Raw genomic sequence first — 72,089 nt, 5'->3', positions numbered from 1 at the left:
TACGGCTGTCGATCATTTCCAAGATTTGAAATGTAACTTTTGATGAATTTAAAGGCCTTCAACCGTGTTTCGTTTGTTTTGAGGAATGCATGTGGTAACTGTTTATAAATTCCGCTTGAGAGAGGGTCAAGAATGTCGTCATACCGTTGTTCCGATGGCATAGTTTCAATATCTACTATATTTAATCAATAGTGTATTATTTTTTTTTGGCTTAACCGTGGTATAAGAATGATTTATTCCATTTCTCTCTTTCCCGCGTATGGGTATTCTAATGTGAAGGATATAGGAACTAGATTTATTAAACTGTGATAGCTTTATAAAGAAAGGCTCTTATAGCATTATCTCTGGTTTTGATACAACATTTTATTCATTACGCCGACTCTTGATGCTACCATACCACGATAACTGTTTACTACTCTTTTCGATTATGATAGGTTATATGCTCAAGAATGCGTTCTAGAGTTTATGTCGGTATTCTGACATTTGCACTACTCTAGACTTTATTTTCTTTTCTTTCATGCTATAATTTATATAGTTCGACTATTGGTGTATTCGTCTTTTATTGAGTATTGAGTAACTCCCTGGCTATTAATTCAATAGTTAGCCTCCTACCTTATTTATATACCTGTAATTCAAATATTAACAGCTACAGTTCAGTATTCTGTTAATCTGTACTATAGATATTAATAGCTACTGTATATGATCATATTTACAGTTCAGCAATAAATCTTAAAAAAAAGGCTTTCTACCTTAGTTATCTTTTAACCTATACAATAAACGTTAATAACTATTGTACATAATCATATTTACAGTTCAGCGATAAATATTTAAAAATCTTGCTACCTCAATTACCTGTTAACCTATAAAGTAAATATATTCAAAAGGTCTCTCCTCCCAACCACGAGTCTGGCAATCATGTCTAAACTCTCCCCCGAGCACCTTCTATCTTTTATGTTGGATCTAGTCCAATTACAGTCAGTACTATGGGCCTCAGGACTCCAGTCCAACCTTAATCTCTGTACTCTCTTATCGACTGTGTTGAGCAAGTTTTTCCCACTGATTTATTCCACCGAGCTCTAGGAGACTTTTTCTACTCTTGTCCCCTCTATATTACCCTTCTTAGGCAGAGGGTAAAATAAAATTGTTATAGCCTTTCGGTTTTGAATCCCTCTTGTTTGTGTGTGTGTTGCCTATTAAATGAACAAAACAATTTTATTTTTGTTAAAGTATTACTATTTATAATTTATGTAATTACTATATATATGTTTCTTGGCCTTTCAACGTATATCAGTTAATATTTCTCATCAAAATATAATAACATTTTAAATATCCTCTAGTAAAAAAATTCACTTAATGATCTCAGTAATCTTTATGCAGCTTGGAGTGTTACAACAATGCCTCGGATTAGAAAATAATTTAAAAAAAAAATTCATCATAATTATCATCTTATATTCCAATATTTAAATATCCGTTCAAATAGTACAATGCCTCAAATTAGAAAATGGCTTCAGAAAAACGATTGCGCTCAATTTTCATATGTCATCAAATCTAATTATTTGTTCCCCGCCAAAATCAACATTGCATTAACAATGACATTAAAACACCGCTTATCTCTGCGTCCCAGTGGGAATCATTAGTGGATATATTCATATAGACAGCATCAGCCTCTTTTATATCGTGTGAATCTGCTGATCGGTTGGGCTTTTCTGTACAAATTGATAATTTTAAAACTGCTTTAGTTGGGATACTTCAGTAATTTTAAAATTGTTGAAAATATTAGTGTTTTTTGATAATTAAACTGAATGGCTTATTTTATAGTTCAGTGTAAGGAGGTGTGCACGTTATATTTATATAGATAGTATTAGCTTCTTTTATATATTGTGAACCATTTGATAGATTTGGCTTTTTTACAAATTGATAATTTTAAAATTGCTTTAATTTGTTAGATATTTAAGTAATTTTAAAATTGTTGAGAATTTCAGTGTTTTTTCATGTAGTTGAAGGTTCATTTTATAGCTTAATATGAAGAGATGTGTTTTTAGAGTTGACATATGCCTCTTTAAAATAAAAATAAAAATAAATAAATTATGTTTTAAATAGAAAAATAATGTCAATTATAATAAACAAAAATGAATATGCTCTAAAGTAATTAGAAGTAAAAAAAGAATTGTGAGTAAGATGTTTAAACTTTATACTTTTAAAAAATTCAAAATATTTCAACTAGAAATTTAATAAACTATTTGAAGATTTATATTAACTAATTTATGTCAATATTAATAATAAAAAAACCAATTTTAATGTCAATTATGTATATATTATACATCATTTAAAAAAACTATATATATATATATATATATATATATATATATATATATATATATATATATATAATCATCAAAATAAAAATAAAATTATGGTTAAAATGTTTATTTGATTTATATATTCTTTATATTTTACACTCTAAATAAATTTTATTTTATGTTTTTAGACTCATACTAAATCCGTACTTGATATCAGTCTATAATTATAAAAAATAATATATAATATTAAAATACAAAAGTACTCCATCTCAATCTGTAGAATAGTAAATTTTCTGTCATAAAAGATATATTTGCTCATTAATATAATGCCTTGTCTAGGTTAGAAAGTCACTTTATGGAGCTGGTTCAGATTTAGAACTCATTTTATATTTGTCTAGCATGATTTTTGAGAAAATTGCATTAAGTTCATGAGTATAATGGTATTTATCTTAATCTATTTAAGGAATAGGTATTTGATTAATAATCATAATAATAATAATAATAATAATAATAATAAGTTGAAAAATCATGTTAAGTTTGGATTGATTAATAATAATAGTAATAAAAGATTGTGTTAGGTTTTGATTGAACTAGGGGAAAAGGGCATCATACCAGCGGCTGCCAAGGCTCTAGCAAACTCTAAAATATTTTCAACATGTCTATCCTTCTCCACTCTTGTTAACAGGCGATCAGGAGATTGGATCTGCTTCTTACCGTGATCTGTATAATTTGAATTTTCCCTAAGATTTATGCTAGAAGCCTCGTAGAATTGAAATTGAGGTAAAACATTGTCTTCACTACACGTGCCTTGTGCCACCCTCGGAGCAGTTGGGTTGGTAGTCCTGCTATGAGGCCGTGCCCATTTGAATTGCATGTAACGATACTTCCTCCATGGCGAAAGGCACATTCCTCTCTCCGCCAGGGACCTCCTCGCTAGGTCACACATGATGTTGATGATCTAAAATAAATTATCTTCCTCCTTGACAAACAAAGTGGGGAACTTCTGCAGCAGGGCATTGTACTCAGTCGTCGGTCGTGCAATCTCGAATTGTGCTCTGAAATCCATGTCCACAAAGAAACACTCGCTTTTTAGTTTCGATCACTCGATAATCACATCGATGATGTCATATATCCACTTATTTTTTTTTTATTTTTTTTACTTTAACTATATTATCCTATAGTAAATTCTATGATCATTTGGAATCAAATAATTTCTTACATTCCTTGCACTTTTTGTATATGTATAAAACCATGGCATTCATTCTAAACATTGAATAAATATCAAATGCACTTTTCTTTAAAAAGGCTACAAATGATTACCAATATCATAACCTTACGAATGATTAACAATATCATAACCTTAATACTAATGGTTGAGTTCCAAGACTGTCACAATATTCGATATTGGATTAACCTTGTACTATATATATTAATACTATAGATCTGATAGATCTTTACATTTATTCTAACTTAATGCTTGGTACTCCCGAGCCTTGGCGGGAGCAGCTCCCGGCATGTCTGTCATCCACCTTCCAGATGGTCGTTCCTCCTCGGAATATTCACTACATCAAGGGTTTTGCTATCTCGATCACATTCGGTGGTGGAAACTTTTCCTGGCAGCTTGGGTTATCCACGGTGTGAGTTGCGATTTCACTTATTGAGTTTTTGGTGCTCAAATGTCTGGTGCTGGCCTTAGGTGGTCAGGCTTAATCTAAGAATCCTTACAGGCTTCCCGTTTGATTCCTTTGCAGTTGTGGAGCGTCATTCCTGGTTTGATTTCAGCGGGGAACATAGTTCATCGCGCATCTCTGACAGGTAACCAAACCCTACTGTCTCGTAAGATTTTTTTTCTATGGAAGAATGCATCTTTTCTTACAGTTTCTAATGTCTGCGTTGATATGGGTTTGGTTGCAGGAGACTTCGAAGGTTCACTGGTGCTTCGGGCTATGAAGCAAGGCACAGCCTCCATTGCTCTGTCACAGTGCTATGACATATTCTGTGCAGGGGTTCCGCGTATGTGTTTGCCCCTTTTCGATTCTAAGGGTTCAGAAGAGGTCGAGCTCCTCTGGGCACTGATAACCAGAGAGGGTTATGCTTGTTTTGTTTTAAGTTAAGATAGACCTTTTGAGCGTATTTCGCTGCTAAGTTTCAGATGTAATTTGTGAAGTCAAGCTCTGATGGCAATTTTCCTTTGATGTAGGTTATTACTGTAACTTTTGATTAAAGAGGGTTTTCCTCTGTTTTACAGATACACGAATGTATTTAACTTTGAACACTTTACACAATTAATCTTGCTCTGCATCTCTGTTCTCTAAATTTGCTATGGTCTGGATGCTTAGGGTTCATTTCTCAAGTTGATATTAATCTCTATTTCATACTTTTGCTATTTTCCTTTATGAATACTCTGTTTATAAATTTCTGGATAAGGGTTTTATCCCGGAGGGTTTCATTCTTCTGGGTTCGATTTATAGCTATTTACCCTTTAGCTAGCTAGGTGGATGCTCTTGGATTTCTTTTCTATCTGCACTAGACTTGTTTATAATGTTTATTTCAGAGCATTAATGCTTATCGGGGTCTTGACCCATGAAGAGAGGGATTTTGCTATAATTGAACGGAGCTACTATTGTTTTGCATATCGGTCGGGCTTAGAATGAAAATCCCATTGGGAAAATATTGTCCAACTACTTCCTCTAGTTGATATTTTATAGGAATCTCTAGCCTTGTAACCACTCTACCAAAAAGGGTTATATATATATATATATATATATATCAGATATGAAATTTCGGCTATAAATTTGCTTGTACTTGGAAAGTTTGTTTCAACTCTCGGCCCAGCCAAGAGGTTTTCTATAACAGTTAGTCACTTTAATTTTAATGAGCATATATGTCTGTATACATGTACGTATTAGCATCAAGGCTATTTGATTTCTAGATTTGTTCTGATATTCCGACTGTAAATGTATCAGTTATCTAACGAAATCTTTTAAATATCCTTAACACGGTATGTTGTTTCATTTATAAAATTTTTTCTTTCACTGACTAGGTATTTAGTAGTGATTGTATCGTATTTTTTATTCATAGTCACAGATCTCGTTATTTACTTGTTACCGTAGCAGGTCTCTCTCTACTGTAAGAGTACATAACAGTGTATTTCTCTGTTTTAGTTCATAATTTCCATAATACTGTTGCATTCTAATTAAACATCTTTATATTCTTTCTTCTGTAAACAACATGAATTCATCTAGTTCTCTTTTACTGTTGCCTTTCTTTATTTACTACAGTTCCATCCTTATACTACTTACTCTAATGCAAGAGTTACTATTTACATAGTTTAATGCTTAAGAAACAAAGGACTCAGTACTTACCTGTAAACAGACTTAAATCAATCAACTATGAAAGTCTATTTGTACTTCACATATTTATCCTCCCAACCATGAGACTTGCTTTCAGGCCAAGTCTCCCCCCGAGCTTTTTCTCACAAGACTGATGTCTCTTGCAAGACTTAACAGTCACAGAATCCAAGCTATCTGGTCATCACCAGACTTAGCTCTCATTTCTATTTGTCCCTCCAGCATGGCAGAATTTCCTTTTTCTTCCTCTCCAAGTTCTTCTCTCAGGTACTTGCTCATTACCCTCTTGATTTCTTTCTTGGAGAATTCATAATCAGGAAAAGTAGTTAGGGCTAGGTAACTACCTATTCCCCAATTTCTTGATATGAAAGAGAGTTACAAGATTTGTTAACACTCTCAATAAATTTTCATTCTTAATTAACAAAATTTAATAAATAGTTCAAATGTTATAAAATAATAAAAATCCAGTCTTTTGTTTTTACTGCAGTAAATAAAATAATTACAGTTTTTCCTAGGGACATCACATCTCCCCCTCCTGAAATCAAACATCATCCCGATGTTGTCCTACTGCAAACAAACTAGGAAAATATTCCTTCATGATCTGCTCATCCTCCTAGGTAGCCTCTTTCAGCCCAAAGTGTTGCCATTGCACTTTAACCTAGGTGATAACTCGTTTCTGCAACGTTACTTCTCTCTGATCGAGTATAACCAGAGGTTCGACCAAGAACTCGCCTTCCAGTTTGACCTACAAAAGAAATACTTTAGTCAGTTCCTTGAGCTATTAATATTTTATTTTTGGCAGATTGTAAAATCATTTACCTATATGTCTTGCCAATTAATTATATGTTTAGGATCATAAACATATCTTTTCAACACCGAAACATGAAAGACGTTGTGCACACGAATATGGCTGGGTAAGGTGAGTTGGTAGGCCACTGGTCCGACTCGGGCCAAGACCTAAAAAGGGCCACAAAATCAAGGTGCCAATTTGGCACACCCACCCCATTGTAATGTACTTTTCTTTGGCCGTACCCTCACATAAACATGGTCTCCAATTTGGAATTCCCTGAAGCTCCTCTTTCAATCAACAAAGTTCTTTTGTCGATCTTGAGCGGCTTTTAAATTGGAGCGAACCTTCTTGACCATTTCCTCCATTTCTTTTAGCATCTTGGGTCCCAGCATCAATTTATCTTCCGGTCCTCCCCAACTAGAAGGGGTTTGACACTTGCATCCATACAGAACTTCAAACGGGCTCATTTGCAAGGATGTGTGATAGCCATTGTTGTAGGCAAATTCTACTAAGTGCAGGTAATCTTCCCATTTGGAAGGTTGTTGCATAACATAAGTTCGCAGCATGTCCTCTAACACCTGATTTACCCGTTCAGTTTTCCCATCTGTTTGAGGGTGGTATGCAGTGCTAAAATTTAGTTGTGTGCCCAATCCTTCAAATAAGGCTTTCCAGAATGCTGATGTAAATTTTACATCACGATCAGAGATTATAGATTTTGGCAGTCCATGTAACCGGAAAATGTTTTGCATGAATATATTGGCGATCTACACAACCTTGTAGGTTGATTGCATGGGTATGAAATGAGCAGACTTGCTCAGCTTATCCACTACCACCATGATCGAGTCGTTTTGCTTTTTGGACCTGGGTAATCCTATGATGAAATCAATGGAAATGGTCTCCCACTTCCATTCTGGAATTGGTAGTGGATGCAATAATCCGGCTGGATGTTGATGTTCTGTTTTCACTTGCTGACATTCCAGGCAGCGTGTTAGATACTCCGCTACATCCTTCTTCATGCCAGGCCAGAAGTATTCCTTCCTAAGTGTTGTAATCAACTTTTGGTATCTAGGGTGGCCTGCATAGGGCTTTTATGATATTCATCTAATATTAAGTCTTTAATATTCTTTTGGTTAGGCACACACAATCTTCCTTTGTAAATTAGCAAGCCTTCATGGTTTATCTTGTATCCCATCTGTTGTTTATGGTTGTTCAAGGTTTTTGCTTGCTGCCATAAGGACTGATATTCTGGATCCTGTCTAGCTGCTTCCTTGATTAATTCTTGGAAGGTGGTCCATATCTCACTATAAGAGATTTCATAAATGCAATGTACCTTTCGACTCAAAGCATCTGCGACCCAATTCTCCTTACCCTTCAAGTGTTTGATCTCAAAATCAAAACCGCTTAAGAAGTCGATCCATCTAGCTTGTCTGGCATTCAAAGTGGGTTGTTTAAAGTAGTTGGTTAAGCTATGATGATCAGTCATTAGGAGGAATTTATTTCCCATCAAATAATGCCGCCACATTTTTAGCGCATGAATGACAACTGTTAGCTCTAAATCATAGGCGAAATACTTTTGTTCGTACTCCTTGAGTTTCCTAGACTCATAGGAAATCACTTTGCCTTCTTGCATTAAGACACCACCCACTCCTTCCTTGCTAGCATCAGTGCAGACTACATAATCCTTATTTGGATCTGCAATGCTCAGAATAGGCGCAGTGGTTAGTAAATGCTTAAGCTGGTCAAAGCTTCTCTAGCATTCTGCTGTCCACTTGAAGGCTTTTCCCTTCTTCTGTAGGGAGGTAATGGGGTATGCTACTCTAGAAAAACCTTCAACAAATCTCCTATAATACCCAGCTAGACCCATAAATGATCTTATATCTACTACATCCTTTCGTACAGACCACTCCATTATGGTCTTTATCTTTTCTGGGTCCACAACAATTCCATCCTTGGTAATGATGTGGCCTAGATATTGAATTTGTTCCTTAAAGAAATCACACTTGCTGTATTTAGCGTATAACTGGTGTTCTCTAAGAGTTTGCAGTACTATTCTAAGATGCTCTTTATGTTCTTCTATACTGCGGGAATAAATCAGTATATCATCAATAAAAATTAACACAAATTTGTCCAAATATTGATGAAATATATTGTTCATAAGACACATAAAGGTTGCGGGAGCATTGGTCAGCCCGAAGGGTAAGACCACGAACTCGTAATGCCCATAACGAGTTCTGAATGTTGTTTTTGCTATATCTTCTTCCTTTATTCTGATCTGATGGTACCCTGAATGTAGATCAATCTTTGAGAACATTGTCGCTCCCTTCACTTGGTCGAACAGTTCATTAATGCGGGGTAAGGGGTATTTATTTTTAATAATCAGCTTGTTTAGCTGGCGATAATCCATACACATGCACAGAGTTCCATATTTCTTTTTAACGAACAGCACTGGGGCTCCCCATGGTGACACACTGAGATGAATGTAATTCTTTTCCAATAATTCTTGTAGTTGCATTTTTAATTCTGTCAACTCTGGGATACTCATACGGTACGGAGCTCGGGATACCAAAGTTGCTCCTGGTACCAATTCAATAGTGAAATCTATATCTCTTTTTGGAGGGAGTCCTGGAATTTCCTCAGGAAATACATCTGAAAATTTTTATATTACAGGTATATTTTCTAAAGAATTTTGTTTTTCCTTCGAGTTGGAAAATCCTACCTGAATTGCATAAATTTGACATCCTTTTCTGATACATTTTGCCAACTGTGAAGCGGTTATCGGTCTTAGTTTTAGTGGCCTTAAAATACCTTGCATTTCCTGCCTTTCTCCTTCCTCATCTATATAGGAGATGGTTTTAGTTTTACAGTTTATAAGGGAACAATGTTTTTCCAGCCAGTCCATGCCTAATAAGACATCATAGGATCCTAGGGGCAACACGTTCAGATCTGCCTTTAGGGATTGATCTGCTATTTTCAGCATGCAATTGCTGACTTTAGCCAATACTCGTCTTTTTGCCCCTATGGCTAACTATACTAACCCAAGATTCTTGAATTTGACAGCTTGCAAACAACATTGATCAACTATCTTAGGGCTAACATAACTTAGAGTAGCTCCTGGGTCAATTAAAATAGAAATAGTTTGGTCAAAAATTTTACCTTCGAATTCCACCATGGTGGGTTGGTACTCTGCCTGGTGGTCTTCAAGGGCAGCATTAATTTTAGGAATGCTCCGAGCTACTTCTCCTACAGTGGATGCCTCCTGAATTTGCGAGATCTGATCTGTTCCTTTGCGATTGGGACAGTTTTTAATGTAGTGTGGTCCTCCACATCCCCAGCATTGTACTGGGGGTCTTGCTGCGAGTTCAACTTCTGTTCGGCCCAACTGTTCATTGGTCTTGGATTCATTAGGAACTCTAAATCTGGTCTGATTTCTATTAACATTTCTATTAATCTGTCCCTTGTGAGGTCCTTTATTAAGTACAAATTTGGTTCCCTTGCTGCCAACAGGGAATTTAATCCCCTTTTTATCAGTCCACTTTCTTCCTATATCTCCCTTCTATCGGTTTTGCTGATAACATATTCGAGCTTTCCTTATAACCTCATCCATGGTTTTTGGGTTGTCAAATTCAAGGTGCTCCTTCATAAACAAAGGCAGACTACTAACAAATCATTGCACCTTTGCCTTCTCCTCTCGTATGTAAGGTACATACCGAAGTAAGGATGTAAATTTAGTGATGAACTCATCCATGGTCAGTTGTCCCAATCTTAAGTCATGAAACTCCTTTGCTTTTTCATCATAGAATCGTTCGGTTAAATATCTTTCCTTAAAGTACCTCTGGAATTTTTCCCATGTAATGCTTTGTTCATTTACTCCACACACAGTCTTTACCTCCTCCCACCACAGGGTGGCTTTCCCTTGCAGCTGAAAAATGGCCAGGCGAGCTTTTAAGTTATGGTCGTATTCATACAGCTGGAAGTACTTATTCATATTGATAAGCCAGGCTTCCGCTGCCTCCTCTTGCTCACCATCAAAGAGGGGTGGTTTTATTTTCTAGAATTCTCCTTGCAGTTCTATCCGTTATCTTTTTTGTGTCTTGTGTTTTGATGCACTATCATATTTTTCTTCCTAATTTTCTTCGCCCCCCTTCTGTCTCTTGCTACTTTGTTTGGTATTCCTATTCCCCAAACATTTGTTCATATTCCGGGCTGGGAATTGGCTGACACTGGTTCTGTCTATCCGAAAGGATTTTCATAATCTTCTCTTATTCCTGCATCAGCCTTGCATTATCTGCTCTCAATTGAGCCATTTCACTTTTCAGCTCTTGTACTGTTTCCAGAATGGCAGTATTGGTGTTGCGTGGTTCCTCCCCCAATTGCACCCATACTTCAGGGTTAGTTTCTAGAATTGTTGTAGGTCCTAGACCTGGCATGGCTCCGTGTGGTGTGTTGCCTGTTCTCTTCATGCTAGTTGTTTGGACTTGTTTTACTGTAAACAACAAAATTCATCACTCAACTATTTAAACATTAGTTCCCAGAGGCCTCAGTTTTTTAACCTGAGCGCTCTGATACCACTTGTCATATATCCACTTATTTTTTTTACTTTAACTATATTATCCTATAGTAAATTCTATGATCATTTGGAATCCAATAATTTCTTACATTCCTTGCACTTTTTGTATATGTATAAAAGCATGGCATTCATTCTAAACATTGAATAAATATCAAATGCACTTTTTTTTTAAAAGGCTACAAATGATTACCAATATCATAACCTTAGGAATGATTAACAATACCATAACCTTAATACTAATGATTGAGTTCCAAGACTGTCACAATATTCAATATTGGATTAACCTTGTACTATATATATTAATACTATAGATTTGATAGATCTTTACATTTATTTTAACTTAATGGTTGGTAATCCTGAGCCTTGGTGGGAGCAGCTCCCGTCATATCTGTCGTCCACTTTCCAGATGGTCGTTCCTCCTCGGCATATTTGTTGCATAAAAGGATTTTGTTGTCTCGATCCCATCCTGTTAGAAAATTATATATTACAGAGCAATGGAACACATAAATATTGCAGAAATATAAACACAGAAAATGCATAAAACAAGAGAGACATAGATATACGTGGTTCACCCAGTTTAGGCTACGTCCATGGAGAAATAGGTAGTCCTTCTTTTATTATATTATCCAGCAAACTGAAGAGATACAACCTACAATAGATCCACTATAACACCCTCTTCGCTCTCAATCTCCTCTCTCTTCCTCACTCAGAATACAGATCTACATAGATGCAATACAATTCCCTCATATATAGTGAGGGGTTGCCTTCTAGGGCAAAAAACCCTAAATTAAACATGACTTCTACCGTTAGATGATTCGCCTAATGAACGGTCCAGATTGACTAGAAATTACTACACTTTTACAAGGCAATTTTACATCTATTTTTTTTTAGCTTCGCGGACATTGCCCCCGAACCCCCGCCAGGGGACTACTAGTCCCCGGACCCCCCAGCCGGGGGTGATTAGCCCCCCCGCACCCCCCCATGTGGAGGAGTGTACAGTCTTCCTAGGGTATACATCCAGCTGAAACCTTTGAATACAGAATATAATCAGGCTCCACACCCAACAATCTCCCACTTGGAGACTGATTATAGCAACTCCACCGCTGCTTCATTTGCTAGACAATGACTCGACTTTCGACCTGGTTGTTTCTCATCTTCTTCATAATACTTGAAGACCAATTGAGACTGAGCAGATTGTCAGTTTCTCCCTAGTTACAACTTTTGTTAACATATCTGCAGGATTCTAGCTAGTGTGTATTTTTTCCAGCTTCAACTGTCCATCTTCCAATGTTGACCATATGAAATGGTACTTGAGCTATATATGCTTAGTCATGGAATGAAATGCAAAGTTCTTTGCAAGATGTATGGCACTCTGGTTGTCACTGTATAACCTGCGCAACTCCTGCTTCTTACCCAATTCATCCAGAAACCTTTGTAACCAAATCATTTCTTTACTAGCCTCTGTAGCAGCAACATACTCTGCTTCTATTGTTGAGAGTGCAACAACACTTTGTAGTTTTGAGACCCAACTGACAGCTATTCCACCTACAGTAAACACATATCCTTTAGTGCTCCTCCTGTTATCCCTGTCACCTTCCATATCTGCATCAACATATCCCTGTAGAGAAATGTTTGAACCACCAAAGCATAATGCTTGATTTGTGGTACCTCTCAAATACACGAGAACCCACTTCACCGCCATCCAATGTTCTTTTCCTAGATTGTTCATGTACCTGCTTACAACTCCCACTGCATGTGCAATATCAGGCCTTGTGCAGACCATTGCATACATTAAGCTTCCAACTGCTAATGCATATGGAACTTTAAACATATGAGCCATTTCTTCCTAAGTCTTGGGACACACCTCCTTACTTAATTTGAAATGGCTGGCCAAAGGTATACTAACTGGTTTTGCATTCTGCATATTAAACCTTTTCAACACCTTTTCTATGTACTCACTTTGGGACAATGTTAATTTGCGATTCTTCTTGTCTCTAGTTATTCTCATACTAAGGATTTGTTTTGCAGCACCCAAATCCTTCATTGCAAATGAGTTTGCCAATTTCCTTTTGAGCACATTTATTTCCTTCATGTTAGAACCTGCAACAAGCATGTCATCTACATACAATAACAATATAATATAGCTGCCATCATTTTGCCTTTTGAGATAAACACAATGGTTAGAGTGACATCTAGTATAACCTTGTTTAGACATAAACCTGTCAAATTTTAGATACCATTGCCTTGGAGCCTGTTTTAAGCCATACAAGTTCTTCTTCAACCTGCACACTATTTTCTCCTTCCCTTTTACCTCATATCCTTGTGGCTACTTCATATATATCTCTTCCTCCAGATCCCCATGGAGAAAAGTTGTCTTTACATCTAACTACTCAAGATGTAAATCTTCAGCAGCTACTAGACTTAGAATAGTTCTGATTGAAGTCATATTCACAACAGGAGAAAATATCTCATCAAAGTCTATACCCTTTTTTTGTGCAAGCCCTTTCACCACAAGTCTAGCTTTATACATTTTTCTACCTCCATCTTCTTCCTTCAACTTGTAAACCCATTTATTCTACAATGTTGTTTTACCTGCAGGCAACCTGACTAAATCCCAAGTCTGGTTATGTGCTAAGGAGTCCATCTCTTCTTTCATGGCTTTCTCCCACTTCTTCATAGTTTCTACTTGCACTGCTTCTTCATAACATTCTGGTTCACCAGAATCAGTCAACAATACATAATATAATGAAGGAGAGTATCGTTCAGGGGGTCTACTTATCCTGGTAGATCTTCTAACACCACTTTCAGGTGTTTGAGGTGCTTGTTGCTGTTGTGGTTGTTGTTCTGGCTGTTGATCACTATGATTTTCAGGCACCATCACTTTTCCTGTGATATCGTCAAGCATTGTGTATTCTCTGTTTTCTTTTTCTTGTTTTTTTTCCTGCAACTGATTTTTATACAAGACCTTTTCATTGAATATTACATCTCTGCTCCTAATGATTTTGTGATTTTCATAATCATATAAGAAATAACCAAAATCATTAATACCATATCCAATAAAGGTACATTTCTTTGATTTTGCCTCAAGCTTTGTTCTATTTTCTTTGTTAATGTGGACAAAGGCTTCACAACCAAAAGTCTTTAAAAAAGAGTAGTTTACCTTTTTACCTGTCCATGCCTCCTCTGGAATACCACCATCCAAGGAACTTAAAAGCCCTCTATTTATTAGATAAACAACATTATCTACAACATCTGCCCAAAATTGTAAAGGAAATCTTGCATGCAATCTCATGCACCTTGCACGCTCTATAATTGTCCTGTTCATCCTTTCTGGCACACCATTTTCTTGTGGTGTTCCTGGAACTATCTTCTCTCTATGAATTCCATTCTCTAAACAGTACCTATCAAACTCTTTGCTGCAATATTCACCTCCATTATCTAATCTGAGACACTTCAACCTTTTCCTCGTCTCATTTTCAACCAAAGCTTTCCATTTCTTGAAAGTATCAAATACATCAGATTTATTTCGAATATAATAAATCTAGGTTTTTCTAGTTCCATCATCAATAAAAGTAACATAATAATGAGAGCCACGAAGAGATGATACCTGAGCAGGTCCCCATACATCTGTATGCACAAAACACCTATTTTATTAAATTTGGAATTAAATAATGGATATCGAATTTCAAAATAACCAAAAAACTCAATTCTAGTCATGTCCTTGTAATAAAAAATTTCCAATTTTAATGAAATATGTGTTACAAGCTCTAATTTTTAGCTCTTCTTTTCTTTTCCAACTCTAAGGAATCTGACTCTCTTCTGTTTTCCATAAACACAATTCTCACAGAATTTTAAATCAACATGCTTCAAACCTCGCAACAAATTTCTTGAGTGAAGAATCTGCATCCCCTTCTCACTCATGTGCTTGTGCTTATGATGCCACAATGTCGTATCTTCTCCTGTAGAGGTTAAAGCATTAAGAGAATTAGAAATACCATTGCATAAATACAATGTACCAACCTTTTTTCCTTTCGCTATTACCAAGGATCCTTTAGTGATCTTCCAGGTTTTATCTATGAAAGTAGTTACGCAACCTTCACCTCACAACTACCCTGTTGAAATCAGATTTTTCTTCACAACTGGAACATGTCTTACCTCCTTCAATAGCCATTGATTTCCATTCTACTATTTTATGAAAACTGTACCCATTCCAACGATTTTACAGGGTTTATCATCACCCAATCGAACCTGTCCAAAATATCCTTGAACATAATCATGAAAATGTTTCCTATTAGGTGTGGCATGGAATGAGGCCCCTGAATCTACCACCCAGTCATCAATAATATTTTATAATGAAAGAATCAAAGCATCTTGCAACACATCACCTGTTACATTTGCTTCATGATTAGTTTCTTACTGTGCATCTCCTTCTTTCCCCTTCCGAGATCTATAATTTTTCTTTAGGTGTCATTTCCTTCCACATTTCCAGCACACTACCCCTGATCTGGACTTGGATCTGCCTTTCCTTGATTTACTGCGATATCCTAAGCTCTTTCCTCTTTCCATTTTTGTTCCCCTAGACTCTGCACTCAAAGCATTACCTGGTGTCTCACCGGAGCTTTTCTGTCGCATTTCCTCGCTAAGGATAGCACCAACAACATCATCAAACTTTAAAGTACTAGATCCAGAAACAGAGTTACTAATGGCCATTACAAAACCATTCCAACTTTCTGGCAATGAGCACAAGAATAACAGAGCTCTAACTTCATTATCAAAGTTTACCCCTACAAAACTTAACTGACTTATACCTATATTAAAATCATTTAAATGATTAGCGACAGATCCATCCTCCAACATCTTCATATTAAATAAACGCTTCATAAGAAATACCTTATTTGACACCGAGGGTTTTTTATATAGTTTGGCCAATGCCGACATTAAACCCTATGTTGTCATTTCTTTTGAAATATTAAACACTACCAATGTCGCTAGGCACAGCTGTATTGTTCCAAGTTCCTTTCTGTAGAGAATATTCCATTTTGTGTCTGTCATACTCATCGGCTTCTTTGTGTTTCCGCTCAATGGTAAGTACAGATCTCTGATACAGATAATCTTCCATCTGCATCTTCCACAGCTGGTAGTTTTGGCTGTTGAATTTTTCGACCCTAAACCTACCATCTTCCGCCATTTCTCCCACTTGAACCAAGAACCCTTCTCCCCTGCGAGTTTATCAGCCAAATAGACCTTCGGCTGTGATACCAGTTGTTAGAAAATTATATATTACAAAGCAATGGAACACATAAAATATTGTAGAAATATAAACACAGAAAACGCATAAAACAAGAGAGACACAGATATACGTGGTTCACCCAGTTTGGGCTATGTCCACGGAGAAATAGGCAATCCTTCTTTTATTATATTATCCAGCAAACTGAAGAGATACAACCTACATCAAATCCGTTGTAACACCCTCTTCGCTCTCAATCTCCTCTTTTTTCCTCACTCAGAATACAGATCTACATAGATGCAATACAATTCCCTCATATATAGTGAGGGGTTGCCTTCTAGGGAAAAAAACCCTAAATTAAACATGACTTCTACCATTAGATCATTCGCCTAATGAACGGCCCAGATTGACTAGAAATTACTAGACTTTTACAAGGAAATTTTACATCTTTTTTTTTGAGCTTCGAGGGCGCTGCCCTCAAACCCCCGCCGAGGGATCGCTGGCCCCTAGATCCCCCAGCCGGGGGGGATTAGCCCCCCCGCACCCCCTCACGTGGAGGGGTGTACAGTCTTCTTGGGGTATACATCCGGCTGAAACCTTTGAATACAGAAGATAATCAGGCTCCACACCCAACACATTCGACGGTGGAAACTTTTCCTGGAAGATTGTGTTATCCACGGTGTGAGTTGCGATTTCACTTATTGATTTTTTGGTGTGCAAATGTCTGGGGCTGGCCTTAGGCGGCCAGGCTTAATCTAATAATCCTTATAGGCTTCCCGTTTGATTCCTTTGCAATTGTGGAGTGGCATTCCTGGTTTGATTTTAGTGGGGAACATAGTTCGTCGCACATCTCTTAAAGGTAACCAAACCCTACTATCTGGTAATATTTTTTTCTATGGAAGAACACATCTTTTCTTATAGTTTCTAATGTCTTTGTTGATATGGGTTTGGCTGCAGGAGACTTCGGAGATTCATTGGTGCTTCGGGCTATGAAGCAGGGCACAGCCTCCGTTGCTCTATCACGGTTCTATGACATATTTTGCACAGGGGTTCCGGGTATGTGGTTGCCCCTTCTCGATTCTAAGGGTTCAGAAGAGGTCAAGTTCCTTTGGGCACTGATAACCAGAGAGGGTTAAGCTTGTTTTGTTTTAAGTTAAGATAGACCTTTCGAGCATATTTCACTGCTAAGTTTCAGATGTAATTTGTGAAGTCAAACTCCAATGGCAGTCTACCTTTGATGTAGGTATTACTGTAACTTTTGATTAAAGAGGGTTTTCCTCCATTTGACAAATACACGAATGTATTTAACTTTGAATTCTTTATGCAATTAATCTTACTCTGGGTCTCTGTTCTCTAAATTTGCTATGGTCTGGATGCTCAGGGTTCACTTCTAAGTTGATATTAATCTCTATTTCATACTTTTTCTATTTGCCTTTATAAATACTCTATTTATAAATTTCTGAATAAGGGTTTTATCCCAAAGGGTTTCATTCTTCTGGGTTCGATTTATAGCTATTTACCCTTTAGCTAGCTAGGTGGATGCTCTTGAATTTCTTTTATATTGGCACTAGACTTGTCTATAATGTTTATTTCAGAGCATTAATTTTTATCGGGGTCTTGACCCACGAAGAGAGGGATTTTGTTGTAATTCAACGGAGCTACTATTGTTTTGCATATCGGTCGGGCTTAGAAGGAAAATCCCATTGGGAAAACCCTGTCCGACTACTTCATCTCGTTGATATTTTACAAGAATCTCTGGCCTTGTAACCACTTTGCTAGAAGGGGTTTATATATATATCAGATATGAAATTTCGGTTGTAAATTTGCTTGTGCATGGAAAGTTTGTTTCAACTCTCGGCACAGCCACGAGGTTTTCTATAATAGTTAGTCGCTTTAATTTGAATGAGCATATTTGTCTGTATACATGTACGTATTAGCATCAAATCTATTTGATTTCTAGATTTGTTCCGATATTCCGATTGTAAATGTATCTTTATCTAGCTAAATCTTTTAAAGTTCCTTAACGTTGTATGTTGTTTCATTAAAAAAATTGTTCTTTCACTAACTAGGGATTTAATAGTGACTGTATCATATTTTGTATTTGTAGTCATAGATCTCGTTATTCATTTGTTATCGTAGCAGGTCTCTCCCTACTGTAAGAGTACATAGTAGTGTATTTCTTTTTTTTAGTTCATAATTTCCATAACATTGTTGCATTCTAATTAAACATCTTTACAGTCTTTCTTCTGTAAACACATGAATTCATCTAGTTCCTTCTATAAACACATGAATTCATCTAGTTCTCTTTTACTGTTGCCTTTTTTTATTTACTATAGTTCCATCCTTAGACTACTTACTCTAATGCAAGGGTTACTATTTACACAATTTAATGCTTAAGAAACAAAGGACTCAGTACTTACTTGTAAACAGGCTTAAATTAGTCAGCTGTGAAAGTCTATTTGTACTCGCTTTCAAGCCAAGTCTCCCCTGAGCTTTTTCTCACAAGACTGGTCTCTCCTGCAAGACTTAATAGTCACCGAATCCAAGTTAGTCTATTTGTACTTGCTTTCAGGCCAAGTCTCCCTCTAAGCTTTTCCTCACAAGACTGATCTCTCTTGCAAGACTTAATAGTCACCGAGACCGATCTCTCTTGCAAGACTTAATAGTTACCAAATCCAAGTTATCTGGTCATCACCAGACTTAACTCTCATATTTCCATTTGTCTCTGTAGCATCGCAAAATTTCATTTTTCTTCCTATCCCAAGTTCTTCTCTCAGGTACTTGCTCATTACCCTCTTGATTTCTTTCTTGGAGAATTCATAATCAGAAAAAGTAGTTAGGGCTATGTAACTACCTATTCCCCAATTTCTTGATATGAAAGAGAGTTAAAAGATTTGTTAACACTCTCAATAAATTCTCATTCTTAATTAACAAAATTTAATAAATAGTTCAAATATTAAAAAATAAAAAATCCAATCTTCTATTTTCACTGCAGTAAATAAAATAATTACAATTTTTTCTTGAACATCTCAAAGCGTAATCCCCTGCACACCCAAACGGATCTCAAACATTTAAAAACACGAAAGATAAGAATGGCCACAAAAGCGGAGTTGGGAAGTGTTGGTATTATACTATTTGTAGGGCACTGAGTGACCTGCAGGATTATATCCAGTCGTTCTTTCCCACCGTGTCTTGCAGATGGCAGCGTTGTACCTCGCGACTCGCAGACTGTTCATAACAAATCTGCGAGATCTCTTCTACTCCCCATTCTCGACAGCATTAACGACCGCTTTAACCTTGGCCATCGCTATAGCTTTCTCGGCAATCCGCAGTAGACCCACCTCAAATACACTGCTCTTGCTGGAGCATATACCCTGCAGACACGCACCGTTCCAAGTTTAGCCAATTTTATCTACCGTGGCCAAAGATTGATGATCAAAAAGAGAGGTACATTCCATGAATTTTTCGACAGAAGTCGTCGAAAGAGTAAACTTGATTTTCCCAGAGCGGAGGACTATTAGGTTTTTTTTTTCAACTATAGTCACCGTTACTGAGTGGCTGTTATATTGGGAATAATCTAGGCAGATGTATTTGAGGGATCTACACTTTTGTTTATTGGGTAGGGCTTACCTGAATAGCATCGAAAATATTTGATTGTTTATTATAAAAATAATGGCATCGAGAAGATTTGATTTTTATATTAAAAATAATCCACAAATTTATTTTAAAAATTTACACCTATGGTCAAATTTATTCTAATAACATCCAAAAAAAAAAAACCCTTGACTTTTTACTTAACAAAATATTTATTCCTCAAAACTTGATTACCTAAACTATCTCTTAACTCAATAACTAAACTATCCCTCCCTTAAAACTAGAAGACTATTCTCATCACTAAGATTTTATTTCTAAATTAAAACATCTCAAATATAAATAGACAGTTATTTCTGATTCAATATGCCAGGAGAATACTCGATGAATTATAATTTAAATCAAAGTTAGGGTTTCGTATCAAAGCTTAAATATCATAAGATAAGTAACATTGCAGAAGAATCGTTCATGAATTACATTGTAAATCTGTATACATTTTAAATATGTATAAGGAAAGTGTATTTTTTAGGCATTCCAAAGTGACTATGGATTTTGGATTAAAATTAGATTGACTTTTACCGAGGTTAAATAAATTAATAAACAGTTAAAATATAAATTCTATAAATTATTTCTAGAAGAAGAGGTATTATATAAATTTATTTTGTATATTATGAAAATAAAGTATAAAATTAAAAACATTTTTTTACGGGAATGATTACCTCCTTAAAGGAGGATGGTATTTTGAAATGGAATAGATAAAACTAGGAAATTGGTATAAACAGATAAGAAGATAAATTATTTAGAAGATTTTTGTACGACGAAATTGTTATAAATATAGTTTAGTATTAAAAACGGATGATATGAATTTTTCCTCATTTAAATGAGGTGAGAAGATATAGTTTTATTCATTTAAAATTAAATGACATTTATAAATTAATAGTGTTGGAATAGATAAAACTAGGAAATTGGTATAAAAGTATTTTTTAAATTAAACAGATTAAAAGATAAATTATTTAGAAGATTTTTGTATGACGAAATTGTTATAAATATAGTTTAGTATTAAAAACGGATGATATGAATTTTTTTCTCATTTAAATGGGGTGAAAAGATATAGTTTTATTCATTTAAATTAAATGACATTTATAAATTAATAGCTATAAATATATAAATAAAATATTTATTATATAGGAAAAGAATAAATTGAAATTAAAAAAATGTTGATGATGATTAATTTTTATCTCACTAAAAGATAAAGAAAAAAAGTCTGGTTAAGATTTTTCAAAATTTTGTTTATACTATCTAGAAAAGAGAAAAAAATATTTCAAAATAATTATAGTTGAGAAAAAAATTATAATTAAAATTTTTCAAAATTCTGTTTTTATGATCCAAAAAAGAGAAAAAAACGTTTCAAAATTATTATAATTGGACTAACTTAATAGATCAAGAAAATTAAAAATATAACTAAGGTTAAGAAATTTAAAACCAATTGATTAGAATTATAACTAATGTTAAGAAATTTAAAACCAATGTGAATAAAAAAAAAAGTCAATCTATTACCCTTAATTTTTCTCAACAGACAAACTCACAAAATTTAATATAAAAATTCGAATAATTTATAAGAATGTGAACAAAATTGAAATTAATTAAATGAATGATTTTTTCGAACGATACCTAAAAGAATAATTAAATTGCATCAAATCAACAAATATAAATGTGGGTAATTTAAACTTCGTGTTACCGCCTTTCAAAAATAAGTTTCTAATTACTCTTTACAATTATTTATTCGGAGAAGTGTTATATATGTGCTGCTGCATTATTATTATTACACAAAGATAAATAGCTTCTATATATTTATAATTTAAATTAATTTAAATAATGTGTATGTGTAAAATTTTATTAATAGTATTGATATATATTTATATATAATAATGGTGGTGGTGGTTAATTTTAATAAAAGTTGATATGATTTATTAAAATTTAAGATTGTAAATTGTTAACTAAGTTTTTTAATATTTTATTTTTGTAACTAAAAACTGATCACTATAATTTTACTAACTTAATGAGAAATAATAAATTAAAAAAATTAATTAAATCAATAATTTATATTAATTTAAATTCTAATTAAAAAATAAAAAAAAAATAAAAAATTATTCAAAATTCCTTTAAAAAAAATTACTAAAACTAAAAATTTTCTCAAATTATTTCTAATATAAACTACTAATACTAAAAAAAATGAAATTTATATACAACTTTAAGCCTTTTTATTATGTATATCTTCATGGTAAAGCATAATCAATGTAATTGTATATTTTTATAGTGAAGCATAGTTAACCTAATTGAAGTGGTTTTTGTTTTTTGTTTTTTCCGTTATCTTGTAATTTTTTATTTTATTTTTTTAGTTAAATTTAAAATTTTATTGAGAGGTAGAGCAATTACTAGAGAAGTCAAGTGGACCTATTATCATTCCCCCACCACCAATGGAAGGAAAACACAGCTTAGAATTGAGATCGCCCTCAAAGTCGAAGAGATACTACTGAGGTAACAACTCTAGTAACCCATAGTAATAGAATGTCCAGAGTGACTTAACTAATGAACCTTAACACCTTGCAGGTAAGGACATAAGGGGTTATTCTCCATTAAAGTGTCTTACAAGCCAATGTCCTTCACATTCATATAAACACAATGTCCTTGTAATACCCCAGAATATTGTAAATATTTTATTTACCATAGTTAAAAAGAAAAACAAACTGAAGGATGATGGTTATTATCTGTTGTATAAATTAACATTTTGTTATTAGTGAATAAAAATGAGAAATGATTTCCTAGTAACAGGGATATCATGTAACTTCTGAGGAGGGAAGTTAATGTTAAAAAAAAACAGTTGCAAACCCTAACTGCCCCCCCAATCGTGGATGGCTTCCAGGAAAAGGAAGGGAAGGGGGGGGAAACTGTGCTGTAGAGGACAGACAGTAAGGAAGGGGAAAGAGCTTACCATGTCTGGTGATGATCAGATGGTAAGGGCGCAGAGCACAGCAACTTGTAAAGACTGATTGTCTTTGAGTAAGCCAGGGGGGAGATTTGGTCTCGAAGGACAATCTCATGGTCGGGTGGATGGCTAGCTGCAGAAAGCAGAGGTGACTTTTTTCTTGGAGTTACTTATTGGAAGAAAACACAGGTATGAAGCATTAACCGAGACTGCATCAATACCTGAATTGAAATAGAAGAATTTATTTCTGTGAGCCTCAGTTTTCTTAGGATTATATTCAAATTGGAGACGCAGTGAACCCGATGACTCTATATAATTAGGATCTTTAGACTCTGGAAGGGTAATAGTAGGGGAAAGTCGCTAAGAAGAGGGTTTATCTCAGTGTAGAGTTTAAATATAACTTTCTCTGTTTTCTATACTTATTTTGGATTGGAAAACGAGACTCGCATTAGCCAACATTTGTGTTATCAACAATTGTTAGGAAGCAGGCAGAATGATTCTGTGACAAAAGGAGAGTATACAACTATTTAAAACAGTACCATGCAATGGGGAACAAACGAAATAAGACTGTCTGAATTAATAAACTATAATAAAACAATGTTGTAGGAAAACTGTGCACATTACAGACAGACCTGTGAAAATAGAAACTACTCTTGCTTTAAAATTCATTCAATTGCTAATACTGGATGGCACTTGCCGCATTCCACGACTAAACAATTAATAGAAATAAAGCAAACAGAGTTTACTGCCAAGCATGCCTTTCTTAATGTTAACAAAAATAGGGATAGAGCCACTACCGTGCGCTGTAGCCGTCGACAGAACTAAAGTGCAGTAGGTAGGCTGTCCCATGAGCAGGGTTTGAGCCTCGAATAGGCAAGACTGTAACCCTCGGTTGGGTCCAGACCGAAAACCCTCCCGTATTGCAACCCTCCATTGTTAAAAAAAACAAATAAAGAAATAAATAGAGCATCAGGGCTGTCGGGAGAAGATTTAAGGTTGCATTCTGAGGGCAAGGTCATGGACCTTCCCCATCAGAATGCGCGCGACAGTGGAAACAGGTCCAAACCCAAGTGTCGAACACGTAGTGTACCCAAACAAAAGACTGTGCATTTATATAAATGGTAAATAAATTACATTACAGAGTCAAGCATTGGCCGTGACCAAGGCTCCATGGAAGAGAAACTACATATAAATATCCATCACAGGCAAGTCCGCGGAGCGAACAGTCTAAAGACATAAATTAAATAAAACGACTGTTTCTAATTTTACCACCAAACCCTCACAGTAGCACATTTCAACAATAAAGAGAGAATGATGCCACAACATAAATAAGCACAGCAGTGCTATAAGATAAACCCACCACAATGGCCGAGCAATGTAATAAGATCTCGGGCTGGACACCCAAACTCCATTACCATAAATAAATAAAGTTATACATGTAAATCAAAAGAAACTCAGAGCTCATGCCCCCCACTCAAATCTCAACAGAGTACAAAGCCTGGAAGGACTACCCTTCGATGGGTACTGGAGGACCTTCGAATCTATAATTAAAAACTCTTCAGTCGAGGGCCTCGGCCGGAAGGCATTCATACCTAGAACCCTTGACCACGCTCCAGGAGGGTTTCCTTAGGTAAGGGATAGGCGCCCAACCTGTATGAAAATCAAGCCAAGAAATGCATAGTTAGGTATCAGTGGTATGAATGCAAACCGCGACAGAATAGTAGGAGAAAACAACTGCAAATGGACGTAGGTCTTACCTGAAGTGAGTTGAGCCACCAAATGTAAGAACAATTCATTTCGGCGCTGCAAGAAGCTCTAGGATACCAAACCAAACCTGCGGGTAGCGTGAAGCCATGAACGAGTCAAGAGTTCACGCAGTGGAAAGGAGTCGCGCTCAGTTAAAGAAATCAGAACGAAATCTCGGCAACGATTGCTTACCTGTAGAAATTGTAGACCCAAATACGCCAGCAAATGAGCCAAGAACTGATAGGTCGGCTCTTAGAGCTGCAATGCATGGACCAAACCAGAGCAGGCTCCTCAAGGAGCTGCCCATCCAAATGAGCACCATCACCCTAGAACCCGGTAGTATAGGTTGGAAACCGCGAAACTGTTGCCACCGTTGGATGGCGAGGGATGATCCTCACCGTAGATTGAAGTAGGATTACCAAGCGAGTGATGGGACCTGGTCAGTCTGCCCGGCCTCGTACAGAACGGGCGGACGGTGTTAATGACACCCGTAACCAAGCCATGTGATGACGGAAAACAAAAGGAAAGTTACCATATGTTTCAAATGCCGCGTGGACAAAACATGCATGTCACCCAAGCTGCGAATTAAATGAACTTCATAGCTAGTACGTTGGAAACATAAAAATCCAATGCCGCATGCAAATGTGTGCAATTGGTGAATTATTAAGGTTTCCAATCATTGTATATATTGATGTAAATGTATCGTGTAAATTTTAGTAATGTCAATACCATAAAAAAAAATTATTCGGGTCTGGAGTCATTACAGTCCTTCACATTCATACAAACATATTGGATTATAAACATCAATTCATACAAACATATTGGATTATAAACATCAATGCATAGACTAGGGTGACTAATAATCAATGGCCTTAGAAAGTTATGATCATGCTACATGCTAAAACCAAGAGGAAGCTCGTGCCTTCTTATACTTTGGAGGAACAACATAACACACCTAAATGGGACATCTCCCATGTTGCCATCCTCCTAGCGCGTCCCACCTCACTCCATCTACAAAATATAATTGTAATATTTTATTTTTAGTTTTTCTAAACTATATATATATATATATATATATATATATATATATATATATATATATATATATAGTGACGCTACATGAATAATATAATTAATAATTATGTTATTTTAGAATGCAAAATTTTGTGATTCATAATATTTTTAAGAGAATTCTTCCTACAAATCACATTCCAATATTTCAAGTGAAGGCTTTTCGAACCAGTTAGTGTGGTTCATCATCATGAATTACATGTTTTGATCCAACCATGTTGATATATTATGTGGAGATGTAAAAATATTAGTTATAATGATAGAAAATAAATGATTTATTTAAAATGAACGTTAAACTAGTAAAATATTTAATCTATTTTCATATTTAATTTAATTAGATTTAATGATAATATTATTCTTATTCTTCAAATAACCCTAAAATGTTGTAATATTAAGTTTTTTTTTTGTAAGCTTAGGTAGGTCCTCCTTTTCTATTTATATAAAAGCAAACTGAATCCTCATACTGTCAATAGGTGGCCTCAACTTGCCCAATGGGAAACCAAGTCTGTTGGCCACCTATGCATACTATAAACCATCTAAAATTGATAAGTTATTAGTGTTTCTACCCAAGCAATATATACATGACTATTTAAAAACCAATCTTTAATCTTAGGTCCCATGAGCATGCATCTAAAAGAAAACTAGCCACTAAAAACACTAACCTGAGATCCATGAGCTCAGTCTATTCCTTGGGCTCTTCCTGTTCTGACTCGACGTTCGCTGGGTCTTCAGCTGATTCTCCATTCGTTGGTGTCATTTCAACGATGCATGGAATGTGTCTCTGTATTCGGTCTAATCTTATGTCTTGCTTGCATAGCTGGAACTGTATGGTTTGCATGTCTCATTTATAATTTGGCATGTCTCAGATTATCAAAGCCATCCCCATGGACACTTGTTCCATCACTTTTCCAACCAGCCTTTTCATGAGCCAGTACAAATGTAAGGTCTATTTAAATTGAGAAAGTCTTCCTCTAGTATTTCGAGGATCGGGAATGAGGTCTCTCCATTCCTCCATTTCTTCCTCCGAGTCCTTTTCCCTAATCCTTTCCCCCATTCCTCAATAATTTTCCTTATCCCTTCACCTGTGCCTTTCTTATAAGCCTTGGTTGCTTCCTTCATGGTCTCATCCATGAGTCGTCTTCCCATCCTTTTTCTTGAAGTTCCCATATCCTGAGATCGAGGTTTGTTATTTCCCCGTCCTCTGCGACCTCGTCCTCTGGCTGCCCGTGCCATGTCTCCGGTCTCTGCTACTTGTTCACAATGGACATAGTTCAAAGTCAGGATAAAACAACCATTACCCGTCCAAATTCCAATTGTTTCATAGGGTTTCTGTCTGCCTGCACTATCTCCCCTATGTCTACACTCCTCTACTCCCAAGTACTCCAATGAGCTAGGGATGGTCCTCACCTTCTCCTTGCTCCCTCTGTCCTGCTTCTCTTTCAGACCCCTGATTACTATCCCTCCTCCTTTTTCACGTCCTCCCTCCTTGGGTTCCCTCAGGTTGACCCCCTCTCTAAGCAACCCCGGGATAGTGAACACGGGGAGCTTCCCACTAAAATTCTCCTCTCCCTTCCTGCCTTGCTGGCTTACACCACTCCCTCGCTTCGCACCATTACCACCTTTGAAGGTCACCCCATTCTTTCTTAGCTTCCTGCCTGACTTCCCCTCCCAAGCTCGCTCCTCTCTGCTACCCGAGCTTACCTTACCTACCCAAAATTTCTGCCTGAAGAAATTTTCCAGTCTCTCAGACCTCCCTGCCACCCTGATACAATCCTTTCTAGCGTTTATATCCTTAGCCCTGAGCAAAATGCGCTCCTCCCTATTATCTTCTATGCCGTCCATCCTTTCCAGCCTCGTAGCAAAGCTACCGGGCCACTCTCTCTCATTACTACTGCTATGTTTGCACAACATAACCTCTATGCAAGGTTTCTCCTTCCCTCCCTGACCCAAGTTCCTTTCCCCTCCCATCATACTAAATTTTCCTTTGCAAATTACAGAGAAAAGACAGTAAACATACTCGAGGTTACTCTTCTTGCTTGCTGGATGCGTGTCTGGCTTGCCTGTCGCTCTCCTTCGCCTTCTCCCTTGCTATCTATCCATCCTTCTTTCCTTACCCCCCCTTTCATACTCTGTCACACCAACCTGCCGTCCCATCCTCCTTACACTGCCGTCCTTACCACCTCTCCTCTTCCCAACATTCCTCATGCCACTTCGCCCGTCTGACATCCCTCTTGGTATGCAGTACCTCTCCACGTTCTGCAATATAATCATGCAAGCTGCGGTAAGCAGTCCTCACGCCTCCTGTCTTCTGACATTGCTATTATTTTTGTTTACCCACTCTGTCACCCCAATCGGGGGTTGTAATATTAAGTATTATTATTAATAAAAAAGCCAAAAATTACCTACATAAATATTAGAAAAATAAAATTTAATCTTAACAAATAAGATCTAAAACACTAAGTAAAAGATAAGTAATATATAAAAATAATAATAATCCATTAATATATATCAAATAAAATAAAATAAAAAGAACTTAAAAACGAAGAAATATAAAAGATGAAAAAAAAAACTATCAAAAGAAACAGGACCAGCTCAGAAAGAAGACTAAGAGAAAGAATATAACAATAAAAGTATTGTTTAGAGAAAAGCCTTCGGGATTAATCACATCCTAAGGATTGGGTAGACATTTCGAACCAACTAATGTGGTTCATCCTCAGGGGACAACGTATTGTTATTTATATTTGAAAGCTTTTATTTTAAAATAAATCTATATTTTTCTAAATACTATGAATTTCTAAAAAAAAGGGTTTTTTCTAAGAAGTAAGGAGGTTACAATTTTGTTCTAAATATTTTTTTTCAAGAAATTTGATTATGTGATTGTTTAAAGATTAAAAAAATAGATTTAACACCCTCAAAACCCATGAAACAACTAAAATCTTGAAATTAAACAAGTGTACCTAAAATTTTAAAAAATTTCCGTCAAAACTTCTATATTTTTTCACCATTTTTCCATAACGAAATTGTGACCGGCATAGAGTACGCGGAAAGATATACATTTGAATGGCAAGTATCGAAACGTGTGAACAAAACCTGGCGTATGCGAAATTATAGAATGCCCATCTTCGTTTACAATTACACGTATTTCAAGATCCCTAGTTGCAAGATTGAATCGACAGTTGTTTATGGCTCACAATTAAAAATATCAATCGGCATGCCAGCAAGAAGGAATCGACAGTTATTCATGGCTCGCAATTGATAATGCAATCGACAGGCCAACAACGTGAGGTGGACGAAACCTCCCTTTCAAAAACACTAAATTTGCAAGCACGTGGCTTTCACGATCATCAAAATCAGCCAACTTTTATAGTAAGAATCATTGAAAACGCGAAAAAACAAAGGATTGAATGTGTCTGATGACTAAAAAGGACAGCAACTAGCAATGGCCTTTCAGTGGCCGAGGGATCATCGACTCCAACCAGCTCACTGGTGGGCAGGGGCTAAGTACAGCGACTGACTCAGCATAAATGGAAAACATAGGAAATTGAAAGAAAAGAAGGCATAAGTGGAAAACATAGGAAATTGAAAGAAAAGAAGGCATTGTCATTACGTCATGTAGACCGTAGAAATAGCGGATTTTGCAGACCACCAGTAACACGTTCCCGTTGTCAACGTCGGCTAAACACCTTTCTTATCTCTTCTGATGGGGCCAGCCCACGTGGTCCCACGCTTAACTTAACCTACTTGGATTCACACTAACTTTTGATTGATTAATGGTTGATTGTAAATGATTTTTGCGGTGGTTGCTTGACATTCAATGTCTGTGTACCCGGCTCGGTCCCTCTTTGTGACACCTGCCCTGTCTCGGGGTTGACAAACCCTAATCCCTTAACGCATGTTTATTCCGCCACTTCGCGCCTGTGTGGCCATTTTACACTTTGCTGTTGTTATTGGTCTCGGCTCCGCCTCTGGTTACTCTGCCTGTGGATGAATCCTGTTGGATTCCTGCTGGTTTCTTATGGTGTAACAATGCTATTTCACTCCGTCAATTCGTTGCCGTGGCTATTGATGTATTTGCTTCAGGGTTTCTTGGTAAGTTATGGTTGTTCTCTGTGCATTCAACTGGTTCTTTCGACTGTGTGAGCGATTTTTGGTTCTGTGCTGGCTCAAGCTGTTTGTTATGGTCGTTTTGTTAACCTTGTGGTGAATGCTGGTGATGAATGGCTACGGTTTCTGCTCAGCTGTCGAATACTCTGTTGGAATGCTTCCCAACTCGGTTTCTCTCCGGCGCTCGGCTGTATAGAACAGGTAAGGACTTGTTTCGTGCTTTATGTCTTCTCCCACAGTTTATGCTGGAACTAACGTTCCGCAGCTCCTTTGTTTTCAGGGTTAGTGCTTGTCTCTGTTGGCCTGGGTCTCGGCTCCCTCCAGGTAAGGCTTCTCTGTCACTCTTATGCACAGTTTTTATTGTTCACTTGTGGTTTCGTGGTAAAACCCTCTCGTACAGGGTTGTTTCCCGTCTTCAAAACCCTGATCCTTCGCTTTGTCGGGCGTTGGCAGGTGTGGCCGGTTCCCGTGGTTTCACAAGGGTTACAATCACGCCTTTCTTCGGGTAGCTCTGTCTCTGCTTTACTTCCTCGCAATGGCTCTTGGTTACATTTATTTGTTTGCTGTTTGTTCACTGTATCTTTGTCGCATCTGTATGTATGTCGGGTTATCTCCAACCCGTGACCGTGGCTTGGGGTTTACTGTGAGCCCCTGTTGGCTCAGTTCATCGAACCCTCGTTGCACAGTTGGATAGATATTGTTTTATACAGGCATACAATGTAATAATTTTGTGGCATATGAATTCAATTTGTAAATGGTTTGGTTGCTTACCGGTTTCGACCGTAGTCTGTTTTCGTTCCACTGTGTTGGGTGTGCCTTTCGTCTGGTGCTCCCTCTTGTCTTAGCTAGTCAACGGACTCTTGGAATTGTAATAACTCTGTTGTTTTGATTTACCTAAAATGAATGGAAATTACAGTGGTATGCATATACATTGTATTACAGAGGACTTGAATCATATAGCGGTATATTTAATTTGTGCACAGTATTTTGATGAAGGAAAAAAAATATATTGCTCTTATTCACTTTTCATATTCTGCTGCTGAACTGAACCCCTCTGGGTTGTTTTGTTTTCCCTTTTGTACAATAGGTTCTGCAGTTAGATAACTGCTTGGTAGTTACTACATTACAGTTGCTTGCAGTTAACAGTAACCTACGTGACTTGACTGTTGGTTAGTTTATCTGTTTTCTCTGTTCCACAAGGGGTGACTGTTTACATAGATTATGGACACTTAACTAACTCCTAACAATTCTAATTTAGGACCTGTTACTACAGTCCTTTAACAACTCTAGTTAAGACTTGTAACTACAATTAAAACAGAACAGAATAACTGGAAATTTAAGCTAATAGAACCAAGTGCTGTAGTTGACCTTGAGAGAACAAAATAAAATAAACAAAAAACATAAGCAAATTTGACAGACTTGCTGTCCAGTTGTCGAAATGTTCATCCTTCCCAATCTTCCTCAGAAACTTTCTCTGTCCCTTCTCGGTCTGCGCCCTGTCGACCAGATGCTCCTGCATCAGGCTGCCGGGGTAAAAGAGAGTTCTCATGGCTCCGTTCCATGAGTTCCTCCACCGAGTAGCCCGCCTTTCGAATCTGTATCTCGTCGAGCCAGGAGCTGTCCTCCATTGGACGGTCCTTCCACTTAACGAGATAACGCAGATACTCCTTTCTGCGTGTCTTCTTGGCCACCTGTGTGCTGATGATTCCTTCTATTTCATGGGTCTTGACCGACGGTAACTGTTTCTTCCAAAGACTGTCCTCGAACTGGGTGTCCCGTTGTGGCTGTACCATTCTTTCATTCTCTGCCTGGGCATGATATGGAAACAGGTCTGCCACGTTGAATATGGGTGATATACCTATATCAGGTGGCAGCTGTATTTCATACGCATTTGCTGAGAATTTGCGCAGAATTTTGCATGGGCCGATTTTTTTGAATTTCAGTTTGTTATACGTACCCTTAGGAAACCGTTCCCGGCGCAAATGTGCAAGGACTTCGTCCCCAATCTCAAAATTTACCTCTCGCCGCCTTGTGTCTGCATGTTGCTTATATTTCTGCGTGCTGTCCTGTAATCTTGACTTGACTTTTTCATGCAGCTCACTCATCGCTTCTGCAAAATCTTCTCCGTCTGCACTTCTCCTTTCTAGCTGTCCCAAATCTCGTAATTCATGTACTCCTCGCGGATGCATACCATACAAGATTTGAAATGGGCTAAGACCGGTGCTCCTATTAGGCGAATCGTTATAAGCGAATTCTGCCTGGGCAAGAGCTCGATCCCACAATCGCGAGTTTTCTCCCGTCAAGCTCCGTAACAAGTTGCCCAAACTCCTGTTCACCACCTCTGTTTGTCCGTCAGTCTGCGGATGATACGCAGAACTGAAATTTAATTGTGTGCCCAGCTTTTTCCACAGGGTGCGCCAAAAATGTCCTGTAAATTTCACATCCCTGTCTGAAACTATAGTTTTTGGTAAGCCATGTAATCGAACCACTTCCGTAAAGAAAAGATGTGCTACGTTCGTGGCGTCGCTTGTCTTCCGGCAAGGAATGAAATGAGCCATCTTTGAGAACCTATCCACCACCACCATCACTGAATCATACCCCCGCTGCGTTCTAGGCAATCCTAGGACAAAGTCAATGCTGACTGAATCCCATGGCCTGCTTGGAACAGGTAGGGGTGTGTACAGCCCCGTGTTCTGGCTGTGTCCTTTCGCCAGTTGGCAGATTTTACACCTGGTTACATACCTCTGTACATCCCGGCTCATCCTTGGCCAGTAATAAAAATGCCCGAGCTGCTCCAATGTCTTATCGATGCCAAAATGTCCCGCTAGTCCGCCACTGTGTTTCTCCCTCACCAGATTTTCCCTCATCGAACAATCTGGAACACATAGCTGTCCTCCTCGAAACAATAATCCTTCCTGTAAATTGAAATCTAGCCATGGGCTTGTATTCCTCAATACGGGATTCTGGCATGCTTCAAAAGCTTCTTTGAAATCCGCGTCCATCTGGTACAAGTCTTTCAAATACTCAAATCCCATCACCTGTATGCCACTTTCTTGTAAGAGCAGGGCTCTTCTGCTTAAAGCGTCCGCCACTTTGTTGGCTTGCCCACTGATGTGCTTCAACACAAAAGTGAAACTTTGCAGGTACTCCACCCACTTGGCATGTTTATGGTTCAGTTTGTGCTGCTGTGTTATATACTGTAACGCAGAATTATCAGAGAACAAAATGAACTCACTCCCTAGTAAATAGTGCCTCCAATGCTTCAAGGCTTGAACCACTGCATAGAATTCTTTGTCATATGATGAGTATTTCTGCCGACTTTCATTTAGTTTCTCACTAAAGAACGCCACTGGTCTGTCCTCTTGACTGAGTACAGCGCCAATAGCTGTCCCACTTGCATCACACCGAACCTGAAAAGGTTTGCTGAAATCGGGCAGTCTCAAGATTGGCCTTTCTGTTATTTTACGCTTCAGAAGTTGGAAGCTGTTTTCTGCCGCCTTAGTCCAGCAAAAAGGTTGGCTGGCCTTTTTGATGGTCTCTAGCATGGGCGCGCAGATTTCACTAAAATTCCTGATGAACTTCCGATAAAAACTTGCTAAACCGTGAAAGCTACGTACCTCGAATAAACTCTTAGGTGACGGCCAACTCATGATCGCTTCAATCTTCTCCGGGTCCATCTTTAACTCATTCTCTGCCACTACAAATCCCAGATAAATCAACTCCTTCTGCAAGAAAGTGCATTTTTTTAAATTTATCAGCAGTTTGTTCTGCTGCAGCTTCTCGAATACCCTTCGAATATGCTGAAGGTGTTCTCTTTTTGTCCTGCTAAAAATTAAAATGTCATCCAGATAGACTATCACGAACTTTCCAATAAACTCCTTTAACATCTCGTTCATTAATCTCATAAAAGTACTTGGAGCATTACTCAATCCAAATGGCATGACCAGCCATTCGTACAGTCCTTCGTTGGTCTTGAAGGTTGTCTTCCACTCATCTCCCTCTCTAATCCTGATCTGATGGTACCCACTTTTCAGATCTATCTTTGTAAAATATGCTGCCCCACTAAGACAGTCCATCATGTCATCCATTCTAGGCAAGGGAAACCTGTAACGAATGGTGATCTTGTTTATAGCCCGCGAATCTGTGCACATCCGCCACTCTCCACCTTTCTTGGGTGCAAGGACTGTAGGTACCGCACAGGGGCTTAAACTCTCTCTGATCAGTCCCTTATCTAACAATTCCTGCACTTGTCTTCGTACTTCTTCATTGTCCTTTGGACTCATTCTGTATGCTGCCTTGTTTGGCAAGCTTGCTCCTGGTACGAAATCAATATGGTGGCTGATGCTCCTCTTGGGAGGCAACTTATCAGGTAATTCATCAGCTGCAATAGCTGGAAATTCTTCTAACAGCTCTTGTACTTCTTTAGGCAATTCTGATTTCTCCAAGTTCAGTAATACTGGCTTCATCCTCCTCACCACTGCAAAATTAATCTCATTTTCTTCAATCTGCTTTATGAACTGTTTTCCTCCAAGTAATAGCGCCTTTGTTCCGCTTGATTCTGCTGAATCTTCCTCCTTGATGGGTACAAGTGTGTGTTTGACCCCATCCTTCGTAAACTTATAACAATTTGTTTTCCCATCGTGTGTCACCTTCCTGTCATACTGCCATGGTCTTCCGAGCAGTATGTGGCACACGTCCATTGGCATAATATCGCAGACCACTGTGTCGTGGTACTTGCCTATGTGAAAATCTACTTCACATTGTTCATCAACCAACAGTTGGTGGCCTTTCTGCAGCCACGACACCTTGTAAGGTGTGGGGTGTTTCCGCCGCTTCAACCCCAGTTTTTCCACCATCTCTGTGGCAACCAAGTTATCTGTACTCCCGCTGTCTATTATCACCTTACAGCACTTTCCATGCGATTTGCAGACTGTCCGGAATAGTGCCTTCCGCTGTGTTGTTTCAGCCACTTCCTTGGTTGGCTTTAATAACACTTTGTTCAAAACCAAAGCTTCCCCTGTCTCCGCCATATCTTCCACCTCCCGGGGTTGTGCTTCAGCTTCTTCAGGCTGTGCCATCAGCGTTCCCCTCTGACCGGCCTGTTCAACTTCTGGACACTCAAAGGCTCTGTGCCCCCATTTGTGGCACCTGTAGCACTGGACATTAGTCCCTCTTCCGCGGCCATTCCCTCGTCCTCTCTGGTATGACCGACCTCCTCTGGTGCTATCTCCTTTTTCTGCTGTCCCTGAAGTTTTTGAACTGCTGCCTTCTTCGTTGTTCGCAGCACTCTTTCCTCTACCGTAGGATTGTCCCCGTCCTCTGCTATTTCCTCTCCCTCTTCTGCTGTTCTGTTTTCTGTTAATCTTTTCCTCAGCCTTTACAGTGCTCTGAAAGGCTTCTTCAATATTCCGGGGAGAAAGAATACTGATTTCATCTAATATCTCCATCCTCAATCCATTTACGTACCTTGCTGTCTTTTCTGGGCTATCATCAGTATAACCAGCACGTAAATTTACTCTGTAAAATTCTTCTGTGTACTCCCTAACTGTCATTCCTCTTTGCTTTAAACTCTGCACTCGCCGATATAATTCCACCTGGTAATCTTTTGGCAAAAATCTGCCTTTCAATTTCGCTATCATCCTGGACCATTGTCGTATCGGCGACTTGTTCATCCTCTTTCTGTCCGCTTGGACACTGTCCCACCATAGTAGCGCGTGTCCCTTCAACTTAGTGGCAGCGAACTTAACCCTTTTATCCTCACTGACTTCTTCATTTTCAAAATATTTGTCAAGTTCGCTTATCCAGTCCAATAGGACTTCCGCGGACAGACTGCCATCATAATTTGAGATTTCTGTCTTTGGCTTGCTGCTGGCCAATAAAACCTGTCGCAGCAACCTCAATTCTGGAGCTTCCTCATCAGACCCTTCTGCAGCAGTCATCACTTCCTCTTCACTGGTATCTCCCAGTTCTGGGTCTCTTCGTCTACCCGCTTCCACTGCTTCCAAGCGAGCTGTAAGAACTCTAATTTGTTCCCTCAATCCTTCATCTGCTCCTCTACGTGCACCTCTCCCACGTCCTCGTCTTGGCACTTGCCCTTCTGCCATCTTCTTCTATATATATATAAAAAAAACTGCTCTGATACCAATTGATGGGGCCAGCCCACGTGGTCCCACGCTTAACTTAACCTACGTGGATTCACACTAACTTTTGGTTGATTAATGGTTGATTGTAAATGATTTTTGCGGTGGTTGCTTGACATTCAATGTCTGTGTACCCGGCTCGGTCCCTCTTTGTGACACCTGCCCTGTCTCGGGGTTGACAAACCCTAATCCCTTAACACATGTTCATTCCGCCACTTCGCGCCTATGTGGCCATTTTACACTTTACTGTTGTTATTGGTCTCGGCTCCGCCTCTGGTTACTCCGCCTGTGGATGAATCCTGTTGGATTCCTGCTGGTTTCTTATGGTGTAACAATGCTATTTCACTCCGTCAATTCGTTGCCGTGGCTATTGATGTATTTGATTCAGGGTTTCTAGGTAAGTTATGGTTGTTCTATGTGCACTCAACTGGTTCTTTCGACTGTGTGAGCGATTTTTGGTTCTGTGCTGGCTCAAGCTGTTTGTTATGGTCGTTTTGTTAACCTTGTGGTGAATGCTGGTGATGAATGGCTACGGTTTCTGCTCAGCTGTCGAATACTCTGTTGGAATGCTTCCCAACTCGGTTTCTCTCCGGCGCTTGGCTGTATAGAACAGGTAAGGACTTGTTTCGTGCTTTATGTCCTCTCCCATAGTTTATGCTGGAACTAACGTTCCGCAGCTCCTTTGTTTTCAGGGTTAGTGCTTGTCTCTGTTGGCCTGGGTCTCGGCTCCCTCCAGGTAAGGCTTCTCTGTCACTCTTATGCACAGTTTTTATTGTTCACTTGTGGTTTCGTGGTAAAACCCTCTCGTACAGGGTTGTTTCCCGTCTTCAAAACCCTGACCCTTCGCTTTGTCTGGTGTTGGCAGGTGTGGCCGGTTCCCGTGGTTTCACAAGGGTTACAATCACGCCTTTCTTCGGGTAGCTCTGTCTCTGCTTTACTTCCTCGCAATGGCTCTTGGTTACATTTACTTGTTTGCTGTTTGTTCACTGTATCTTTGTCGCGTCTGTATGTATGTCGGGTTATCTCCAACCCGTGACCGTGGCTTGGGGTTTACTGTGAGCCCCTGTTGGCTCGGTTCATCGAACCCTCGTTGCACAGTTGGATAGATATTGTTTTATACAGGCATACAATGTAATAATTTTGTGGCATATGAACTCAATTTGTAAATGGTTTGGTTGCTTACCGGTTTCGACCGTAGTCTGTTTTCGTTCCACTGTGTTGGGTGTGCCTTTCGTCTGGTGCTCCCTCTTGTCTTAGCTAGTCAACGGACTCTTGGAATTGTAATAACTCTGTTGTTTTGATTTACCTGAAATGAATGGAAATTACAGTGGTATGCATATACATTGTATTACAGAGGACTTGAATCATATAGCGGTATATTTAATTTGTGCACAGTATTTTGATGAAGGAAAAAAAATATATTGCTCTTATTCACTTTTCATATTCTGCTGCTGAACTGAACCCCTCTGGGTTGTTTTGTTTTCCCTTTTGTACAATAGGTTCTGTAGTTAGATAACTGCTTGGTAGTTACTACATTACAGTTGCTTGCAGTTAACAGTAACCTACGTGACTTGACTGTTGGTTAGTTTATCTGTTTTCTCTGTTCCACAAGGGGTGACTGTTTACATAGATTATGGACACTTAACTAACTCCTAACAATTCTAATTTAGGACCTGTTACTACAGTCCTTTAACAACTCTAGTTAAGACTTGTAACTACAATTAAAACAGAACAGAATAACTGGAAATTTAAGCTAATAGAACCAAGTGTTGTAGTTGACCTTGAGAGAACAAAATAAAATAAACAAAAAACATAAGCAAATTTGACAGACTTGCTGTCCAGTTGTCGAAATGTTCATCCTTCCCAATCTTCCTCAGAAACTTTCTCTGTCCCTTCTCGGTCTGCGCCCTGTCGACCAGATGCTCCTGCATCATCTTCCATTGGATAAGAATAATGTAGTTTTCAACCAATAGCTTTGAAAGTTAATAAGGAATCTTTGTAAGGATGTTGGATGTAATTACCGATTGTAATGTAATATTATATATATAGATAAGATAGGGAGGGGTAGTTTAATTATTTTAAGCTTTTGTTTTTTGTTATATATTTTTTGAATTTTATTTAAAATTTGGTAAGGACATTGTTGGAATTCCAGATTTGAGTGGTTGTGTAATTTACATAATCTAAATGTTTCAAAGTTTCAATAGTTTCTAGTTATTGAAAATTTTTACTTTTATTTTTTTTTGAAATGTCACATCATATTTTTGATGAGATTGTGACATTTTATTATTTTAAATATATAAATAAAATTAACACTATTAAAAATGCCAAAAACATTTAAATTATATAAAGCACAATTTTTTCTTCAATCTTTTTTTGACTTTCTCTAACAATTCTCCCTACTCTTTTTTGGTTGAAATTGTCTTCTCTTCATTTGACAAACATATATACCTTATTCATCATAGAAAAATAATAAATTCACTACCTCATACCTAAAGCTTTTGATCTTGCCTCGACTCATGTCTTCTTTCGGAAGTGTTTTTGCTCTAATCTCCGGCTTTGAACTCATTTTAATCCTCCATGAGCTTAGCTATTCCACGGGATATAGTACCGGGGAATTAACAACTTAGCTCATCCTTTTCCCTTTAGCTCCATAATTCATCCACAATAATAGTCATGGATCAGGCTGATTTCTCCCCTCACTCATACACGAAACGTTGATGGGTTCATTTTACCTCAACAACACATAGACGTTACAATCCCATAATATAATGCAACCCCCAACTCGTCACAGTAGTCTCAACTCCTCGACGATGCACGACCATCAAATTTTAATTACCCTTTAGCACTAAGGGTTGACTCCTTCACCACGTGACCACAGCAAGACATCAGCTTCACCAAGAGGCACCAAGGCTTACCGGTGCCCCACGTATTGACCTAAGACAATTTATAGTGATTGTAACCTACCTCTCGATCTCTATTTAATTTTAACTTTCTAGTAATATATATAGTTATTATAACTAATTATCATCCTAAAATTACCTTTTATATATATATATATATATAGATATATATATATAAGTCAGGTTCTTGATCTAACTAATTCCCATATAAGTCACAATTTTTAATAAACTAATAACGTAATCAACATCTATAATTATTTCTTTTATATAATCTATGGTATGATAACTAACTCCCATTAATTTATCATTTTGACTTTTTGACTACAGTCCCTAAGTCAAAATTAGTCGTTGATCAAGATAGCCGTTGGAGGCTCTGCTCAGACTATTTAGCATGCAACGCTGGATCTGTTTCTTCAACTTGTCCTGACGATGAGCCACACTGGTTGGTTCGAAACGCGTCGACAAATGTCTCTCTTTATGTGATTTACGCCGAAATTCTACTTATAACTATTATGGATCACAGAAGCCTCAATTCAACAACCTTGACATCATTTTTTGCTAGCTTTCCATTAACTAGCATCGCTTTTCCCCATTCCTAAAATCTTAACAGATCATAGTATTTGGAACTTGATTCTTGTCTACCACTTCATAGTCCCCATACCTAACACAACAAATGATAGGAGTGTTACCAATTATCAAACTCGCCAAATGACGGACCAACCAACCATTGTAGGCACTCACAATGGGGTTTCAGGTCTTGCCACCAATGGATTCTCAAACCCACTACCTCAATTCCTTCCTAACGTCCTAATGGCTCGAGATAGGTCACTTCACTTGATGGGGGAGTCTCTGTCTCTCAGGCCCGTCAACGGAGAAATCAACCTACGTAGTCTTGGTTCAGCCCAATAGCCTGATTTCTCAACACTTACACCTGTGTTCTGATCAGCCAATTGTTGAGAGATGGAACTTTTAAATAGAAATAGTTCCATGCAGCAGAACTTCAAATGACTTGGACTTTCACTGCATCTCTAAGCTATGATGTTTTTCGCTTTGCACTAGGTCGAATCCCAAATTCTCCATTTACAAGGGTATCACTTGCAACCACGAATTTCATCGCTATTTCATTACATGGAAATTGCCTGAAATCCTTCTCAGCTATAGGAACCCGATTACTCCTTCATCACAATACCAATCTCTCTTTATAGAAATCCTTGTCATTAGAAATTATGCAACATGCTAATACAGATTTGCTTGAAACCAATTCATGAATTGATTCATTCACATTTGAAAATAAAAATCATCTCACTGCAAACAATAAATATGGTGATTCTCAAAATAGGAGATGCATGTAAATATACTCTAAAACATCAAATCCAATACATAGGGGTTATTGGCGTGATTACATAATGGGGGTGTGCTCTTCCCCGACCCTTTCTCTCCTTCCTATTGTATTCTATAGTTGCTTCAAACTTCTCCTTGATAAGATTTCTTGGTTTCTCTCTTATCCGAGAAAGGGAAAAAATATATTACAAGTTAAAGAAAGTTCTAAAGGGAACTAACTCTTTTGGTAAAATCCTAAGACTCCATAGGTTTAATTACAAGGTTAACTTCACAATAAGATTTTCTTGCATCACCTTCTATTTATCTTTTTCTCAATGCAATAATTCCAATTAAGCTTGCTATGGATATAGATTCTAAAGTATTTTTAGGAAGACACTTCCTCCAATTTGTTGTTGTTGTCCTATATGAAAGTACCATATGCTATGTTCTTGGATTTAATTATCATGATTTTTTTTGTCAATATTAATAATCGTACCTATATTGGAAGGAAAATCTTAGAATATTCTTAGTTTCTTTCCAACATGATAAGGACTTCTTGCCAAAAGAAAAGTATCATGAAAATAGAGAATATGAGTGATGATTTTACCAGTGATAATTGAGCCAACACATCTTGCTTATTACAAACAGTCTTATAACACACACACATATATATACCAAAAAGATTAGGAGAAAAGGGACACTTTTTCCTTGACTAGTTAATTTCTTCCAACTAGCTCATGGTCATCATAAAATTAGCAATAATGCTCTTAGACAACATTGTCACATTAGTCCTTAGCGCGAAAGAAAACTTTATCTCTTCCAAAGGTCTTTAGTAGGAATAATGTTAAGATATTTTCTAGTGCGAATGTAACAACCTAAGAGAACGGTTTTTTAATTGCAGTATTCCTCCACAATGACACTAAGATTAGCAAGGAGGCCCAGAGTTGAATGATATCGCCTCTAGCTCTCTTTTCATGGATTTCTAGCTATATGCTAGTCTTCTTTTCTAAAATAATTGCATATGCCTATGGGGCTAGTCATAGCGGCCCTATAAATAGAGAGAATTTCTTTATTCCCACTCTTAAAAATATGTAAAATAAGTCTTTGTAGTCATTATTTGGGGAAGCCATACTTCACTACCAAATTGAAGATCTTGTGTATGTGAGGGACGAGGATAAGCCTTTCAATTTTAAAAAAATTAGCTTTGTAGTATTCAATGTCCTTATTATTTCCCCATTACAAATAACTTAACCCCACACTATACCTTCTAAAAAGAACATTTACGCCTCTAGATAAAAATATTCTAAATGATGTTAAGGGATTCATAATTATTATTAAGTTTAGAAATCATATTTTGCAATAGAATCATATTATTTTCTTTAGTTTTACAAATTATAACATTTCTGGAAAAATTCTTAAGATCTAATTTAGATAGTGAAAAATTGCTTTTGATTTCTATTTAAATAGGATATTTTTAATTTTTTAATAAGGTTTTTGTTTGTGTTTATTTTATTGAGATTTAAATATTCATTAGAAGCATATGTAATAGTGTTTTTAAAATTTTTATATTCAGTGTTATACCGATGGTTAATTGTTTTATAAAGAACTTCTTAATAAAAAAAAATGAGGTTGTAATAAAATTGTGATAAAAAAATTTATACTTTCATATAATTAAATCCATATTTAAATAATCTCAGAAGGGATGACGTTTACTTATACCAAAAATACAAGCGTCCTTATTGGTAAAATTTTCATTCACGAAGTTTTATACCCAGGAAAATTTGAAGTTATGGTTGAAGATTTAAGATAGGAGTCCAGCTCATACTCAAATTATAAAGTCAAAATTTACTATTATACTAGTGTTCTATTTTTATCATATAAAAAGATAACATTATTATTATACGTTATTTTATTATAAATAAATTAAATTTCGATGATAATAGAAATGAAAATTGTTAAATTACACTTAAACTAAATTTAATTAAAAAGAAATAAAAAATTAGTTAATTTATTTTAGAAAATTATTTTATACTCTAAAATCTTATAGAAATTGTTTCTTAAATTTTTATAGGAATTTGTTTTTTAAATCTTCATAGTTTTGATTAACTAAAATGTTAAGGAAGTTGAATGATTGTATTGAAAATGTATAAATTGATAGTTAATATGAACTTATTAAAGGAATTTGAAGGTCCTAAACAAAAATACAAATCATCCTCTATTATATCACAAAAATCACAATATTTTTCATCACATAATATGTTAAAATTTACCAAAACCATGACAATTCATAATTATTTTAAGAATATATATTTCTTTAAAATGTTGTTGAAATTTTAAATCAAGATTAATAACTATTTTATAAAATCTAAACACAATTCAATAAATGATGATTTTTTTCTAAATTTAATTACAATTAATAAAATATTTATAAAAAGTTATTTAAAAAATAGAAAAATTACTACAAATTATTATTATTATCATAGATCAATTTTAAAGCTTGTTATATCAAATATGAAGAGGGATCAAATCTCTTGAGGTGCAAACCTCTTTTGTAGTAAAAAAAATGACTTGATAAATAGTTAAGATAGATCTAAGCTGGTTTTTTCTCTTTAAATAATATTTCACCTTTAAATAAGCTAGAGATATTTTTTATTTTAATATAAATTTAGTTATTATTATTATTTTATTAATTATGTTTACATCACAAAACATAACATGACATTGCAACATCTCTTTCACATTATATTAACATATTTTGAAAAACTAAAATAACTTTTTTTTATACTCTATAAATATCTTTATTTTTTCATTATTAAATATAATATGCACACTCAAACAAAAAATCTTATGAGTTTTTATTGATTCCTGATGATGAGCCACGGTGGAGGGCTCGAAACATCATGGATGCGAAAACTCCGGAAGAAAACAGCACACAAAGCACCGATTGCAGAAGCCTCAAAACAAGAACTTCCCAAAATCTGAAATTTTGATATTGATGAATAATTTTTTTTTATTTTTATTTTGATATCACCCGAATTCCACTTATTAGAAGCTCCAATCCACTTATTAGTACAATTCCTCAGATTAGAAAATGGCTTCATAAAAACGATTGCACTTCATTTTCATATTTAATCAAATCTAATTATTGGTTCGCCGCCAAACTCAACATTGCATAGACAAATGATATTAAAAAATCGCTTCCTCTGCGTCCCAATGGCAATCATTACTAACTATATATTGATATAGATAGCATCAGCCTCCTTTATATCGTGTGAATCATCTGATCGGTTCGGCTTTTCTGTACCAACTGATAATTTTTAAGATGCTTTGCTTTAGTTGGGATATTTAAGTAATTTTAAAATTACTGGAAATATCAATGTTTTTTGAAAATTGAGTTGAGGGGTTCATGTGTAAGTTATATTTATATGGATAGAATTAATTTTTTTTTATATTGTGTGAATCACTTTATTTGTTTCACTTACTATGAGGAGATGTGTAAGTTTGTTTATCTTTCTATGAGTAGAGGTGGCACATTTTTTTTAAAATAAAAATAAATAAGTTATATTTTAAATAGAAAAATAATGTCAACTATCATAAACAAAAATAATACACTTTAAAATAATTAGAAGTAAAAGAAAATTGTGAATAAGATGTTTGGAGTTTATGCTTTTCAAAAATTCAAAAATATTTCAAATAAATTTAATAAACAAGTTACAGTTCTATGTTAACTAATTTATATCCATATTAATAATAAAATAACCAATTTTAATATCAATTATGTATATATTATATATGCTTTTATGTTTTTATATATATCATTAAAAAATTAATTATGATTAAAAAATTATTGAGTCTATATATTCTCTATATTTTTTTAAGCTCATATTAAATTTGTACTTAAAATGTATACTAGTAATTATAAAAGAGAAATATATAATATTAAAGGACAAAAGTACTCCATCTGATTAGGGAGAATAGTAAATTTTCTGCCATAAAAAATATATTTGCTCCTTAATATAATGCCTTGTCCAGGGCAGAAAGCCAGTTTATGGGGCTCGTTCAGATTTAAAACTCATTTTATATTTGTCTAGAATGATTTTTGAGTGAATTGCATTAAGTTAATGAGTATAATGACAGTCATCTTAATCTCTTTAATAACAAGGAGCAGGTGTCTAATTATTAATAATAATAACAAAATTAAAAAAAATAGTCAAATTTCGATTGATTAAAAATAATAACAATATTTCTTATACTTATTTAATAACAAAAAGTTAGATAGATATCGGATTAATAATAATAATTTTAACAAAAAGTTGGTAAATATCGGAATAATAATAATAATAATAATAATTGGATTGATTATTAAATAATAAAATTAAAAGATCACGTCCTCTGCCAAGGCCGTGGCAAACCCTAAAATATTTTCAACATGTTTGTCCTGCTCCACTCTGGTTAACAGGCGATCAGGAGATTGGAGTTGCTTTTTATCGTGATCTGTATAATTTGATTTTTCCCTAAGATTTCTGTTAGAAGCCTCGTAGAATGGAAATTGTGGTAAAACACCATACTCACTGCACGTGCCCTGCGCCTCCCTCGGAGCAGCTGGGTTGGTAGTCCTCCTGTAATGCCCTGCCCATTTGAAGTGCATGTAACGATACTTCCTCCATGGTGTTGAAATATTAATAATTCCAACTGTGGCATTTATTGCAGCGCTGTTTTGCAAAACCACCAATCCATTCCCCGCACCGCCTTTTGCCAAAAGTTGTTTTTCTCGGGGAGGCTCCGATCACACTGACTAGCTGACGCGTGTCCATAGTACGGTTTCAAAACCACTCATTCCCCGGAAGGTAAAGGTCGGTAAGAAGAGGCCTTCCGATATTCACCACAGCCGTTCGATTAAAATGGGCAAGATCAACGGTTGAAGTACAACCTGCACCTTATTGCGTGACGTGAAGTGATTTTTGACCGCCAGTAAATTAATTAATGTTGAAGTACCTTCGATCAGAAAATTAATATATATCGCCATGCTGAGAATTTAATGAAATGTATTGTAGTCGTAGAATGCAGGTGAAAACTTTTAATTTTATTATTTTGTTAATTCATGGATGTAAGTTTTTTTTTACACGGCACAAAGTCAAACAAAAGGTTATGTTTTGTTTTTATGTTTTTAGTTGTTCATTGTATATGAAATGTAATATGCACAGAAGTGCGAAGAGGGTGAAAATAGGGGCAGCGTGTGAGTGAAAACGAAAGGGGAAATTCGCAGCAGCGAATGAATAGGGGCAACTTGTGAGTGAAAACGAAAGGGGAAATTCGCGAATGAATGTAATTTTTGTTCAATATGGCAATGTAAGGGAAGAATTTTTGTTGAATATGGCAATGTAAGGGAAGCACGCTGGTGTGCGATAGTAATTTTTTTTTTTTTTTTGTTGAAAACAAAAAGGGAAGAACGCACAACAGTGCAAATGAATGTATGAATTTTTTTTTGGTTGAAATGTATGTAACAACAGGGCATATGTAAAGAAATTTACACAATAGTAAATATATAGATTTTACACGCACGGCAGTATTGGATTTATTTTCTAAAAGAGCCAAAGTAATTTTTTTTGTGTGGAAGTTCTTGGTGAATCCCTTTGAGAGAGAGGAAGAAATTTGTATCAAGCAGTTTTGAATACGAAGTTTTTATGTGTGTTGCTGAACCTCTGTTCTTTGGAAATATTTTTTTGCTTCCCTTTGTTAAGATCATGTGCAAAACATAGCATTTTCTCTGTTCAGTGATTTTGTTTTGGAATTTACCAGAAAATTCCCAACAGTGGTATCAAAGCTTGTCCAAGCTCTTTGAAGGTGTCAAAGAAGCTGAAGGAAGGACTTCTTGCTGTAGCAACTTCTCAGTCAAGAAAGGATCCAGGTATTTCTCAAAGTTTTTTTTGTGTCGCTGTTGAAGACAGTCAGTGAAATATTTGAAGCATAGTTTAGAGTGCAAGGAATGGCTCGCTTCAGCACCAGCACTAGCATGGGTATTTTCAATACTCAGCTCCCATCGTTTAATGGGAAAAACTATGAATATTGGGAAATAACCATGAGAGCCCTGTTTGCCTCACAAGATTTATGGGAACTTGTTGAATATGGGTTTGAAGAACCAGGAGATGAAGATGAGTTTAATAGATTAACTCAAGCAGAGAAAGATCTGTTGAAGAGCAATAAGAAGAAGGATTCAAAAGCCCTCGTATTTTTGTATCAAACAGTGCATGAGAGTGTGTTTCCAAGGATAGCAGCAGCAAAGACATCCAAAGAAGCATGGAAAACTCTCAAGACAACCTATCAAGGCATGGAGAAAGTGAAGACAGCAAAACTACAGTTGCTGAGGAGAGATTTTGAGAATCTGTGCATGAAGGAGTCAGACAATATTGACTCATTCTTCACACATGTGATTGGTCTGGTCACACAAATAAGATCTCATGGAGAAATTCTTGAAGAAAGGAGGATTGTGGAGAAACTATTGAGGGTCCTACCCTCAAAGTTCGATGTGATTGTCACCACCATAGAAGAGACAAAGGATCTCACAAACTTTTCAGTTGATGAACTTCATGCATCACTGATAACACATGAGCAGAGGTTGAGTAGAAATGAAAACTCATCTCTAGAACAAGCCTTCAAGACCCAGATGTCCTTTGGAAGAGGAAGAGGTCAAGGTAGAGGAAACAAGAGAGGAAGAGGCAGAAGCCAAAACAGAGGTGGAAGAAACAGTCCAGCAAATGCTCAAGGAAGAGGAAGCAATCCAAATCAGAACCAAGGCCAAGGAAGCAGCCAACAAAGTGGACAACATCATGTTCAAGGACAAAGGTATGAAAAATCCAATGTCCAATGTTACTATTGTAAAAAATATGGGCATTATGCAAGTGAATGTAGGAAGAAACAACATGATATGAGCAATAGATTTAGTGCAAATATCACTAGAGAAAATATCAGCCAAGATAATGTGCTATTAACTTGTAATATGGCTGAAACAAAGAGTGGTGATATATGGTTTCTAGACTCCGGTTGTAGTAACCATATGACAGGAAACATAGCCCTGTTTTCTGCAGATCAAAATGTGAAATCACAAGTCACACTTGGGACTGATAGTAAAATTTCTGTTATGGGAAAAGGAGAAGTCAAAATATTTACAAAGAAAGGTGAAAAGAAAACCATAGCAGATGTCTATTATGTTCCTGGAATGAAGTGTAACCTCTTAAGTATTGGACAGCTTGTTCAAAAGGGTTACAATGTTTTCTTTGTGAATGATGTATGTACCATCATGGATAGAGCACCCAGCAAACGATGCATCGCTGAAGTGCAGATGACGAGGAACATGATGTTCCCTTTCAGAATAAGGGCAGATTTGAAAAATAAAGAAGTAATAGTAGCAGTGACACAAGAGGCTTTCCAAAGCGTCCAAAGGATGACAATTGGTTGTGGCACTTGAGATTTGGACATTTCAACTTTGAAGGTCTTAACATGTTGAGCAGAAAAAGAATGGTAAGAGGATTGCCATTGATAGAGAAACCGGACAGCCTTTGTGAAGGTTGTATCTTGGGAAAGCAACATAGAGAAAGTTTTCCATCAGGGAAAAGCATAAGGGCAAAAGCACCCTTAGAAATTGTCCACTCAAATTTATGTGGACTGATGCAAACTCCATCACTTGCAGGCAGCCAATATTTTCTAACATTCATTGATGGTTTCACCAGAAAGACTTGGGTTTATTTCCTGAATAACAAAAGTGAAGTGTTTGAAAAATTTCACAATTTCAAAGCACTTGTAGAAACCAAAGCGGGCTGCATATCAAAGTTCTAAGAACTGACAGAGGAGGTGAGTATATCTCCAAGGAATTCCTATGGTTTTGTAGAGAAAATGGAATACACAAACAGTTTATCACAAGGTACACTCCACAGCAAAATGGAGTAGCTGAAAGAAAGAATAGGACCATCATGGATATGGCGAGGAGTATGCTAAAGGCAAAGCATTTGCCAAATGATTATTGGGCTGAAGCTGTACATTGTGCAGTATATATTTTGAATAGGTGTCCCACAAAACTAGTCATGAACAGAGTGCCGGAAGAAGCATGGAGTGGAAGAAAGCAAGGAGTCACCCACATGAAAGTTTTTGGATGTGTGGCTTATGCACACATTCCAGATCAAATAAGGAAGAAGTTGGACAGCAAAGGGGAGAAGTGTATTTTCATTGGATACAGTGAGGAATCCAAAGCTTACAGGTTGTATATCCCATCTACCAAGAAGTTTTTTGTGAGCAGAGATGTTCAGTTCATTGAGGAGGAAGCTTGAGATGGAAGCATAGAAAAAACAGTGAATGTTAAAAACTGTTTGTCTCATGATGAAAATGATGAGGAGATGGCTGAAATACATCCCCAAACAGCAGCGCCAACACAAGGACAGCAAGGGACACCCTTGAGGAGAAATGAAAGTGCTTCTCCAAGCACACCACAAGGAGGAAATTCAAGTGCGTCTTCAAGCACTTGTACACCAAATGAAAGAGGTAAGAAATTCAGAAATTTAAGTGACATTTATGATGAAGGTATGAATTCTTTGTTTTCCTTATATTGTCATGTTGATGACCCTATTCATTTCGAAGATGCAATTAAAGATAGAAAATGGATAGAAGCTATTGATGAGGAGATTAATTCCATCGAAAGAAACAGGACATGGGACTTGGTTGAACTACCAAAGGGTAAAGAAGTCATTGGAGTTAAATGGGTTTACAAGATCAAGAGTAATGCTGAAGGCAAAATAGAAAGACACAAGGCAAGATTGGTTGTCAAAGGATATAAGCAGCAGTATGGGAGAGACTATGAGGAAACTTTTGCACCGGTTGCAAGAATGGAAACTGTGAGAGCAGTGCTGTCCATAGCAGCACCAAACAAGTGGAAAGTTTACCAAATGGACGTGAAGTCAGCATTCTTGAATGGAATGTTAAAGGAAGAGGTTTACATTGAGCAACCTCCAGGCTATGAAAATAAAGGCCAAGAGCACAAAGTGTGCAGATTGAAGAAAGCTCTTTATGTGCTGAAGCAAGCGCCAAGAGCGTAGTACAACAGGATAGATTCTTATCTACAGGAAAATGGATTTGACAAATGTGAGGGAGAACCCACCCTCTACATCAAAGAAAAGGATGGTAAAATTCTAATTGTTGTGTTATATGTTGATGATGTTATCTTTACAGGTAATGATGAATATCTCATTGAAAATTTCAAAGCGGTCATGAAAGAGGAATTTGAAATGACTGACATGGGTTTGCTGAGATACTTCTTAGGAATAGAAGTAGATCAAAATGAAAATGGGATTTTTATCTCACAGGCGAAATATGTTAATGAAGTGTTGGAAAGATTTAATATGCAAGACAGCTAGGCAGCAATCACTCCCACAGTGATGGGATTAAAACTCAGCAAAGAGGACAGCAACAAGGATTTTGATCCTAGTTTGTATAAGAGCATAGTTGGCAGTCTCATGTATTTGACTGCAACTAGGCCGGATATAATGTATGCTGTTAGTTTAATTTCTAGATTCATGGAGAGGCCAAAAGAAACACATTGGCAGGCAGAAAAAAGAATTCTGTGGTATGTTAAAGGTACTAAAAGGTTTGGCATTTTATATACTACTTCAGAATGTTCAGATTTAGTTGGATACACTGATAGTGATTGGGTTGGAAGTGTAGATGATCGGAAAAGCACATCCGGATATGTTTTTCACATGGGTTCAGGAGCCATTTCATGAGCTTCTAAGAAACAACCTATTGTAGCGTTGTCTACAGCAGAGGCAGAATATGTGGCAGCTACAGCAGCAACATGTCAAGCAGTTTGGATGAGAAGGATGTTAAGGAGCTTAGGCCAAGAGCAGGCAAAATGAACGGTAATTTTTTGTGACAATAGCTCAGCTATTGCATTATCCAAGAATTTGGTGTTTCATAAGAGAACGAAACACATCGACACAAGGTTTCACTACATCAGGGAATTGGTGAACAATGGAGAAATTATTTTAGAACAATGCAGAACTCAGGAGCAGGTTGCAGACAATCTAACCAAGCCATTGGGCCAGAAAAGTTTTGAATTTTTAAGGAAATGTTTGGTATGACTGATAACCCAGCAGTTGAAATTAAAGGGGAGTGTTGAAATATTAATAATTCCAACTGCGGCATTTATTGCAGCGCTGTTTTGCAAAACCACCAGTCCATTCCCCACACCGCCTTTTGCCAAAAGTTGTTTTTCCCTGGGAGGCTCCGATCACACCGACCAGCTGACGCGTGTCCACAGTACGGTTTCAAAACCACTCATTCCTCGGAAGGTAAAGGTCGGTAAGAAGAGGTCTTCCGATATTCACCACAGCCGTTTGATTAAAATGGGCAAGATCAACGGTTGAAGTACAGTCTGCACCTTATTGCGTGACGTGAAGTGATTTTTGACCGCCAGTAAATTAATTAATGTTGAAGTACCTTCCATCAGAAAATTAATATATATCGCCATGCTGAGAATTTAATGAAATGTATTGTAGTCGTGGAATACAAGTGAAAACTTTTAATTTTATTATTTTCTTAATTCACAGAGGTAAGTTTTTTTTTACACTGGACAAAGTCAAACAAAAGGTTATGTTTTGTTTTTATGTTTTTAGTTATTCATTGTATATGAAATGTAATATGCACAGAAGTGCGAAGAGGGTGAAAATAGGGGCAGCGTGTGAGTGAAAACGAAAGGGGAAATTTGCAGCAGCAAATGAATGTAATTTTTGTTGAATATGGCAATGTAAGGGAAGCACGTTGGTGTGCGATAGTAATTTTTTTTTTTGGTTTTGTTGAAAACAAAAAGGGAAGAACGCACAACAGTGCGAATGAATGTATGAAATTTTTTTTGGTTGAAATGTATGTAACAACAGGGCATATGTAAAGAAATTTACACAGCAGTAAATATAAAGATTTTACACGCACAACAGTGTTGGATTTATTTTCTAAAAGAGGCAGAGTAATTTTTTTTTGTGTGGAAGTTTTTGATGAATCCCCATAAGAGAGAGAGGAAGAAATTTGTATCATGCAGTTTATTAATGAATACGAAGTTTTTATGTGTGTTGCTAAACCTCTGTTCTCTGGAAATATTTTTCTACTTCCCTGTGTTAAGACCCTGTGCAAAACATAGCATTTTCTCTGTTCAGTGATTTTGTTTTGTAATTTACCAGAAAATTCCCAACACATGGCAGAAGGCACATTCCTCTCTCCTTCAGGGACCTCTTCGCTAAGTCACACATGATGTTGATGATCCGAAATAACTTATCTGCCTTCCTGACGAACAAAGTGGGCAGCTTCTGCAGCAAGGCATTGTACTCGGGCGTCGGTTGTGCATTCTTGAATTGTGCCCTGAAATCCATGTCCACAAAGAAACGCTCGCTTTTCAGTTTCGATCCCTTGATAACCACATCGATGAACTCGTAATCGCCCGCACACCCAAACATGATCTCAACCTATTAGGATAAGAATGGCCACAAAAGCGGAGTTGGGAAGCGTTGTACCCTGCGACTCGCAGACTTTTCATAACAAATGAGCGAGAACTCTTCTCCTCCACATTCTCGAGAGCATTAATGGCCGCTTTAACCTTGGCCATCGCTACAGCTTTCTCTGTAATCCGCAGCAGACCCAACTCAAATGCACTGCTCTTGCTGGAGCATATACCCTGCACAGAGACACCGTTCCAAGTTTAGCCGATTTTATCTACCGGTTGCTAAAAATTGATGATCAGAAAGAGAGCTACATTCCATGAATTTTACGAAGAAACCGTCGAAAGAGCAAATTTAATTTTCCCAGAGCTCAGGACAATTAGAGTTTTTTTTTCAACTATAGTTCACCGTTACTGAGGGGCTGTTATATTGGTTTGTTTTTTTTTACAACTATGGTTTACCGTTACTAAACTATGGCTGTTAAATTGGGAATAATCTAGGCATATTTATTTGAGGGATTTACACTCTTGTTTATTTGGTTGCGTCTATTTTAATGGCATCATGGCACGGGAGAGATTTGACTTTGATTTTCCAATTAACAAAATACTTAATAATAGAAACTAAGAAACTAAGTCAAGTAAATTATCTTTAAAACTAAAAAAATTATTCTCATAACCAAAATTTTATTTCTAGATCAAAACATCTCTATTCTCATGACTAAGGTTTTATTTCTAAGCTAAAACATCTCAAATAGAGAACAAGGTTTTATTTCTAAATTAAAACATCTCAAATAGAGAATAAGGTTTTATTTCTAAACTAAAACATCTCAGATATAAATAACTAGTTATTTCTGATCCTACTATTCCATCAGAATCCTCGATGATTGATACTTCAAATCAAAATTAGGGTTTCATATCAAAGCTTAAATATCATAAGCTAAATAACTAGTTATATTTTATCCCAGCATTGCAGAAAAGTCGTTCATGAATTACATTGTAACTCAGCATACATTGTAAATATGTATAGGGAAAGTGTATCTTTTAGGAATTCCAAAGTAAATATGGATTTTGGATTAAAATTACATCGACTTTTACCGAGGTTAAATATAAATCCTATAAATTATTTCTAGAAGAAGAGGTATTATGTAAATTTATTTGGTATATTATGAAAATAAAATATAAAATTAAAAACAAAATTTCACGGGAATGTTTACCATAGGAGGACAAAATATAAATCCTATAAATTATTTCTAGAAGAAGAGGTATTATATAAATTTATTTTGTATATTATGAAAATAAAGTATAAAAGTGAAAACAAATTTTCACGCGAATGTTTACCCTCCACAGAGGAGGATGATAGTTTGAAATGGAATAGATAAAAATAAGGAAATTGGTATAAAAGTATTTTTTTAAATGAAAACAGATAAAAAGAGAAATTATTTAGAAGATTTATGTAATGACCGAATTGTTATAAATATAGTATGGTATTAAAAACGGGTGGAGGATGATAGTTTAAAATGGAATAGATAAAAATAAGGAAATTGATATAAAAGTGTTTTTTAAATGAAAACAGATAAAAAGAGAAATTATTTAGAAGATTTATCTAATGACCGAATTGTTATAAATATAGTTTGGTATTAAAAACGGATGATAGGAATTTGTTTTCATTTGAATGAGGCAAAAAGATATAATTTTATTCATTTAGAATTAAATGACATCTATAAATTAATAGTGTTTTACAAAAAAAAATTATTATAAATTTATAAACAAAATATTTATTAGTAAGAAAAAATAAATCTAAATTAAAAAGATAATGATGATAATAATTAATGTCTTCGATTAATGTGGTCTATTAATTGAAATTCTTCGAAATTTCGTTTATACTGAAAAAAAATAGCTCCAAAATCGTTATAATTAAACTAATTTAATAAATCAAACAAATGTTAAAAAATGAAAAGCTGAAACAATCTATTCCCATTGATTTATTTCTCAACAAAAAGCCTCACAGAATTCAATATAAAAATTCGAACCATTTATAAGAATGTAAACAGAATTGAAATTAATTATATGGAGGTTAATTTCGAACCATACCTAAAAGAATAATTAAATTGCATCAAATCTAAGTGTGTAATTCTTTTTTTCCTGTAATATAATTTAGGGTACGTTTAATTAACATAAATTAAAAAATTATACTATATTAATGTGAAGATACTGCACAAATCAGGAGAATGTGCGTTGAAATCGGCAGTATTGGAGCCTTTGGCATCCACTTGGTGGCCTTCTGTGAAATTCGGGTTCGAACGCTCTTCGTGTGATCGGTACTGGTCGACAATGTCAGAATCCTAAATCATGTCGGCCAGCCTTTCCGATTCGATGTCCAGGTCTGGTGGTGCTGGAACGGGTGGCCATATCTGTGGTCGGGAAGTTTCCCAATAACCTTGCTCGGGCAGCTTCATTAGGAGGGCCTGTCACAGACTTGGATTCGATGAGCTGGGAGTGGAGGTAAAGCAAAGGAATAGGAACAACAGCGACGTTGGGCTGCTGGTATCTTTCAGACTTGATATTTACTGAGGAGATCTGTGTTTTCCGCTGCGGCAGCTCCTGTGCGATGGAGGCGGTTACCCGCGCTCTGAAACAGTGAAGCCGAAACATTCTTTTTCTGCTTCTGCTTCTGATTTAGCCTGTCAGTAGTTCAATGCAGGGCAAAAAGGAGCAACGCAATAATCGAAGGACGCACTTGAAGGGAATACTGTCATAAAGGTGCTGAGTGTTTGAGGAGTATTTGGGGATTCACGCCATCTCTTGTGAATAGTCGATGTCGTCATGGCATTTTTTGGCGGAAGTTTAATTAGTTAGAGGAATTGTTTTGAAAGTTATGAAAATTCCGGTTATATTTAGAGAAAATTTGGCAAGGATTTTTTTAAATCCTAGTTATAGTTGTTAAACTTCAAAATTTTAGTTGTCTTAGATTTTTTTGATGGTGCTGAATCTATTTCCACCATAAAGATAGTGCTGAATCCATTTCCACCATAAAAACACGATTTAATCACTACCTCTAAAAGGTCTTTTGAAATTTTTTTTCCCGGATTCCAGCCACTTTTGGCCGACTCTTTTTTTTTTGTGGATTGTTGATTTCTTGAATATTTGAGAATTTAAAAGACATGGGCATGGTCAATTATTTCACCACATTTGATTTCTAATATTCTCAGAATCAACAATTTACATAAACTCAAAAGATGTGTAATGTATCCACACGTAATTTCCTTTTATTTATATATATAATTTTTTCCCCTGGAAAAATCAGTAACTTTCATTAATATTTGAAAATTACATAAGCAGATGCCATGGCATTACTGTCTTGTTCATACAAAATCCACCTTTTCAGGTGTTTATCAGTGTGTAACAAACAAAAGTACTAATTACATTTCATTGTTCTGGCTCTACAGCCTATTCGCTTGTACAAAATGATTCTATTTATAAATATAGTAGCAGTTTATCAAAATTTGTCTCCATTCTCGGTCAGCTATTGGGACTATTGTCCCTCTGTTGCCTCTGATCTATATATGGTCAGTGGTAAAACTGATGTTCATCTGACCCATTCTGCTCCACTATTTGCCCATCGCCTCGGGGAAGTGTCGAGGCCTCTTTGGATAGTTTGTCAGCCTCGCTATTGTGTTCTCTGTATATATGCACACAAGTAAAATGATCAAATGCTGCTTTGAGTGTGAGAGTATTATGAAGTAAATTGCTGAGTGTGTGAGAATGACAAGTAGTGACATTATTGATCCAGTTAACAACCACCAATGAGTCCCCAAATATATTGATCTGTGTGTGTTGATGTGACAAAGCAAAATGTAGAAGATTATGTAATGCAGAGAGCTGAGCAAAATTGTTAGATCCATTTCCGAAACCCAGTGTTGCAAGATATCTATGTTGTTCATTAATGTGTAGGACAAATCCTCCTCCACACCCGGCTTGGTTCGCTGCCCCATCGAAAAATGCCCATGGGATGGATCTGTCAATCTCGGGCATGGGCTAAATGGTTCTGGGTCTGGTAGGAGGCGGATCTGGTAACTCTTGATATGCAGCAATAACAGCGATTTCAATCCGGCAACCCATAATCGGTCGATCCTCGAAAATGGCCCTATTCCGTGCGAGCTAGATATACCAGGTGGCCACAGGGGGGAGGTTGTTTAATTTTGAGTCCGGATGGGATTGTGACCAGCTACTCCATGCGCTATGTAAATCCGGTCCACTCCATCGTCCCGAAATGCCCAATTGCTGACAAATATTTCTCCATATGATTTGGACAGTCGGGCAGAGAAGAAAAATATGGTCTGTGAATTCAGACGCATTTTTGCAGAAAGTGCACCAAGAGGGGCCGTGTATGGCTCTGCGGGTCAGCTGTTCTCCCGTGGGGATGATACCATGGAGAGCACACCAGAAGAATAGTTTGGATCGGGGAGAGGCCTTGAGCTTCCATATGTTATGCCACCACGGGTGGATCTGTTCCGGTGATCTGTGAGATATGAGAGTACTGTAACCGTGCTTTGGGTATATATACCATGGTCCGCTGGGCACCAAATAAGTTCATCTGGCCCTTGTTTGATGCGGATGTGTGATTCAGTTAAAGCCATGATATATTGATCCCATTCCTGGTGCCATTGAATAGGGAGTTCCAAATATTGAGCAGATTTCCAAGCTTGAGTGAAGATGTCTGTTCGATGCGGGTCAGCAATCTGTGCGAAGTGCCGGATCCCCGGGCTTGTAGATAATTGATAAGCTCCTGATTTAATATATGTCTGCCCCCACAGTTATTCCATGGGTCCATGCCAATTCTGCCCGTCATGCCATCATTTATGCGCCAAGCCAGGTTGTCCCGAATGAGGGGAAGGGAATCAATCAAGGCCTTCCAGACAGAAGAGCCTCCTTTCGAAGACCAAGATGGATGTCGGGCCCAATCCATAATATTTCGAGGCCAAATGTATTTGTGATAAGTAACATGTGTCCACAGATTTTGGCTAGTGAGCAGGGTCCATCCCATCTTGGCAGCTAATGCTTTGGTGAAATCTGGGAGGTCTTTGAGGCCCCAACCTCCCCATTTTTTGGGTAGAGAGATTTTCTTCCAGCTGATCCAAGCAAATATTCTTTTCTCCTGATTCCCATTCCATAGGTAGCGGTTGCAAAGTTGCTGCAGCCTCCCCAGGATGTTCCTAGGTATCCAGGCTAGAGCCATCCAGAACACCGGGGTAGCAAAGTGTCGAGGCCTCTTTGGATAGTTTGTCAGCCTCGCTATTGTGTTCTCTGTATATATGCACACAAGTAAAATGATCAAATGCTGCTTTGAGTGTGAGAGTATTATGAAGTAAATTGCTGAGTGTGTGAGAATGACAAGTAGTGACATTATTGATCCAGTTAACAACCACCAATGAGTCCCCAAATATATTGATCTGTGTGTGTTGATGTGACAAAGCAAAATGTAGAAGATTATGTAATGCAGAGAGCTGAGCAAAATTGTTAGATCCATTTCCGAAACCCAGTGTTGCAAGATATCTATGTTGTTCATTAATGTGTAGGACAAATCCTCCTCCACACCCGGCTTGGTTCGCTGCCCCATCGAAAAATGCCCATGGGATGGATCTGTCAATCTCGGGCATGGGCTGAATGGTTCTGGGTCTGGTAGGAGGCGGATCTGGTAACTCTTGATATGCAGCAATAACAGCGATTTCAATCCGGCAACCCATAATCGGTCGATCCTCGAAAATGGCCCTATTCCGTGCGAGCCAGATATACCAGGTGGCCACAGGGGGGAGGTTGTTTAATTTTGAGTCCGGATGGGATTGTGACCAGCTACTCCATGCGCTATGTAAATCCGGTCCACTCCATTGTCCCGAAATGCCCAATTGCTGACAAATATTTCTCCATATGATTTGGACAGTCGGGCAGAGAAGAAAAATATGGTCTGTGAATTCAGACGCATTTTTGCAGAAAGTGCACCAAGAGGGGCCGTGTATGGCTCTGCGGGTCAGCTGTTCTCCCGTGGGGATGATACCATGGAGAGCACACCAGAAGAATAGTTTGGATCGGGGAGAGGCCTTGAGCTTCTATATGTTATGCCACCACGGGTGGATCTGTTCCGGTGATCTGTGAGATATGAGAGTACTGTAACCGTGCTTTGGGGTATATATACCATGGTCCGCTGGGCACCAAATAAGTTCATCTGGCCCTTGTTTGATGCGGATGTGTGATTCAGTTAAAGCCATGATATATTGATCCCATTCCTGGTGCCATTGAATAGGGAGTTCCAAATATTGAGCAGATTTCCAAGCTTGAGTGAAGATGTCTGTTCGATGCGGGTCAGCAATCTGTGCGAAGTGCCGGATCCCCCGGGCTTGTAGATAATTGATAAGCTCCTGATTTAATATATGTCTGCCCCCACAGTTATTCCATGGGTCCATGCCAATTCTGCCCGTCATGCCATCATTTATGCGCCAAGCCAGGTTGTCCCGAATGAGGGGAAGGGAATCAATCAAGGCCTTCCAGACAGAAGAGCCTCCTTTCGAAGACCAGGATGGATGTCGGGCCCAATCCATAATATTTCGAGGCCAAATGTATTTGTGATAAGTAACATGTGTCCACAGATTTTGGCTAGTGAGCAGGGTCCATCCCATCTTGGCAGCTAATGCTTTGGTGAAATCTGGGAGGTCTTTGAGGCCCCAACCTCCCCATTTTTTGGGTAGAGAGATTTTCTTCCAGCTGATCCAAGCAAATATTCTTTTCTCCTGATTCCCATTCCATAGGTAGCGGTTGCAAAGTTGCTGCAGCCTCCCCAGGATGTTCCTAGGTATCCAGGCTAGAGCCATCCAGAACACCGGGGTAGCCTCTAGCATAGATTTGATGAGCACCAGTCTGCCAGCCCTAGATAGATATCTGTGGCTCCAACCCAGAAGCCTCTTTTCCAATTTGGCCACCAACCAAACCCAATCAGCTATCCTTTGGCAGGTAGGCTTCAGATTGAAACCCAGGTATTTAAGACCTCTATCCAGTGAGTGCACCGAGTAAGGAAAAGCCTGAAGGGCAGTCCGTGTCTCCTGTACAGTAGTGCGAGCGCAGGTGATGGTGGATTTCGTCTGATTTGGCTGCATACCTGTAGCTGCAGAAAATCTTTGCAGGATTTTTGAGAAAGACCGGGTGTCTCTGACACTGCCATCAAGTAGAATAACTACATCATCCACAAAAAGTAGATGTGTAAGATAGCATAAATCGGATATGCCAAGACCTCCAATATCACCATCCCTCTTTGCAGCTTCCATGAGGCGACTGAGGCCTTCCATGACCAAGAGAAAAAGAAGAGGTGATAGAGGGCATCCCTGTCGCAGACCTCTTTCCGAGTGGAAAAATGTAGATGCCGAGCCATTGATGAGGATACTAAAGGAGGGGGATGTGATGCAGGCCATTATCCAAGTGATAAAAGCATGTGGGAACCCCAAATGAATGAGTATCATTTTAAGATAGAGCCAGCTGACACGATCGAAAGCTTTGGAGAGATCGATTTTGAGGAGGATGGCTTTTAGATTTTTGGACCATATGGAGTGAAGGGCCTCTTGTGCAAGTCCAATGGCCTCATGAATTTGTCTAGAGTCTAGAAAAGCAAATTGCTGCGGGGCAATGGACCTGGAGAGGATAGGTCTAAGCCGGTTAGCAATGATCTTCGAGATGATTTTGTATAAGCAGTTACACAGTGAGATGGGTCGATATTCATCAAAGGATGCCGGGGAATCGGATTTGGGAATGAGGGCAATAAATGTGAATTGATAGCATGATAGATGGATCCAGTAGATCGGCTCTCCTCCACCACCCTCAGCAGATCCTACCCCAGATCTTCGTAAAAGGCTAGATTGAATTCAATGGTCCAACCATCTGGGCCGGGGCTTTTATCTTTCTTGAACCACTTCAACACCCCTTCAAGTTCTTCAGCTGTAACAGGGTCAGTCAAATCCGCCACATCTTCATCCTCCACGAATCTAGGGAAGTGGTTTGCCACATTGATGATGTCTAGAAGATTGGCTTCCCGGGGACTCTTGTACAAATTCCTGAAATGGGTGGTGCCCAGGTGTGCAAGCTTATGAAAATTGTCTGCAATCTCACCATCCGGAGAGGGAAGCTTCCAGATTGTATTAGAAACCTTTCTGCTCTTTGTATAGCTATGAAAGAACTTTGTGTTGTCATCCCCAGCTTGTATCCATAATGCTCTACTTCTTAATCTGATGGATTCCTCCCTCTCTTTGAGGATCCTGGCTTTTTGACTTTCCAAGTCAATTAGCCTGCCTTTGTCAGCCGCAGAGATGAATCCCAAGCCCCGATCGTCAGTAAGTGAGCAAATATCAGCCTCAATTTGAGTGAGCTGTGATGTTTCCCTCTCCAATTTCGCCTTAGCCCACTGAATGGAAATATGCTTTAATTCTGCAAGGTTTCTGCAGAAACTTTTAGCATAAGATTCATTGTCATTGATAGGGTGAGCTATCCAGTAGTCCTTAATCAACTTGATATATGAGGGGTCCTTCAGCCAGGTATGGTTGAATTTGAAGGGTGCCTTGGGTTTCTTGGTAGGTCCCTGAATCTCCAAATAAATAGGGTTATGGTCCGATTGCCCCCCCCGAGCCAACCCATTGTCGGAACAGATGCACGCACTAGAGAAGAGTCCCTTTAAGTAGGAATCTGTCGAGTCTGCGAGCAAGGGCAGCGTCCCCAACCCGTCTATTCCTCCAGGTAGGAAGGGGGCGCTGCATGGGGATATCTATAAAATTTGATTTCTCTAGCAAATTGAGCATGAAGTCGGTAATGGGGTCAATTTGAGCATCCGAGCCCCAAGACTCCCTGAACCCCAGCGAGTAATTTAGGTCACCTCCGATAATGACATGATCTTCATTCAGTAAAGGGAGATGAAGGATGTGCTGCCAGAATGCTTCTCGCTGGGAGCAGGGCGCGTAAATATTGACAATTCTAAGGTCCATGCCGAGGTCAGCAGAGAAAATATCCATTCCAATGAATCCAGCCCCCCAACTAGAATTTAGTTTAATGGTGCGGGGGTTGATCCCAATGGCAAGCCCCCCGGATCGACCAACAGCATCGTTTGCAAAGATGTTCCAACCAGGGACCAAGGTAAGCAAGGCTTGAGTACACTGATCAGCTGTGCAGAGAGTTTCTTGTAGCATGATAATATCACTAGGCTCTGATTCAATGAGCCTCTTCAAGGCTAGTTTCTTGGAGGAACTAGCCAGTCCTCTACAGTTAAATGAAAGACACTTCATGGGGAACACCTCTCGGGGTGTGTCCCGCTCTAAGGACCCCGTCAATGGTCGATTGTCTGCCAGAGACACCTCTGCCCCAGCAAGTTTAATGGCTTTAGAGAGATGGGATTTTCTCCCTCTGGTATTCGATACACCCCCTTCAGGAAAAATAATGCCCAGACCGGAATGTCCGATTGGGGGCTCTCTGGCTGGATTCCGAGATCGAAGAAAATATGGGTGTGGAGGAGAAGACGTCCGAGGGGAGGAGCAGTGCTTAAGGGGAGAAGTGGATATGATTAGGTCCGAACAGGTGGTAGGAGATGAGATTAGAGGACAATGAATCATAGGAGAAAGTGTGGGACCAATGACATCAATCGATGAATGAACATGAGAAGTAAGAGAACCAGAGATCATACCCGCTTCAGCCGCCGAGCATGCCCTAGTGATAGGAGGTGAGGGACGCCGGAGTCCAGACACGTCCACAGGTGCTGAAGCCGAAGGGGGCGGACCGGCAGAAGGAGGCCGAGAAGAATTTGGAGATGCCATCCTGGAGGAAGTCGGGGTATTCTTCGGAGTGTCTTCAGCTTTCTTGTTGAGGGGACAGTCCTTAGCAAGGTGTCCGACTTTATGGCATCGTCTGCAGCGGAAGGGGACTCCTTCATAATCCAATAGCTGAACCCTGATGCATCTGCCCCATTGAAGCGTGATCTGCTCCTCAAGCCCTTCCCGGGTGTCCAGATGAACCAAAATCCGTGCAAGTGTTCGACTCCCTGATTCCACAAAAGTGCGATCAAAGTCCAAGTAGGTCTCGAGGGCATTGCCAACCTGAATAAACACTTCTTCGGCCCAGAATGGTAATGGAAGACCCGGGAGGCGAACCCAGATCGGTCCTGCACCAAGCTGTTCCCGCTCTGGTTCAAAAAGGGGACTCCAGCGCTTAAGGAGTACAGGGGCCATTTCGATATGCCAGTAACGCCCCAGTACCAGATCTGTCTGACTTTCCTTGGCGAATTTTAGTGAGAACCAGCCTCTTGGTAGAACATGAACCTCTGGTAGATCGAATAGTACACCGCCCCAAATCTCCTTAACCCATAGAATGAGTCTCTGTCTCGAGTATGTTCGGCCCCTGACGTGCCCTACTAACACGGTGTTTGCGATATCCATATATTCTCCGAGCGGCTTCGATTCGTCGAATTTTATGGAAATGTCCCTCGACGTAGATCTCACACAGTGAACCTTCTTTTTGCCGGATCAAGGGGCCGATGGGTGATCTACCAGAGGATTGGTGATACCCTCCCTGGGAGGGGGTTGAGCGGGTCGGGTAGTGACCGCAGGGGTTTCAAAACAACCAGAGGGGCGCAATCCAGAGGGATGTGATGTAGGGTTTGCGATCGACGGAGGGAGAGGCACCGATAGGAGGGGCAGAGCCTGTGGATCGAACGAGGGCGAGGGAGGAGTATGCGAGGCCAGGAACTGTAGAGAACCTGGCGAGAGCGGAGGGACCTCGAAGGGCGGCGACTCAGAAGGAAAAGCTCCAGCAGATGAAAGATTGTTGCGATAAACAATGGGCGCATCGGAGGTGGGGTAAGATGGGAGCCCAGGAACCGATGACGATGAGGAAGGCGCGAACTGTGAACGAGGTCCAAAGCAGGGCCTCCCGAATATAACCTTTTCCGGCGATGGATCCGCCGAATAGTCCACCGATTCAAGCTCCGAGACATCCATATCTGACACTATGTCGGCACCGAAAAAGACTGATGTGGATAACAATGGGATTGCTGCAGCTGGAGGTTCCAGGATCGTGACCGCAGCGGTAGAAAACTAGGCATAGAAATGTTACCGAGCCCTAGCCTCTAAGAGCCGCAGTAGATGCGCGAAAGGTAACCCTAGCCCAGGCCTTTGCGCGTGCGATCGATCGCCCTTACCCGTTTATATTATCTTCATTATTGGTAGGCTTAATTGGTAATGTTATTTATATATATAATTATTTTTATAGTTAAAACATTTATATAATTCCCATGCCAAGGACCTCCTAGGGATTTGTTTAACCTACGCCACCGCCTGCATTAAACTGGTACTGTTTAATATTGGTTCTACATAAGTCTTATGCATGAGAATTCCACGTGGCGTTTGGTGATGAGTTGTTTCCGGATTTTTCTTCCGCCATCACGTGACACGCCTTATCCATTTTTAAGAGAATTAATTCCTGCCCGGCCTCGTGCTGTACGAGGCCTGCAGGCATGTCCAATCTTCTGCCTCGCATGGTAATTCTCGCTGCATCGATGGTGGGGAGATGCCTCAGTCAATCCGACGGTGGCTGGGTAATATGCTTTCGCGGCCTGTCCACCTATACTGTCGTTGGTCTCGAAAATTGGCTCATTTGGTTAGTCAATTTTCCCTCTCTGAGGGTTTGTTCAGTCTCTGTCCGCACTCGGACCCAGAAGCCGACTTGCAGACCCTATCCACCTACAGGCGGTTTGGTCTTCAACTTCTCAGGCAATAACAAACAGGGTTATGGTTGCCCTGCTCCATTTGATTATTCATCTTTTGTCTCTACTGTACATTTAAAAACTCTTGTTGACATAAGGTTATGCATCTATAGGTATTTTGGCTATGAAGCAGCCTGCAACTTGAGACAGTGTTGTGCACATTCTGGCCGGGGTTCCTAGCAGGTAAGCTTCTTGACAAGACGGAGCATATATTTCCTTGAATGGTTGCCACTGTAGGCAGCATAGCTTACTCTAGCACTTATTTGAGTTAAATGTTTTTTTGTTGTTTCAGGCTCGGTGCCTACCTTTGCTCGGTGGCTAGCCTTGACTAGGGATAAACCCCATCTCTGCCATAACAAATCTCCAGGTATGGAAGCCTCTCCGGCTATGGCTTTGCTCGCTGCTCCAGGAATCCTTGTGCTTCGAGGGTTCAGGGGTTTTTTTTTGTTTCTATTACTTTAATGAGCAAGGGTTTGGACCAATTTGTACTGTATTATCTCATGTAAATTAATTTATGGATTTTTGGGCCGATTACAGTTCTCTGTTCGCCCTTATGTATGGTGAATACAATTTTTGCACGCATATGCGTTTGTTTTCGTTCTACTGAACTACAAGTTATATGATGGATGTTTTGTTCTACTGGATTGCAAATGTATAAAATTGTCGTATTTACTTCTATTAGCAATATGGAACTATTGTTTTAAACCTGGCAGGGAAATCCGCTCCGCGGCTTCCCTGTACAGAAGTTTTCTTTGAACTCTTATATCTATGAACTTCATTTTTCCGCACAGCTTAACTCCAGGTTTTTGCTCTCTAGTTAGGAGATGATTATTTGCACAGCTTGTAGTGTTAAGTATTCCCTCTGCGGCTAGTTGCATGTAACGTTGTCTTCCTTTCCTTTTTTGAGATGATTCGCCCTGCTCTGTCACGTATCTGTAGCCTTTCCTACCCGTGTTCCGAAGTCCGACATGATGTGGTGGGGGTAGGGCAGTGAGTTTGTAACCTCACTCGAGCTTACAGCCCTTCTCGCTCATTGCCAGCCTTCCTATGGTGGCGGCTTCATGACCTGGGCAATGAGAGTTTCCTACTCTAAAAACATAAGACTATCACAAAAATAATAATCTCAGTCAAGATCTTGATACCACTCGGGAAAACCGGTGCGGCACACGCTCCATTTGGGGTTGTCTAGGCTTGCTTACCCTTATTCGGTTGCCTAAAGTTTCCCTGAGCATCTGCTATAGTTTTTTGATTTTGTTGTCTGCCTGAGGAAAATTCCTTCTTGTCTTGTACTCTGGTTCTGAAATACTGGTTATGTTACAGGTTAAATTTTCTTTACAACAAACCATTATGTTGCCCTTACCACCTACAGCGAGCAACGTGAACCTACCAGCTTATTTTCAAATTCAAGTCTGAGGAAAGTTTATTTAAATGGTGATGGTTAGGCTACAGGATATGGGTTGGCCTTTTTACTGACTTCCCTCCATACCCAGTCAACAACAATAATCCTTTTCCTTTAACAAAATTATGAACTCCTCAACTATGTACCCTTACACTCTAATCTAAAATTCTGCAACTTACAGGAACTTTAAACATTCCTTACTCTTTTAAAGTAAGACAGAGCCACATACCTGTGTTGTCTACCGTAGATGCCCTTCCGCTTCCTGTTTCTTGATACGGTCAACCTGCTTCTCTGCAGCTAGTCCACCACCCGACCGTGAGACTGTCTTTCAAGACCAGTCTCCCCCCTAGCTTGCTCAAAGACAACTGTCTTTGCTAGTTGCAGCGCTCTGCGCTCTTACCATCTGATCCTCACCAGACATGGTAAGCTACCCATTTTCCCTCACTACCTGTCCTCTACAGCACAGTGTTTTTTCCTTTTTTCCCCCTTCTCCCTTTTCTTGGAACCCATTCCACAGTTAGGGAGGGGAAAAGTGGTTAGGGTTTGCAACCATTTCTTTATTATTTTTCTTTAAATATATTAACTCTTTAAAAGTCACATATCATCCCTGTTACTGGGAAATTATTCCACAATTCCATTTTTGAAATAAAATAAATATTAATTAATTCATGCAACAGATAATAATCATCATCCTTTCGTTTATGTCTTTTTTTTTTTAACTGAGGTAAATAAAAATATTTACAATAGTCTGGGGATATGACATCTCCCCCTCCTGAAATTAGACATCGTCCCAATGCCCTTCGGTTTTAAACAACCCTAGGTAAGTCTGTTTCATGAATTCTTCATCCTCCCAAGTGGCCTCATCAGGCCCGAAGTGCTGCCACTGCACTTTAACTTGGGTAATATCCCGCTTCTGTAGCGTGACTTCTCTCCAGTTGAGGATGCTCAGCAGTTCGACCCGGATTTCTCCTTCCGGTTCTACCTGCAACATGCAATATCCAGAGTCAGTTTTTCTTTTAAGAGAAAACATTTAAATTGGTCTTCAGAGAAAATTCTCACCTGAATCTCCTGCCAATTAATTACATGTTTAGGATCATAAACATATTTTTTTAACACGGAGACATGAAAGACATTGTGGACTCGTATGTGACTAGGCAGAGCGAGTTGGTACGCCATTGGTCCAATTCTCACTAAGATTTGAAATGGTCCACAGTATCGAGGTGCCAACTTAGAGCACCTGCTCCACTGTAGTGTGCTCTTTTTGGCTCGAATTCTCACATACACATGATCGCGGAGCTGATATTCCTTAAGCCTTCTTTTCTAGTCAGCGAAATTCTTTTGCCTATCTTGAGCTGCCTTGAGATTAGAGTGCACATTTTTCACCAATTCCTCCCTTTCCTTAAGCATGTCAGGGTCTAATCTCAGTCTGTCTTTCGGTCCACTCCAGCTTGAGGGGGTGCGGAACTTCCGCCCATACAATACTTCAAAAGGGCTCATCCACAATGATGTGTGGTAGCTATTATTATATGCGAACTCAACCAAATGAAGATAGTCTTCCCACTTGTTTGGTTGCTGCATCACAAAAGCCTTCAACATATCTTCCACCACCTAATTCACCCGTTAAGTTTTCCCATCGGTTTGAGGGTGATAGGCCGCACTAAAGTTCAGCTGAGTTCCCAACTCTTCAAACAATGTCCTCCAAAATACCGATGTAAATTTTACATCACGATCTGAAATTATTGTCTTGGGTAACCCATGCAGCTTAAATATATTTTGCATGAATACGTGAGCGATCTGCACAGCTCTCTATGTAGATTGCACTAGTATAAAATGTGCTAACTTGCTTAATTTGTCCACCACGACCATGATGGAGTCATGTTCTTCTTTGATTTAGGCAAACCTGTTATAAAATCCGTAGTGATGGCTTCCCACTTCCATTCCGGAATCGGTATTGGTTGTGTTATCACCCCAAGAAACTCACCTAGGTTTCATATCGGTGATGCTCGGGAACATTACAAATTCAACCAAATATAGTCGGATAAATGGTGGATGAATGGAACAAATGCTGCATATTCAAGCCAGATAACCACTTCTACTATGATTGACCCCAGACATGGGTGAACACCCCCAGACTACAAGGCTTTTAACCACCTATTACTCACAGTTTGAGGATAAGGTGATAATGGAGAAGATTGACCACACTAGCAGATGCACAGGACCCTGTGATGGCCGGTTGCAACCAGTTAAGAGGTCTGTAAATCTAGTTTCTAATGCACAGACAGGATGACAGCTCTCTATGCATTAAACAACAGAAACCTGCACACATGTTCTATGATACATGCTAAATCCTAACACAGAGGTGGGATGACAGCCCCTCTGATGCTAAACATTCACAGCAATAGAACAAATGCAAACAGGCACAGCGTGGAACAAGAAAGAGAAGTGGAAAGTGAACAATAAACAACAAAAGAAGCTTGTATTAGCTGGAAATGAAGACTAGACGATGCAGGTTACAAAGTAGTTACAGTCTCCAGAAGTTGAACCTTACAACAGGGTTCTCTTCATCTAACACTCATCAAAATCCCATTACATTTTTTGCTCTGAGTATATATAGTGTTACAATACAAAACATCTCTGTCAAACCATGTGTGGAGGAGCCCCATAAATGGCCACCAACCATATTCATATTCAGAAATGGGCCTCTGATATAAATCTGTCTAAGTTTAAAATAGATTTGACTCTCTCTGGCTCTCTGCGGTTCTCCTTGGGCAAGTGGAATGAGGTATGGGTGAAACCCATAACCATTGAATGCTCTGTCTGGATCTGTGGCGTCCTATCTCCTCCTCGGCCATACTGCTGATTAAATGTTGCTTCTAAATCATTGAACGGCTCTAATATGACTGCTTTGGCTTTTAAACAGAGTAACGCTGCCCAAACTAATCATTCCCGCCCATCACTGCTTCCATGTTGACTTTTTAAAGGTTTCAGCCATAGTTTTATTCACTATCGGGTCCGCCTTTGGCTTGCAATGCACGTTTAAACATGCCCTCCTTTGTTTTTTAATATTTGACAAATACCTGCAAAACTGCCGCAAACCATGAAAAATTGGCTTTGGCGGATTTGAAATACATATATTTGGCCTTTAGAACCGTTTCGGATCCGAAATCCCATCGCAATCGGTGCTTGCCATAAGCTTCCCTTTGTATTTTCTTTATACAAAGAAAATACACAAAATACATTGAAAACGCTATGGGCGCGGACTTGAAAAAATATGAAATGGAGTGTTGTGCATATATCGGGTCCGGCCCATCGGTAATCGCTCATCGGCGAAGTCTTGTGCCCCAGTCGCTGCGGACCCGATATTTTATGAAAAGGAATTAACACCACCATCTGGTCCGGCTCATCGGATCGGAACATAACATATGTGAAGGCCCTGTCCTCTTTGGCAGCCCCGATAGCGAAATGCCGACGTGATGTGAGCCGTTGATCTGTGCACGCGATTAACGACCCTGATCAAATCGCTAGATCGCAATCGCAATGCCACTGCTGATACCGCCGACCCGCCAATGCGCCGATATGAATTGAACTGTTATGCCTGCAATTTGAGTTCTTCTTGATTTTAAAGTATCTGTGCCTCCCGATAGTGTATTTCCGCCCCTCCAAGGGCTTTTCCTTTACAACCATTTCGATCGGTGGAGGCCTTAAGAGGATTTGAATAGCAAACATGGATCTTGGGCATGATTATAAGTATATTTGCAGCCTTTGAGAGTGTTTGAATCCATTTTTGATCCTTTTGTTCAGCAAAGCTAACACTGGCTCCTTCTGGGGATGAGATCCTCCCTGTGAGGTCTCAAGAACCTGCAGATCAATGCCATTCCAGCAACAAACAAATTAGCCAAAATTCCTAGTGTTCCATTGGGCATGGAGTCTACTACACCTACACTAAAAACTGATAAAAGCAGAATATTTACAGCTTTTAAGGCCAAAAGACCTTAAATCACATAGTTCTTTAGAAACCGCCCATTAACTGGGCCATCAAAGACTGGTTCTCCTTTCTTTTCTTTAAAATCATCCCATTTCATGACCAAATCCTCAACCTGGAAATTGTTTCTTTTTGTCTTTTTGTCAAAGGCTTCCTTGACCTTTTGTTGATGTGCTGTAGCTTTTTCAATCAGTTGCTCTCTGGTCTGATATAATTCTGTTAAATCAGTGATTCTGTTGGTCATATCATCTTCTTCATTCTGCGCTGTTTGGAGCAACTTTGCCATAGGGAGGGTAAGTTGAATGGGAAAAACAGCATCAGTACCATATACCAGCTTGAAGGGAGAGCAGCCTGTAGATCTCTTAATGGTCACTCTGTCCGCCCAAAGTGCATACTTTAGCTTGGCATCCCAATTCTTCTTGTTATCCTCTAACAGCTTCTTAATAATCTTGATCAGACTTTTATTAGAGGATTCTGCTAGACCATTCCCTTGGGGGTAATAGGAGGTGGAATGGAAAAGTTTAATGCCCATTGAATCACACATTTCCACCAACTCTTTTGCCTTGAACGCTGCTGCATTATCTGTTATAAGCTTATGTGGGCAACCAAATCTGCTGAAAATGTTTTCTGATAAAAATTTCATTACCACATTATGATCAGCCTTCCTTGTTGGGATTTCTTCAATCCATTTTGTAAAATAGTCAGTGGAAACTAATATCCACTTGTGCTGGCCACTGGAATGTGGGTTGATTTCACCAATGAAATCCAAGCCCCACTGCTGGAAAGGTCCTTTTTCAATTATTGGCTTTAGGGGCAGGGATTTCAACTGCTGCTTACCTTCAAATCTCTGGCACCTGTCACAAGATTTAACAAAATCAAATACATCAGAAAATAAAGAGGGCCAATAGTACCCGGCTCTGAGAATCTTTTGGGCTGTAGTTCTCCAATAATGATGTCCTACACACATGTTGTCATGGAACTGCTGCATAAGTTCTATTGACTACTGTTTATCCAGGCATCTTAAAAGCACTCCAGATGGATCCCTCCAATAAAGCAAGCTACCATTGATGCAATATTTCGTTGCCTTGAGCTTTAACGTTCTTGCTTGACTTTGAGAAAATTCTGAAGGAACTTCTAGCTTTAGCAGGAAATTAATTATTGCAACATACCAGCTACATGAAACTAGGTTCTCAACCACTGACTGTCCTCTCTACATTTCAGTTGTTTCATGCTCTTCTATCTGACCATTTTCTGCTACATTGAACAAGAAATCAATATCCAAAGACCTGCAATTTTCTTCAGCCAACAGTTTAGCAAGCCCCTGACCTCTTACCAGCTTGGTGGGCTTCAGCTCTATGTTGAATTCTATCATTTTTGCAATCCATTTCGCCCTTTTTCCATCAGCATCAGGCTGCGTTAAGACATCCTTTATTGCAGCAGAAGGCACATATACAACTATTTTGGAATGCAAGATGTATACTCTGAAAGCTTTCAAAGATTTGATAAGAGCATAAGCCTGCTTTTCAATAATATCATACCTTAGTTCAGCATCTCTCAAATTCTTGCTGAAAAAGGCCACTGGATGCTCATGATCTGCTTCGTCTTGCTGCAACAGGACAGCTGCAATGGTATCCTTAGAGGAAAATGAGAATAGATGAAACTCCTTGCTATAATCAGGGCTTATTAAACTAGGAGCTTCTGCAATAGCCATCTTAATGGACTCAAAAGATCTTCTAGCCGCATCAGTCCACTTCACTTCTGCTCCCTTTTTTAACATGGAGGTTATGTGCTTAACCAGCTCAGCAAAATTAGGGATGAACCTCCTTACAAAGTTAATTTTGCCAAGAAAGGACTGTATATCTTTCTTTGATCATGGAAGAGTCAAGGCCTGAATCACTTTGACTCTTTCTGGGTCAATCTGAACACCTGCAGCAGACACTACATGCCCCAACAGTTTCCCTTCTTCCAAAGCAAATTGGGACTTTTTGGAATTGAGTGAATTCCAAATTTCCTGCATTTTAAAAACACCCTTTTTAAATGTTGTAGATTATCATGATGGCTGCCAGAATAAACAGTTATGTCATCAAGATATATCAGCACGAATTTATCCTTTTCACCCACAAAAGCAATATCCATAGTGCGCTGAAAGGTGGCTCCAGCATTCATTAGCCCAAATGGCATTTTTTCATACATGAACGTGCCCCAAGAAGTGGTAAATGCTGTCTTTTCTTGATCATCTGGATGTACAGCGATTTTATTAAAGCCTGAAAACCCATCTATGAAAGACATCACTTTGGCACCCGAGACTTGCTGCAACAAATGCTCCATTTTTGGCAGGGGATAATTATCCTTTCTAGAGCATTTATTTAGATTCCTGAAATCAACGCACAGTCTGATTTCTCCATTCTTCTTCCTCACAACAACTAGATTGGCCACCCATTTAGAATATCTGAGAGGCACTATAATCTTAGCGGCCAGCAACTTTTTAATTTCTTTCTCAACCAAAGGAAGAAGCATAGGATTCATTGGTCTCAGCTTTTGTTTGAAAGGAATAGTGTCTTTTTCAAGCGGAATTTTGTGCTGAATTATATTCCTGTCATATGTTTTCAGATCGCTGTACTCCCAAGCGAACACATCAGCGAATTGCCTCATTAATTTGCAATATTCAGCACTCTGATCAGCAGATAGATTAGTGGACAGATTTATGAATTTGGGCTGACCTGGACCTCCTATATCGTGCTTGCAAACTTTAGATTGATCTTCTTTTTGGGAAGCTTTGTAAGGCACATCATTGTGGTCAAACAATCTCTCAAGAGGAATTAGACCCTTAGGAATATGGTTACTAGGAAGCTGGACTATGCTATTCTTGCCAATCTTATTTCTAAGTTGGGACTTGGGATCTTCTAACAGAGCATCATTATTTTGGTCAATTTGCATTTCAGAGAACTCATCAATGACTTGAAGGAACCTATTTAATTCATCATCATCATCAAAAACCTTCCAATGGTGGACATTATCAGGCACAGAGGGTCTATACTTCATTTGTACCTCATAGACTAGTTTGGGAGGCGATGGAGGGACGAACAAACTAGCAGAGATAGCAAGGGAATCAGCAAGCTGATTTTGGGCTCTAGGAATATATGAAATGTAGAAAAAATCAAAGAACTCTTTGACTCTCCATACCTCATCTCTATAAGCTCTCAGCCTTGGATGCTTTGCTTGGAATGTTTTATTTACTTGCTGAATTATCAGATCAGCATCTCCAAACACCTTCAGATTTTTTATTCCCCTATCTTTGGCTTCATGAAGGCCCAACAGCAGTGCTTCATATTCTGCTATGTTGTTTGTCACCTGAAAAACCAGCTTT

General features: G+C 38.4%; 1 protein-coding gene and 1 pseudogene across 1 annotated transcript; both read right to left on the bottom strand.

The window, feature by feature from the left end:
* Nucleotides 1-44,467: 44,467 nt before the first annotated feature.
* LOC149185182 (uncharacterized) lies at nt 44,468-57,306 on the bottom strand (annotated as a pseudogene).
* Nucleotides 57,307-57,666: 360 nt separating this feature from the next.
* Nucleotides 57,667-58,896, bottom strand: LOC149185181 (uncharacterized). Its single transcript, XM_089415582.1, has one exon. It carries the CDS (start codon nt 58,894-58,896, stop codon nt 57,667-57,669), a length of 1,230 nt encoding a protein of 409 aa, XP_089271708.1.
* Between the last annotated feature and the right edge of the window lie 13,193 nt (nt 58,897-72,089).

This window comes from Pinus tabuliformis, chromosome 3_2 (genome assembly GCF_031772625.1).
Source record: "Pinus tabuliformis cultivar Carrire ecotype Pingquan chromosome 3_2, CPIR1, whole genome shotgun sequence".
Taxonomy (NCBI): Eukaryota; Viridiplantae; Streptophyta; class Pinopsida; order Pinales; family Pinaceae; genus Pinus; species Pinus tabuliformis.
Note: the sequence above shows the minus strand (reverse complement) of the source record. Positions and strands in the feature narration are given on the sequence as shown.

Excerpts from the sequence above, each read along its gene's own strand:
- LOC149185181 (XM_089415582.1), bottom strand. The coding sequence starts at position 58,896 with ATGGAAGGCCTCAGTCGCCTCATGGAAGCTGCAAAGAGGGATGGTGAT.